The sequence below is a fragment of the Leopardus geoffroyi genome, chromosome A3, assembly GCF_018350155.1.
Source record: "Leopardus geoffroyi isolate Oge1 chromosome A3, O.geoffroyi_Oge1_pat1.0, whole genome shotgun sequence".
Taxonomy (NCBI): domain Eukaryota; kingdom Metazoa; phylum Chordata; class Mammalia; order Carnivora; family Felidae; genus Leopardus; species Leopardus geoffroyi.
This window is the reverse complement of record NC_059336.1, coordinates 101,874,892-101,926,079: the sequence shown is the minus strand read 5'-3', so window position 1 is coordinate 101,926,079 and position 51,188 is coordinate 101,874,892. Positions and strand designations below refer to the sequence as shown.

The following is a 51,188-nucleotide window of genomic DNA, read 5'->3' as shown; positions in this document are numbered from 1 at the left end:
CACACTCCCTATTCAGCATGTCCAGAAAAAGGAAATCATTGGCTCTTGGAATCAACCGACAAGAAAACCAGGAAAAAAAAAAATAGTCATAGCTTCTTGAGTATAATAAAAGTGCAAAGGAAAGATCAGGGACTTCAGAGCTAGGTAGACTGGACTTCGAATCTAGCTCTGCCACTAACTTGGTTGATTGGCCTTGAGACTAACACTATCAAAACCTCAGTCTCTGCATCTGTAATTTTCAGATAATAACAAAGCACCTCTTTGCAGGTTATTGTAAGGACCGTGACAACATGAAAGCACCAGTGAGGGCCTGAGTTACTTTTATGAACCCACATGCGAGCGTTGCTTTAACCTTTCAAAACCCTTCACTGCTGTTTCTTCACTCTGGAACGTGAGCAATCAATCCTGTCCTCAGGGACCCACGAAGATACAGAGGCCACTCTCTAGTACCCTCCCCCTCCCAAGAAACTTCCATTCAAGTTCAAAGGATTCTGTGAGTTTTAGTTTTAATCATGTCATCAGACCTCCTTGTTCTATCACAGCCTGATGATTTAAAATCTATTATGTGCAGGGGCGCCTAGGTGGCTCAGTCCGTTAAGCGTCTGACTTCAGCTCAGGTCATGATCTCATGGTTTGTGAGTTCGAGCCCCGCATCGGGCTCTGCTGACAGCTTGGTGCCTGCTGTCTGCTTCAGGGTCTGTGTCTCCCGCTCTCTCTGCCCCTCCCCTGCTCACGCCCTGTCTTCCCCCACCCCCACCCCCACCATCTCAAAAATGAATAAACATTTTAAAAAATTGTTTTTAATCTATTATGTGCAGTTATCAAAATCCACAAACCCCATTTCTTTAGCAAAAAATGAAATAAAAAATACCCAATGCAGGGCTAAGGAAATTGCCAAAATCTGTTAAGCAACCTCAAAAAATTCCGTTAACTACTTTACTTAAGAAATGGGTTATTCTAATTAAAATAAACTGAATAGATTTTAAAAGATTATGGCTACAGTGAAATAAGACCAGTAGAGCAGACTTCCTTTCTTTAGTAATTTTCTTTCTTTAATAATTCAGAAGTCACTTTAATACCTAAAGCCAAGTTACTTTAGTTAGGGGTGCCTGGGTGGCCCAGTTGACCAAGCATCTGACTCTTGGCTTTGGTTCACGGTCCTGAGATCGAGCCCCACATCGGGTTCTGTGCTGACCATGTAGAGCCTGCTTGGGATTCTCTCTCTCCCTCTCTCTCTCTGCCCTTCCACCGCTCAAGCCCTCTCCCTCTCTCTCTCTCTCAAAATAAATAAACTTAAAAAAAAAAAAAGAATCCATTTCATAAAATATCAACTAAATTTCATTTTATGTATTCATACTTCTGCATCTGCGAGAGCTTCATAAGCTACAAAGGACTTTACAACTCTATGGAGGCTCTGTAGTTATTATTTCCCTCTGATTTCTGACCTGGGACATTTTTCCTCTTGTCTGCTTCCCTTTTGTAGAATAGTAGGCATCTCACGCTTGCTCCACCGTCTTTAAAAGCAGTAGACTGGAGTCCCCCGCTAGGCTATCACCTTGCTAACAATCTTGAGCACATCCCCAGGCCTCAGCCTCCCAGTCTGTAAGATGAGGGGGCTGCACTGAGCGATTAAGAAGGCCCCTTCCAGATCTACAACGCTATGATTGTCACACGGAAATAGGAACAAATTTTAAGGTCCTTTCTTTGAACCTGATTTTCTATCTACAATGTAAAAATAACCACTTTAATATGAAAAGAGGCCGGGCAAGATTCATTGGAGATCATTGGTCAAGTTTCCCCAAATGAAACGGCATCTGAAGAGGTGAATGGCCGAAGAGAAATGAAGAGAACACTCTGCCAGAGACTGGGCCCATGGTGCAGATCAAACTAGGACTCCCTGACATGCGCACCTCGTGGCAGACCTCCACAGACCCATAGGAGCTTACCACCTACAACATGTGCTCACCCAGTGGGTGCTGGGACTACACCAACAGAGTCCGACAGCAAGATCAGGAGGTTACCCAGGTTATACAGACAATATAGTCAGAAGAAAGCATAAGTGAAATCCAGAAATCCCTAAGTATCCTGTTTGAGTGTCAACACTGGACAAAATCGCCAAGGCAACTGATCTAGTATTCCCTTTATCAGGGCAGTGGATGCTGAGAGATTTCTACCCTTCAATGGCATGTTTTGAAATAGTCAAGCGGCTTAAAATGGAGATAAAACCCAGTAAAATGACACTGGATCTGAAGGCAGGCTTATACTTGGTTTTGATTCTGCTCCTATGTGATGCTGACAGAGTCACTTCTCCCATCTAAAATAAAACTGAGGATAAAAAAAGCTTGCTTCGGCGCTATAGTATGTTGAGAAATGGCCAAAGTTCAAGGAAACTCTTGGGAAGCTTATTGCATGCAACCTTCCAAACAACAGCTCCCAGGGCTACACGCAGAATTGACTTCATGAAAAGCAACACCGTGTGCCTTTTTGCCCTCATCAGCATTGAGATGAAACTGTTTTCTCTATGTGTGGCGGGCGCACAGACCCTCTCTCCTTACTGACTCCATGCTGAGTATTTACTTAGTCCTCTGTAACTAGAACGGTGGGGAACAAGTTCCCTCAACTCCCTCTTTCTGGGGAGACACCTGCAATCACAGTCAGACACAGAAAGTCAAAGTTTCCACTTTACTATGCAGGCTTTGTGACAAAAACTTAACAGAATCGGGCTATCATACAGGAACTAATGCCAGAATGAGGCCAGGAGCTAAGTGGGTTGTCTGTATTTCTCAGTGAGATGATAATGTAGAATTTAGTAGATGAAGTTTAGTCATTCACAGTAAACATACATGCATGTATGTATGTCCTACCTCGCCTTGAACCACATTTTTCTGCTGAGTGGAGGGGAGAGATATAAAGGTGTGGAAATAGCACGTAAAACAATCCTCGTATGGTTGAAAAAAGAACACTTGTGAGACACTCAGCACTGCGAATAGGTATAGCCTTTTGAAAAGGAATTTAGTAACACGTATCAAAAGCCACAGAAATTCCACTCCCTTGCACTCAATAACTTTAAGTCTAAAAACCAAACATTAGAAAAATCCCACCCACCCACCAATCAGAGAAACGGCCAAGGAAATAAAGGAAAGCCAACTCAGTGACTTACACTCATTTGAGAGGAAGGTTCTAAAGTCTATGAGGCAACATGGAAAACTCAATGGGGCATTTGTAAAGTGAAGTATGCAATTCTACACACTTGCAATTAGCTCTATGTAAAAAAAATATGTGGGGCGCCTGGGTGGCTCCGTCGGTTAAGTGTCCGACTTCGGCTCAGGTCATGATTTCACGGTTCGTGGGTTCGAGCCCCACCTCGGGCTCTGTGCTGACAGCTTAGAGCCTGGAGCCTGCTTCGAATTCTGTGCCTCCCTCTCTCTCCGTTCTCCGCCTGCTCATGCTCTGTCTCTCTCTCTCCTTCAAAAATAAATAAAAACATTAAAAAAAATTTTTTTTAATGTGCTTATGAACAAAGATTGGGGAGAAAACACCAACAAAAACGCTAAGACTACTGTGTTTAAGTGCAAGATTGTGAATTTTCTTCCTTTGAAATGTTTGTTAGAATATAATTTTTCCAGAAAGTAGTATTCAGGAACAGGAGAAGGTGGGGGACAACTTTCCAACACTGCACGGTGAAAGTCAGAAAGAAACCACTGTCTTATTTGCAGATTCAGATAATACCAATCCTTCCCGAGTAGCAGCTCTGTGCCAGCCCCTGGTCAGATCATTCCACAGCCGAGGAGACCCTTCTCCAGCACCCAAGGTAAAATGCTTTACTTAGCCAGATGAACATAAGAGCTAATGGCCTCCCAACAGTGTGAACTGATCTCAAAGGTAAAACTGCACGAGTTACAGCAAATACTTCTCAGAATCTTAAGTTGTCTTTTATTGACAAGTGACATGTGAACCATCAAAATATGTTTCGCCATTCTGGATTGAGGACCAACTGTCTACATTAAAGTCACAAGGGCACGTTTGGGGACAGATGCAAGATTCAGTTAATCAAGTCACTTCTCTCGAATTGCTCACATCCATTTGTCCGGTTCCATTCTTGAAAGTACTTAAAAGGGCAAGAATACATTAATGAAAACACTAAAGTGGACCGAAATATTTTACCCACTTGATTGCTGCAAATGTTTCCATTTTATTTTTGGAACAGTAATACATGCCCTTGGTAAAACCTTCAAACCTCTCTACCGCTCCATTATCCTCCAGATTAAGAAATTCTTAATAAAGCATTTTAGCTCTAAAGTAGATTTTTTTAATAAAAGTGGATTGAAACCAAAGACTGGTATGTTAGAAGAGACATAACAAGCTAGACCTGGAGGTACAAGCTGTATAAACTCTCCTTGTAGAGCAAAAGAATTTTTGAACTAAATCTAGAATCAAAATTTGGGGGATTCATTTAAAATTATCCTTACTATAGGGGCACCTGGGTTGCTCCATCGGTTAAGCATCTGACTTCGCCTCAGGTCATGATCTCACGGTTAGGTTCATGAGTTTGAGCCCCACGTCGGGCTCTGTGGTGACAGCTCAGAGCCTGGAGCCTGCTTCGGATTCTGTGTCCCCCTCTCTCTGCCCCTCCCCCACTCGTGCTCTGTCTCTCTCTGTCTCTCAAAAATAAATAAATGTAAAAAAATTTTTAAAAATAAAATAAAATTATCCTTACTATAAAATTCAGATTATAAAAGTGTTGATTAATTTAATTACAGGAAGTGATTCAGAAAAGTAAGTTCTAGAATCCAGTCTTTTATTCGGATGTTTTGGATCATTTACTCTCTGTCATTATTTATACTCTGATATACACTGAGACATGATCTAATAGAGTTCCTACACAAAAAAATATATTTTGCCCCTTGAAACAAATTTATGATTCCTCAGTACTTACCACACGTGTACAATTAAAATCTATAAGGTTACTTAGAAAAAGGATTCCTCTTTTCTCCCCAAAACTTTTAAACGTAAGTATAAAACTCCCTATGCCCACAATCTGATAAAATAGTGATGTTTTAGGAATAAGGATGCATTGTGGTGATTTGCATTGCATGTGAATTATATCTCAATAAAAAATAAGAAGGGGGGAGCCTGGGTGGCTCAGTCGGTTGAGTGTCTGACTTTGGCTCAGGTCATGATCTCACAGTTTGCGAGTTTGAGCCCAGCATCAGGCACTGTGCTGACAGCTCAGAGCCTGGAGCCTGCTTCGGATTCTGTGTCTCCCTCTTTCTCTGCCCCTTCCCCACTCATGCTCTGTCTCTCTTTGTCTCTCAAAAACGAATCATTAAAATTTTTTTTTATTTAAAAAAAAATAAGAAGGCATTAAATAAAACCCAAGACACCTATACTTAAAAGAAAGGAGCTGATCTGAGGCATTAACCCAGAGAACACAATTCTCAGCTCTGCAAAGTACCTCGAGAATTTCCAAGATCGACACTTGCAAACAGTATCAGCCTGAGTTATTGCTTATTCAGAAACTCAATTTTTCATGCCTGATATAGTTTACTTTGATGAAAACGTGCTTATTTTTCACAAATTTCTGAAATGGCATCCATCACCCTCTTTACCCTTAGTAACTGTATTTTTCTTAACACACTCTATTGACATTTCACCCAAAGCAATCTTTTCCTTTAAGAGGCTTTATCTCATTACCCAAAACAGAAAAGCATAAAGTTGTAAAGCATCCTGTACTTCCTTAGGGGGAAAAGCCACATAAATAAAAACATATGTTCACAGTTAGAGAGTAAGGGAAGGAAAGGACAAACTCTCCAGAATTACAGGAAATTATTCTCCCACCTCACCGGACCTCTCTTGGATTTTTCAATACACCATATGTGCGTGCGCGTGCACACACACACACACACACACACACACACACACACCAAACTGTGATGGGTACACAGCCTGGGGGCGGGGGGCACTCCAGCACCCAGCTCTTACCCTAGTTTCTGTACGAGCTGCAGGTTGAAAGCACTCACTGTGGGGGCCCTAGTGGCAGCCCAGGGCGGCTCCTCATGAGGCTACAGGTGCCTTCAGTATCAGAGCCCCATTACATTTTTGCAATGTCCGCTACTCAAAGTCTGACTCATTCTCCCCTGGGAAGGCTTCCCCATTCTCTTGAATTATCTCCTGTGACCCTTGAGGACCTGTATGTAGATGTCCAGGAAAAATGATCCGCCTGAAAACATCCTGGAGGAACTTCAGGCAGGCAGGAATTCTGGCCCAGCTCGGCCTGCACCTTCAACAGTGGGAGAGCTTTGCGGACCCAGGAGATCAGAGAGAGATTAAGAGAGCAAAAGTACCAAACGGTGATGATACACAGCTTAACGCAAGAGATGTCCTGAATAATGCAGCTCTCACTGCTCCTGATTTTGTTGGTTAAGTGGCCCAAACTGATCTCTCAGAGTCAGTCACTTTAAGTGACATGCCTTGCAGAAACTGTAAGACGTGGAGCCTTGCACCCATCAATTTGAGGTACTTGTTTAGGAAAAAGCCAAGATGGTTTTATAGAGCGTTTATTCGTATATGACACTTAGGGCCGAGAGCTCTCCCCAGTGACCACTGGTACCTCCGTGTAAGCATAACCAGTACCAGTAAGGCCTAAGGTCCAACGGGCACCATGCCAAACACTCCAAAGGGCCAAGGAAGGACCCACGAGTTCCGATGGTGGCTGGTTTTCCCATGAGTCCTCCCAGTAGCCTATAATGAGAAGAAGGGGCAGCTCTGAGAGAGACTGGCAGAGGCAAACCGCTGGGGGCCCTGGCCAGCCAACAGGGCAATGTCTCCCTTAGGGTTCTGCTCTGCAACGGCTGGGCAAATTCCAGTGTATCAGGCTCAGCCCAGGGAGGATTTGGTGTGCGGGGCTGGAGCGCCCCCTGCTGGCACCCACCACGGAAGAACACACAGCCCCTGGAAGGCCCCTGACAAAAGTCTGCAGCTTAATGAGACAGTTTGCGCCACATCCATACTCACATACTTATTATCTTCGTAAAAATTTGGCATCTCCCCCCCACACACTTGCCATATGTTATCTTAATAACATCGTCTGCGTTCTTTAGAATATACAGAACATATGAAAATAAATCATACCTAATCCCATCAGCAAAAATAACTACTTTCAGCATCATGTAATATGCACAATTTGAATCTAGCTGAGATCACGCTGTGGGGCAGTCATTGCCCATCTACTCTCTCATCCATTTCCTGCCCTTGGCTCGAATGCCAACTGGCTTCTGGCTAGATTAGCTAGTGGGAGACCACTGGTAAAAGCTTGGAAAGTGAGAAGGGATAAGATATTTGTCCCTTCCTCCGCTTTGAGGAGGAATTTTCCACCAGTGGTTGCATCTCCTCCATGGTTCTAGATTCCACCAACTGCCCAACTTCTGGCACCTTCTCCAGTCCTGGGATTAAAGTGGCTTATTTCTGGGTTGCTTCTACATAACGATTGGCTTCTCTGCCCTTCCATCGCCTGTGAAGCATTTTCTACAATAAATTCCCTTTGTTTGAAATACCTAGAGTGGTTTACTTTTCTGATTCGATCCTAGCTGAGATATGTCACATCAATAATTTTTACTTTATCACTCAATATTATTCTATAAAAGTTTTCCTGCATCTTTAGTTCTTGACAAGTCTTTCTCAATGGCTGCGTAATATCACACTACATCACACCTTCGTTGACGTGCATCATTCGGGTTTCCAATGTCTGCTAAAATGTAACATTGGTATGAAAATCCTCATGCATACGTTTATAGCTACATTTCTTTTTTTTTTTTTTTTTTTTTTTTTTTTTTTTTTCAACGTTTATTTATTTTTGGGACAGAGAGAGACAGAGCATGAACGGGGGAGGGGCAGAGAGAGAGGGAGACACAGAATCGGAAGCAGGCTCCAGGCTCTGAGCCATCAGCCCAGAGCCCGACGCGGGGCTCGAACTCACGGACCGTGAGATCGTGACCTGAGCTGAAGTCGGACGCTTAACCGACTGCGCCACCCAGGCGCCCCTATAGCTACATTTCTAAATGTTTGCTTCAACTGGATTCTTGGAAAGGATTAAAAAGGAATGATCCATTTAAAGATTCTTGGTGAACATTGCCCCAAAAATCCCCAGGAAGAAGGTTATACCAGTTTACAATCCAGCCAGAGGCCTAAGAGAGTTTATTTCACTATGCTCTCTGCAACTCTAATCGCAACATTAATTTATTTGATAATTTGGTAGGAAAAAAAAAGACACGTTGTTGTTATTGCTTTAACTTAGATGTGCTGTGTTTTCACTGTTAGTGAGGTAGAACATTTTCCAGGTGTTTATTAGTCGTGTGCGTTTCCTGTTTTGTAAATTATCTGTTTTACTATATACAGTTCTTAGTCATTCTCTTATCGACTGGGGCATCAGTCAATGTTCTAAGATGCAAACAACAGGAGTTAGCTCTGACTAAATTAAGCAGAAATGGGGTTTATTCAAAGCGCATTATGCAGCTCCAAAATGGATAGGAAGGCTAGAAAATTAGGTTCAAAAATAGAACCAAGGGAACCTGGTAAGCTGGAAATATGACCAAGAACTTATCCCTGAAAAGGTCTGAATAAATGCCACGATTGATGCTGCTGTCCTGAGTGTCGTTCTTGGCATTGCTGCTGCCCGCCACCAAATTCTAGATGCCACCAGCAGAATGAACACTAAACTCTTCTTGTATCTTTGTCATTCCCTGTGACAACTTGCAAACTCTGCATCACTTCCTTCTCTCTTCAAGAAGTGGAGTCTATTTCGCCACCTCTTTGAATCTGGGCTGGCATTCTGACTTGCTTTAAGTAATAAAAGTGAGAGTGACGTTGTACAATTTCTGAGGAAGCCTTGCAGCTTCCACAAGACTGCCCCTTCCAAGACTCCAGCCGCCATGCTGGGAGGAAGCCCAAGATGGCACACACAGAGTGAGAGAACCAGGCACTCCCAAGACGTTTCAGTCTCAGCCAGCTTGCCCCAGCTGAAGCCACATGCAATGGAGGTGAGTTATCCCACCAACGTCTGAGCAACTTATAGGACTGTGTGCAAATGAAGAGTGGTGGTTGTTTTAAGCCGCTACGTTTTGAGTGATTTGTTATGCAGCAATAGATAACTGAGACACCGTCTTTACATTCAAATCTTGGGCAGGAACAGCCAATTGGCAAAGCCTAGCTCTGTGCCTTGGTTGCCAGAGAGCAAGGAGAATGGACATTTCCACTTCAGTAGAGAGCAGGAGAACTATGTCCACAGCAAGTTCCTACAGTGAAGAATTCCCCAAATAGAAAGAGGGGGTTCAGAGGGTAGGGGAAAAGAAACAAACCAAAAATAATCTGTCAAACTCAGTACCTGCCTTTTGTATCTGCATTTATATACTGATTTCTCTCTACAGATATTGATAATTGTGGCTCCTTCCCAAGAATTACATTCATTACTTTCATTTTATATCTTATTGTGTTTGTAGGACTCTTATATAATGCGTCGCTTTAATGGAAACACTTTCAAGTTAACTGGATTTAGGAAGTTTCAGAGTCCCTGCCCTTGGGGTAACTAGTGACACTGCATAATGCCTCAGACAAAATACCCACATGAGAGGGGTGCCTGGGTGGCTCAGTCCCTTAAGCACCAACTCTTGATTTCAGCTCAGGTCATGATCTCATCGTTCGTGAGATCAAGCTCCACATCGGGCTCTGCACTGGGAGCATGGAGCCTGCTTGGGACTCCCCCTCTCTCTCCCTCTCTCTCTCAAAATAAATAAATAAATAAACACTTAAAAAACTACCCACATGAAAGAATGGTTCCTGGCAGTGGCAGTGGAAGCTTCTCTCCCAGCCCAGACTTGCTGTGCCCTGACATGGGAAAGAAAACATTCCATCATCCTTAAAGAAAGTCTTCAAATAAAGTAGGAAGCTCCTTAGAACTGCTTCAAGAGACTCTTACCTGATATCCCTGGCCCAGGCTCTTCCTCATCCATCCCACCCTCTTCCCTGCAGCCAGCAAGAACGCTGGTCATGCCACTCCACTGCCAATTACCCCCACTGTGAGAATTAAGGCCAAAGTCCTTAGCTTGGGTGAACAGGGCCCTTCAGTATGTGTCCCCTGCCTTCCATCTCTTCTCCTTCTGGAGGCATTACTGGTCAGCCACACATAGTTCCTCCAAGTCATCTGTACCCACCAGGTCCTCACTAACCCTTGTCTTTACACATTCTGTTCCCACTTCGTGGAACACTTCTTTCCATCTCTTTCACTCTTCTCTCAGCCACTGCTTCCTGCCTGGTGGGCTTCCACTCTTCCTTTAAGATTCAGCAACTAGAGCAACCGCGGAGAAAGCCACCAAAATATATACAGTAAAAAGAAAAAAAAAATGGAAAAAAAAAAAAAGCCAGAGGAATTAAAAGGTATGCTAAAAAATATTTATTTCAATCAAGACAGTAAAGAGGACCAAAACAACAACAAAAAGGAGACAATGAAAACATACACCCATACAGAAACTTGTACATGATGGTTCACAGTAGCATTAGCCATAGGAAATGGAAACAACCCAAATGTCCATCAACTGACAGATGGATAAATAAAATGTGGTCCAGCCATACAACGGAATACCATTCAGCAATAAAAAAGAAAAAAGAAGCACTGATCTATGCTACAACATGGACAAACCCTGAAAACCTTATGCTAAATAAAAGCAACAAGATACAAGACCATATATTATAAGATTCCATTTATATGAAATGTCCAGAAGAGTGGGAATCCATCGAGACAGGAGTGAATTCACGGTTGCCTAGGGCTGGGGCGGGAGGTACCGGGGGGACACAGGGAATGCCTGTTAATGGACACAGAGTACCTCTTTGAGTTGATGAAAATGTTGTAGAATTGACTGGGGGTTGCACAGCTCGGTGAATATACTAAAACCCACTTATTTGTACACTTTAAATGGGTACTTATAAACAGGACTTCTATCTCATGAAAGCTGGAAAAATTTTTAAACTTTTTTTTTTTTTTTTTTTTTTTAAGATTCAGCTAAATGACCACCTACTGTACCAGTCTTTCCCTGACTTCCCCAAGCAGAACACACACATACACTTATCTCAAGTAAACCTATATGGCATTTCACTGGGGCATGTCAAATCATCCTAACAACTTTTTCTTTCTGCAAATTCCAGGACAGAAATTGACATGCCATTTTAAGAAAAATGTTATGGAAAATAGCCTACATATAAAAGTAGAGACCAGTGAACCTCCATGTTATCTATGACTTAGCTCATGGTTTCTGCATCCACTGTGCACCCCCACCAAATTATTTTCAGCAAGAAACCTGGAAACTGTAAGTCCAAAGCAGCCTAATAGCAATGTGACATTTATCAAGTGTTTTATGTGCCTCTAACTGGTCTAAACACTTGGCATGAATTAGCACTCTTAATCCTCAGAACAATTCTAAAAGGTAACATTATTATACTGTGAAGAAATCAAGGCTTAGAGGTGAAACAACCTCTCCAAAAGCTACTACGTGGAAGATTGATATTCCAAACCAGGTGACTATCTTAATCACACATACCTCTCTGAGAAAAAGCACTATAACGCAACTAAACTAATCACTTAATTCAGAAGCTGAAAGAATGGTATTCTGTTCCCTGCAGTTAAGGCTACTTACAAGGTCAAGAAGCACAGATGAAGTACAGATGGCCTCAGTCTAAACTGGGGCTACTGAGTGGACCCCCTGGGGAGCCCTCCATTTGTCTCAACTCTGCGGGCTCTAAGAAATGTCCAAGGCCACAGGAGATCCTCAGGCTTGCTCTAAGATATCAAAGGAGCCTTTACAAGGACAAAACAGGGGCGCCTGCGTGGCTCAGTCACTTAAGTGTCCGACTCTTGATTTCAGCTCAGGTCATGATCTCATGGTTTGTGGGATCGAGCCCCACATCAGGCTCTGGGCTGACAGCATGGAGCCTGCTTGGAATTCTCTCTCTCCCTCTCTGCCCCTCCCCTGCTTTCTAGCACACACTTGGTCTGTCTCCCCCTAAACAAACCAACAAACAACAAAATAAAAAGCCGGAACAACACCACCACCACCACCAACAAAATAAAAAGCCAGAACAAGGACAACACTGGAGTTGTCTTAAATTCTAAAACTGTGCTCACCAATACTTTAGCCATTCACCAGTGTGGCTACTGAACACTTGAAAAGTGACGAGCCCAAACTGAGATATGAAGTAAAATACATACCATATTTTGAAGACTGAGTACAAAATGTCAAATATTGATTACATGTCAAAATAGTAATTTCTTTTTAAGTTTATTATTTATTTTGAGGGAGAGAGAAAGAGCTCACACAAGAGGGCAGAGGGAGGGAGGGAGACAGAATCTTAAGCAGGCCCCACACTCAGCACAGAGCCCAACACAGAATTCGAACTCACGAATCGTGAGATCATGACCAGAGCCAAAATCAAAAGTCAGACGCTCAATCGACTGTGCCACCCAGGTGCCCCTGAAATGGTAGTATTTTAGATATGTTGGATTAAATAAAAGATGTTATCAAAGTTCATCTCGCCTGTTTCTTTGCATCTTCTTAGCGTGGCTAAAATCAGATCAGAGCTCTGGAACCTTCCGAACTCATGCGGGACTGGAGACTGGTCCAACCCGCCGCTGAGAACGGCTTCTGAAATAAAATGTAGATGAGCACAGCTCTATTTGAAACTCAGACCAGGGCACCCCCGCACCTGGGAATGCCCTCAAATGTAGTTCTGTCACCAGGGAGCCATTCTGGAGTCTTACCGACACGAGGCCAAGGCCTACAGAGAGGCAGCCAGGGCTCTAGTTCCTGGAGACGGAGCTGTTTCCTCTCCCACCTTGCTGCTGAGCAGAGATACTTCTCAGTGATCTGACATAAAGGAATCAATTTCAGTGCTGAATTTATCTCGTGCATCATTCTGCATAACATATTGACCACGGAACACTGGAATTGCCTTCCCCGGGAAGGCCTTTCCCTCCCTCTCTGGATTCCAGCCCCATCCCACTGCCCACATGAACACACACTTCACCCTTCTCAAAGCACCACTACAGATGTTTATTTGCAGAGTCAACACGGGCACATTTGAATGCTAGGCTCTGTTGGAGTGTGCTGCTGCCCTACCAGACGACCTGGTTACCAAAAAAGCAGAGGCACCGAACCTATGACAAAAACATCATCTGATTACCGGGTTAGCGGGGAGTGGAGACTGATGCAATCCTAAATCTGGCTGCCTCAGCTGCCAGGTGTGACAGGAAGTGAGCAGACTTAGGCCTTTGAGAGAGTTAGGAGGCACGGCTGTCATGGCATCAATGACGTCTTTGAAAGCTGGAGCCACGTCACGGGTATCTGTGGCCTGACTCCTTCATCCCAGGGTCCAGTCCACAGCAAGTGCTCAATACTTGTTAATCAGAGAGAAGAATTGGTGATCAGAGAATGCTCAGGCCTCCTGGATCCTGGGGTCCGCATATCCTGAGAAAGAGAAACGTAGCCCTGTACCACCAGCTCTCTCGTCAGGCCTTGGTGCTGCTACGGGCTGGCCTGGCACCCACAGCAAGGCTGTGGTGTTCTCCTGGGGAACATCAACAATTTCACTCCATCAGACACGACTACTCTGTGACTGTGACGGACGAAGACAAAAACCAGACGACTCCATAACTACATCTCACCATAGACCAAAACTGAACGTTGTCCAAATCACCAAAAGGACCAGACGTCCCCATATTCTGGCTGAACGACTGCTGCTTCCTTATCAGTCCCAGATTTTTAGCCTCATCCTTCTTACCTTCTTGGTAAAAATGAAAATACCGAAAACAGAATTTTCCTGCTTCCAATCCGTTTCAATCCAATGCAATGCAATGCAATGCAATGCAATGCAATGCACTGCAATCCAATCCGGAGCAGAGCCCTGCTTCCCTGAGCCCTCCTACAAAGCACCAGACCCAGGCCCAAATCCCCTAGGCCCTAACACCCTCTGACTGAGACACCCCACAGCCCTGCCTGGCATGTTGACTTCCCTAATTCAATGGGTCAATAAAACCAGCTCTGTCCAACCATGCGTTTCTGAAGAGTCTGGCTAAAGGGAACTAACAATCTTGGCCATGAACACCCTTTCCCAGGCGAGCCATGCTGCTGGTTGCCACTGTGCCTACCTACCTATTCCCCAGACCTGGAAAGGAAAAGAGGGAACAAGCATGGGGAAGGAGAAAAGTCAATGGTGACAGATGAGGAGGACTTCTCCAAAGTGCACTTTTCCATGGCCCACCTTAGGTTGGCGCAGTGTTCTATTCCTTTCTGCCATTAAAGCTCATCCAGAAACAGAAATTAATATAATAGGATGACTCATGAACCTACACTCACACCCACACACACACACACACAAATAAATAAACCACTTCATTAACTTCGGTCCTTTAACAAATTACTTGTGGCTCAAGTTGCAAATGATGGACACAAGAATTAAGGAATACAAACTATTCAGAGTTCTACAACCACCTTGAATTAGGAGTAAGGCCTGGAGCCAGTTAAGTCTGGCCTGCCTTCCAGTGTATGACCTGAACAAGTTAAACGAAACTTCATTTTCTCACTCTGCAAATTAAGAGAATAAATATTATGAAGTTGTCCTAAGGTAACAGGGCAAAGGCCCAGAATAGCACCTGGCACAAGGGGAGTAATGACAGGTAGGGGGCTGTCGCCAGTCACCTGATAACCGCTTTTCCCACCTACTCGCCCACCTCTTCTCCACTATGCTGATAATTCCCTCATATCACAGTGCCATCATGGCATTCCTCGGTCAACCTGCCAGGCTCATCCACCACGGCAGAAGCATCTAGGGTGTGAGAGGGGTCTTACTAGAAATTGGCGCATGATGGGAACTTCAGAAAAAGGTTGGTAAGTGAATCAAAACTTTATGAGCTCTAGCTGAAACCAAAATTGAATAGGTTTTATTCAAATGCAAGTGACCCCCCCCCATATGCCTCCCCAAAGTGTGGCAGCTTAACTCGGTTATAACCTTTCCCAAATGCCAAACCTGCAGCTTGCCCTGTGCCCCTTGGATTCATCATGTGCCTGAAAATTTTTTCCACCCCATGTATCACCTGCAAGATCACATCTTATTACAATTTTATTGAAGAACCTTCAATCAAAATTCACCTCTAGAACAAAGTGCTATATGTGTGCCTAAAGCACGGCGGATGTTTTGTTTATTTCAAGAGAAGGAGAACCTCACAGTAACTCGCTGGAGCTGCAGTCTGGCCACAGGTGCGAACGGCCCTGAAACCCACTGAAAATGTCCACGGGATGTGGAGCATGCAGGTGGCCTTCAGACACCCAGTTTAACTTTGTTTATCTTTATCCCTGAATTTAACCCATGCCACAAGAGCTTTAAAGGATTTCAAAAACTGGTTCTATCAAGTTTTCTCAGCTAAGATCTGATGCCCATTTTGTACAAAATTCATCATCTAGTCCAGAGTAGGCTTGAAGAAAACTAAAGCACTCCTAACGATAGGTTTCCTTAGCAAGTATGAGGCAACCATTTTTAAAGAACATCCTGGGGCACCTGGGTGGCTCAGTAGGTTGAGCCCCTGACTCTTGATTTCAGCTCAGGCCATGGTCCCAGGGTCGTAGGATTAGGCCCCGCACGGGGCTCCATGCTGAGTGTGGAGGCTGCTTGGGACTCTCTCTCTCCCTCTGCCCCCCTCCCCAACTTGCGCTCTCTTAAAAAAAATAAATAAATAAATCTAAAAAATAAATAAACAAACAGCACCTTAAGAGCAAAGAAAAAGAGAAGGAAGTCGGCAAGGAAAAGAGCCTCTTTAATACTGGTTCTGTTAACTTTCATTGTGCTACCTGGTTTAGCAGGAACTGAGAGGCCAGCCAGCAAGCTTGGTAGTTACAATCCAAGCTTCAGGATGGAGGGCAGGCTGAGGGAGAGTCTCCAGCGAGGTCGGCCCGGGGAGCCAAAGGCCGTGGGCATAAACACCTAGCAAGCTGCATTCCTCAGTCCCATCCAGAATTACCACCGAGGGGATCGTGGCCTTCCCTCTCCTTGTCTGTGAGGCTTTCTGGCAGTTCACTGCTCACTGGGCACACACAGTCTGAATATTGGTGAGGAGAATAAAGAGGCAATACGGGTAACCTGCTTAATGCTTGTCAGCTTCTATGACTAATGGTCTGACTAACAGAATGCTTGGGGATAATCTGCGACTTCTGTTCAGCTGAGTTATCTTCCATTAACAAAGAAAATAGCGTTTGACAAAGGTCTATGGAATAAAGTTGACATGGAGCTCTCTCAGAAATACAGGAACTATCAATCTGGTCTTTTTGGCTCAAGATTTCTCGAGTAAATTCCACCCCTTATCAAAAACCCAATGTACGCTAGGGAGCCAAACTGATCCCGATTTTACTTCAAAATGACTGCAAACAGTAAAGACAAAGAGTCAAAGTGGCACCACACTGTTTTATTTCAACCCTCAAACAGTCCGAGGAGATGACAGCTTCTGACGCCCCATGCAAGTAATAATAAAGGAAGAGAAACAATAACAAAAAGACAAGTACTTAAAAGTATTTCACATTTCACAGCAGTGCTTTGGCAGGACTGGCAAGTATTTCTGGCCAATTGCTTCCCACAACAGGGGTCTGAAGGAACCCCCAGGTCTTAGCAAAAGAACCACATTTTCTCCCTGACGGTTTACACTCTGAGTCACTCTACACCACACTGCTCCACTCGCCAGACTTCTGTAAACCTCACCTTAAAATATGTACCTAAGTATTGTACGTGATCACAACAAAAACTAAAGACAAGACAGCGTGGTAGAAAAGTAAACTCTAATGTTTCCAGTAAGGCATCAGGGAATCACTGCTGGCTGGGCCCTTCATTTCACCAGTTTAAAGAAAAGTTTTGATTTACGTTTCTCAGCAAACCCAATATTCAGATGCTTAACCAGCAGGCTCAAGTTAAAAGTTTAAAAGACAGTTCCCTTTTTTTTTTTTTTTTGGTAAATGTTTCATATAAAACATGAAATCAAGTTCTACTTTATTAAAAAAAAACAGTATTTTTAATAGTAAAAATATATAGGTTTATATTTCTCTTTTTAAAAAGACATTAAATAACAATACTTCAGAAGACTGGATTTAACCCCCCAACCCCCACCCTGCCAGCTGTCTATCTGGCACAGAGACATTAAGGCAAAGGCTCCTGGAGAGGCATGTCCACCTCAGCTGTGGGCCGGGGGCTCAAGGTGAACACAGTTCGCTCCTGCACGGTCAACAGAAAGGCTTCTCCCTCATGTTCACGGAGCCGTCCTGCATCCCGAAGTAGACTCTCTCCGCCATGTTAATGAAAAGGCCTGTGTCCACCACGCCTGCAGGATGAAGGATGAAAATAAGCATTAAGTTTCAGCTCCCCAAGGCATGAAGAGTCAAGGATGGTAGGGACGGTAAGGGCAACTACCATTAGCAGCACTGGACAAATGACAGGTCTGAAGTCTTTCCTTCCCAGAACAATGAAAAGAGATTCCGATCATTTTTATTTCTTCTTACAATCCCTTTCTCCCCTGCCATCTTTGTCTACCCAAATGTGCCAACTTTTTACCTACCTCAGGGCCTTTGCTCATGCTATTCTGTTTGTTGAACTAGTCGTCTTTGAGCACTTCAAGGGAATGGTGCTTCTCTTGTCCTTCAGGCATCAGATGACAAGTCTTCTCTTCAGAGAGCCCCTCCATTGACTAAGTAACCTCCACTCCCACTTGTTATTTTTTTTAATTGCAGTATAGTTGACATATAATGCTAGGTTAGTTTCAGGTACACAATATAGTGACTCAACAATTCTGTACATTACACAATGCTCACCACGGTTAAGTGTAGTTTCCATCTGTCACCATATAAAGTTATTACAAGTATCACTGACTGTATTTTCTACCCTGTATTTTTCATCCCTGTGCCTTCTTTATGTTATAACTGTTTAGACCCCTTAATCCCCTTCGGCTATTTTGCCTATTCCCCTATGCCTCGTCTCTGGCAACCACTGGTCTGTTTCTGTTTGTTCATTTGTTTTATAGATCCTCCATGTAAGTGAAATATGGTATTTGTCTTTCTATGACTATTTCACTTCGTAGAATACCTCTAGGCTCATCCACATTGTTGCAAATGGCAAGATCGCTTTCTTTTTTATGGCTGAGTAACATTCTATTGCACATATACACCAAATCTTTATGCATTCATCTCTCAATGGACACTTAGGTTGCTCCCTATCTTGGCTACTGTAAATAATGCTGCAATAAACATGGGTGCATATATCTTTTCAAATTAGTGTTTTCATTTCCTTTGGATAACTACCCAGTAGTGGAATTACTGGATCATGTGATGCTTCTATTTTTAACTTGAGGAAGCTCCATATTGTTTTCCATAACGGCTGCACCAATTCACATTCCTACCAGTAGAGCATGAGGGTTCCCTTTTCTCCACACCCTCGCCAACATTTGCGTTTTTTTAACATCTGTTATTTCTTATCTTTTTGATTCTAGCCATTCTGACAGGAGTAAAGCAATACCTCTTTGTGGTTTTGATCTGCATTTCCGTGATGATGAGTGATGCTGAGCATCTTTTCATGGTGATTGTTAGCCATCTGTGTGTCTTCTTTGGGAAAATGTCTATTCAGATCTTCTGGCCCGTTTTAATCAGAGTGCTAGTTTTTTGTGTTGAGTTGTAAGAGTTCTTTATATATTTTGGATATTAACTCCTTACTGGATACATCATTTGCAAATATGTTCTCCCATCAAGTAAGCTGCCTTTTCATTTTGCTGATCGTTTCTTTCACTGTGCAAAAGCTTTTCATTTTGATGTAGTCCCAATAGTTTATTTTTGCTTTTCTTTCCCTTGCCTGGGGAGAAAGATCCAGAAAAAAATGTTGCTAAAGCCAATGTCCAAGAGATTACTGCCTATGTTTTCTTTTAGGAGTTTCATGGCTTCAGGCGTCCTTAACCCACTTTGAGTTTATTTTTGTGTATAGTATAAGTGATCCAGTTTCATTCTTTTGCATGTAGCCACACAGTTTTCCCAACACCATTTACTGAAGACACGGTTTCTCCCATTGTATATTCTTGCCTCCTTTGTCGTAGGTTAATTGACCATAGACGCGTGGGTTTATTTCTAGACTTTCTATTCTGTTCCATTGATTGATGTGTCTATTTTTGTGGCAGTATCATACCATTTTGATTACTACAGCTTTGTAGTATATAGCTTAAAATCTGGAATATCTTCATCCTTGCTCTTTCTCAACACTGCTTTGGCTATTTACACTCCCAGTTATTTTCTATCACACTATCGGCCTTAGAAGTCTCCCCCAGAGTTCAAGAAGACATTTGCAATGCATATATCCAACAAAAGACCCGCATCAAAACATGTAGACAGTTCTCCCAATCAATAAGACAGACAACCTAGTAGAAAAACGGGCAAAAGACTTAACGAGGTACGTTACAAAAGGAGCTATATAAAATGGCCAGTGGACATAAAAAATGATGCTCAAGCTAATTAGTGAAAAGAGAATGCAAATATTCACCAGAATGAACATAATGAAATTTGACTACAATGCAAAGACACTTCCACTCACTGACAGTGGGAGGAAATTGGCAAAATCATTTTGGAAAACACCTGTTAGTACATCTTCTAAAGCTGAACGTATTCATACCTAACAATCTAGCAATTCTACTCCCAGGTGTATATGCAATTGTTAGGCACACACATGGTCATCAAAAGACACGTATAAGAATGGTCACAGCAGCACTTTTTCTAATAGCCTAAAACCAGAAACACACGAATGCTCATCAAGAATAGAATCTCCAGACAAACACCTTTTTTCACACACAGAAATACGATGGAATACTATTCCGTGATGCAAATTAAATGTATGCAACATTTACCAAAAATATTTACATATATACATACATACCACAATGAATAAAACTGTTCAACTATCAGGAAAATAAAGTTTGATGAACGAGTGTGTAGGGAAAATTGTTAGAAGGGTAAATTGGTGCAATCCATGGAGGGCAATTTGGCACCATCTGACAGGAAAACATGGAGGGAAAGAAGGAAGGGACTTTTCACTGTTTACTCTTGTAACGCTGAACAATGTAAAATAAAACGAATTTTAAAATTACAACTTCGCAAGAAATCCCCCAATACATAAAGAAACAAAATCATCTATCGGTGATGAAAAGCCATCAAGCAGAAGAAAAAGCTGCCGAAACCTAGAGGTCGCTGGCACGGCCCTGCACCAACCCGACTAAAGCCTCCCAAAGGAAGCAAAGTGGCCACGTAAGACCCAACAATTCTGCAATACAAGGTGACAGCTTCCTCCTAAGCCAAGAGAAAGTCAAACCAGGTTCAGAAAAGGCTTCGAAGAAAGAGTAGAGAGGAAGGACAGGAGTTGGTCTGATCTCAGAGCACCTTTGCTCGGGTTACTGACCATGCCCCAGTGGCAGAGAGGGCAGAGGTGGCTCACTGTGAGCACAGGGGCAAGAACCCGTGAGCTTTGGCCCTTCTATAGAGCTCTATGCTCTGGATGGAACCCGATGGAACAGCCAACAGAGCGAGTGAGCAGCCAAGCACCAGTCCAACTGTCCTCTGAGTGTCCACACACACACACACACACACACACACACACACACACAGGCAAGGGCAGGGCGGTAGGGGCAGACAGGGAAACCTGCCCTCTTCCCTTCCCTGGCTTTTAGTCCAGCAGTAACAGACCAGATGAGGAAAAGGGGAGAGAATGGGAGGAGGCAACAAGCCACATCGATGCTTCTGGTGGCATCGTACTGAATAATTTAACATCTAGCCTCTCTTTCCTCATTTTCTTTGGTTTAAGTTTCTACTAAGATTCTGAACTTCTCCAGGCTGTAGCTTCTACTTAATGAGGCAGAGGGCAAATATCGGAGAAACTTCCTCACGAACGACAGCTCCAGGTCTCAGTAAGCCAAGAAAGGTCTGAGCAGGAGCAACAGAGCTACCTAGTGGGCACTGCAAGAAATCCACCTGCAGGGGCACAATGCCCACACTAGTGAGCGGCTTCCTACACCGCCCCCTGGGTCTATCTGCATTATCATCAGGGGCAAACGCTCCCATTTTACTAACAGTGACTAGTGACCTCTACATCGTCTTTTCCTCTTGCTCTCTCGGCTCATTACTTCTTCCATTAAATGAGAACACTAAGTGAGAATAAGCATAATTCAATTCATCTTTTTTGCTTAATAAATCTGCTTAAAGATAGTCAGTCTAAAACCACAGACTCCAGTAAGAATACTTAGCTCCTTATCACATGGCTTTTATTCACACCATTTTCATTCCCAAATAGCATGGATAACTTAAAATCTAGGATGTTTAATTAATGGTGACAATACTATCCTTTCTTCCTGGGGATTTATTCATTCAACAAACACTCCCTCCCTTATGTGCTAGGTACCATTTTAACTCATTTAATCCAACAATCCTATGAAGTAGGCAGTAATATTAGCTTCTTTTACAGAGGAAGAAATGAGTCACAGAGACGTTAACTAACTGCACAAAGGTCACACTGCCAGAGTGAGGCTGGGTTAGGAACCTGATCCAGGCAGCCTGCTCCTGGATCTAATCCTAGCCCCTACAATCTGCTAAACTGACCTTACCTGCCCCATTAGCCAGTTCTGGCCCAAAAATATGCTATGCCATGGAATATTCCCAGTCAGAATCTTAGTCTCTCAATACGGTATGATTGGTATTTCTCACATCTGCTTCCTCCATCTGATCCCCTCGCCCGGGCCTTCAATACTCCTCTGGCCTGGGGACATGACTACCTTCTACACTGCCCACCCAGCCTTACTTACCCAGGGCCCCAGATCCCTGCTACAAGCAGTAGAGGCTCTCCCACCCCAGTGTTCATGTGACAGATGCCCCTCCTCAACCTGGCACTTGAGAAAGTAAGGACTAAAGCTTCAGGGTCTAGAGGAAAACAACTCAGGGCTCCCCTCTTGGCACCGCAGCCCTTAGGCAAGTCGTTGAACCGTCCCTGATCCCTGTCCTCCTAACTATCTCAGCCAACTGGAGGGTTTGTAAACACTTCGTGTAGTGTCTAGATTACACTATGCTAAGGCAGAGGTCAAAAGCCACCTCTCTCCCATGGAACTTTCCCACATTCTCCAAAGGAATCAACCCATGTGCACTCTAGACTCCTGGTATTTCTCCAGCAAATGTAGCACATTCTATCTTATCCATAGGCATGGCTTCTACACAGCCACACACCGCTTTCCAAACCAGGTATACATGAACTTTCCTTGAGAAAGAGTCATATTCTAGAAATGGGAGCATTCCCTGTAACATGCAGCACAGCACCTGGCCTGTGGTATGTAATTAATGAGTATGGGTGAATGGTGTCATTTTTCCCCACTGCTTAAGAAGAGAGCCCACAAAAAATCAGAGAGGCTACAGTTAAGCTTCTGGAAGGGAAGGCTCTATCCAGAGGGGGTGTGGTCATTTCAAGCCAACCCCCCTCTGACACTCCATCAGCTCCAGGCCTATCCCAGTTGGAATGGGTTGTGAAATGCACAACCAACAAAGCTGCTAGGTAAGCAAGAACTGTTCCTGGGGGCAGCAAAGGTGTGAAGTCAGAAACTCCAAGCATGGTACAAAGGAAATTCTTTCCAAACCAAGTCTTACAAAACCCCACACCATTCGTGCCTCCTATAGCCAGAGGTGGGGGACAGTCACGAAGTGCTTGGGTGTCTATGCTCGATAAACACCACTCATGTTACCTGGGATCATTTTGATAGCTGTGTTCACTTCACTCCATTTATGCACCCGATCAAACTTCCAATCCAGGATAAAATTTCCATTATCCGTCACGACGGGACCCTAGAAGGTAATTTTCCATATTTACCAAGGATATAGATATAGGTGGGCAGGTAAGTGAAGGTGATGCCCAAATACAAGTATCTTAATGAACCCGCTCCAACCAGTACCCCCACCTCATGCTTTCTAGAAGGCAGTGCCATGAAGAAGTAATGAGCAGGAGCTCTGGAATCGGAGCTGCAGAGGCATAGAGGAGGCTCAGAAGAGCCATCAACTTCTGTGAACCTCAGATTCCTCAACTACAAAAAGGGGATAATGATACATACTTTATAAGGCAGCTTATGTATAAACCATATGGGTAAGCATTTACCGCAATGAGGGCTCACAGTAAGGGTTCAATAATTCTCAACTATTGTTAGAATGAAAAACTACAGCACCAGACTATCAACAGGATGCAACATTCTCACCGCTTCACATTAAGCGCCGGGTAATGCAAAATAAGGCAGTGCTATCGTACCCATGGCTTCCCCAAGCAGGCGCTCCCACCAAAACAGGAAGCAGAAATGGGTTCTGGGGTCAAAAAAACCCAGGGGATGTTCTGCATAGAACTTGTTTGTGTGACTCGTCATGCATTTCTGTCCAGAGCCGCACATACGTAATCGTGGGGGGCTTAGCTGGCTTGTGTTCTGTATCTGGTCTCTGGATCAGAATTGGCCCTTCTGTTCCTGATGCCAAGAGGGATTTATAAGCCTCCCATGCCTCCTGAAGCCAGACCTGGCTGGTCCCCTGGTGGATCTGGGAGGGAAGAGGAACAAACAAATGCCCAGGCTCCTAAGATTGTGAGATATGACAAGGGAAAAAAAACCCAGCTTGCTCAGGACTGCACTTAGACAAACTTAATGTGTAGATCACACATGGATGGTATTTCTATTGCCCTGGTGGCAATAGTTAGTTGGAAGCCTCACCCGAGAGGAGGACGCTCTGCCCAGGACCCTCAATCGGGACTCCAACTGGGCTGTTCACTGCGCTTCCCCAGCCAGAAGGCTGCAAGTTGTGAGTACCCGATTTGATGTATTAACCCATCTTTGTCCTTCTCTTCCTCTTTATGTTTACTATAATTACTTAATTCCATAAATTCCTTTTCCCTTATCATTAAATAAAACTTACCTCCATGAAAACAGAAAATGCGGCTACCATGAATTACTATTATTCAGAACAGGGGGTCGTTCTAGTTACTTAATCTAAAATTCCTCCACAGCTTTGGGCACTAGAAGGCATTTGGGACCACAAATGTTGACAGAACCCTACAGTCACAGGCAAGGAAACTAGGCCTCCCTGTCGACAGGAGGAAGAGGGGTGGGAGTTCCGTGAAGAGCCCCCACGAAGGCAGGAGGCTGGGGCTCTTGTCTGGAGTGACGGCAGCCACGACAGAGGACCTCCAACAGTCTCCTCCAGGCTCTTCAGCTACAAAGGGAACCACGCTCAGAGCTCTGTACAACCACTAGAATTAGAGACTGATTTTTTTTTTTTTGGGGGGGGGGCGGTGGGGACTGATTTTTAAAACATCACAAAAACACCAGGAAAAAAAAACACACCAATATAAAAATTCATCACAGAAGAGTCACAGAGAATTTGTTTTCTGTATCTTTCAAACTTGTTATACAGTTATGTCAATAATTACAGTTCATTTTTTGGGCTATCACTTTTGCTTGTTCGGTTATTTAAGTGTAAGAGAAAAAAAAAGTTCTATGTAGCCCACTCTAAAAGCTGAAGAGAAACATTTTGGACTAAGTTTCTGAAGCATATTCCTAGAGAGGAGTTCATATCCCCCAAGAAACTCAACTTCTTGTCACACTTAATAACAGAATGAAGAGGAGAAAAAGAAAATGACACTATGAAACCTAAAATACTTGCTGCCCGGTGCAGAGGGCTTCCCAAAGCCCATCTTTAGCCACTGTTAATCACGATGGTCCAGGCCACAGGTACAAAGGTCATATCACCTGAGGATCGTCAGACCCCAAAGGACAGACAGAAAGAATCATTCCCCGACTTGTACAGGGGATATGCACCGCATTAAACGTAGTCTTCTCTACACGAGTTTGAATATAGAAACTGGTAAAGCCGGTACTCTAAAAATAAACCAATAACCTGATTAAAAATAGATAAATAAAAGCTGACTACCCAGGCTAGGCACAGAGGTCCTAACAGAAGCAAAAAGGACCCCACACTGAGAGCCTGAAATGCCCTTGAGAAACCTCCCTGGCCACTTACCGCCTTGTTGACAGCCATCCGAAGTTCAATCACGCCCCCAAACTTCTGGGTCACAGCTCGGCTCACTGGGACATAGGCCATTGGGATGACCTCAATGGGGATTCCCTTGTGCCACTGATCCCCAAGGTTCTTTGAATCTTTTCTGAAAAGAAAGTCAAAAAGTACAGTAAATATAAATAAGCTCCATGACACAGATAAAAACCAAATTCAGACACAATGAGAGGACAAGAGAGGTCAGCAGAGACAAGAACACAGGGCTTCAAATATATTAGCTATATTTTACTATTTAAGAAATGAGGTATTTGAAGTAAATATGACAAAAATGTTAAAAGTGGTTATGACTGGCTTGTGATTATTACACAGGTATTTATTACTTATATTCTTTCTACAGCTATAATATCTTATAAGTACATACAATTTTCTTGTTAATTAACATGCTCAGCATAAGCGCCTTCTATCAGATTCCTTGAAGGAGAATCTGAGAGCCCGGTCAAAGGCGATGCACAACACAAGTCACGTGTGAGCCCAGAGGAAGCAGGGCGTGCTGAGTCACTGCCCGTGGGCAGGGCCTGTCCTTCCTCTGAGGCTCCCTGCAAGGATCAAATGAGTAGTACATGAGGACGTGCTCCTGTCACAAGAGTGACAAGCGGTTAAGCTGTTTCCTCCTCCTTCCAAAGCACACGTAACACAGCAGTATCTACCTTCAGCATGAAAACAAAACAAAATCCAAGACACGGCCCTAAGTCCTAGCCATCAAGTCTCAGAAAGTCACATAGTCCTTCCAGTTCTCTATTTGCTCCTCCATAAAATGGGGATGAGGCCTGGGGTCTGATCTACCTCCTCAGTGGACAGCTCAGAACACTGAACAATGTACCTGAAGTCGGCAATCACGATGAAGCGACTGGCATAGCCAGCCACAATTTTCTCCTGGGTCAGGCAGCCTCTGGGGATGGGAAGAGGCAAATGAACACAAGGTAGGACACAAACTCAATTTGAAAACTAATGTCAGATACAACAAACCCAAATCCACTTAATGAGAAACTTAATTTTCGATTCTTAAAGGAAGATCCCCAACTCCATCATGCTGTGCAACGAACTGAACTGTGTCCCCCTCAAATTTCATATATTGAAGCCCTAAATCCCGATGTGTACTTGGAAGGTGGGGCCTCTAAGGAAGTAATTATGGCTAAATGTGGTCATAAAGGTGGGGCCCTGGGTCTGACAGGATTAGTGTCCTTGTAAGAGACACCAGAGAGCTCACTTGTTCTCTCTCCACCCTGTGAGGGCACTATGACAAGGCAGCCAACAACATGCCAGAGTCTCCAGAACTGTCGAAAGATGTCTGTTGTTGAAGCCACCCAGTCTATGGCATTTTGTTAAGGCAGCCCGAGCTAAGAAATGCACTATGAAAACACAAGCCTGTGTCTGGGAGAAATGGTTCCCACTCAGGCCAGGCACAATCCCATCTAAGATGCATCTGTGCTCAGGGAAAAGTCATCTGAATCTGAGCATGGCATGAATGGAAGGGTCTATAACTTGAGAAGGACAAGCTTTGAACAACCTGTCTTGTCCACTATCTGCCAGTTGGGAGTGATGAAGCAGAGAGAGCACGGTGAAATATTAAACATATTCTGTGTCACCCCACAGTCTGCTTGATTATAAGAACTGACAGAACAGGCCTTCACCTTCTTCAACTCACCATTTCCTTCCCTCCAAATCAACACTGAAGAAACACCCAGGGGTGCCTGGGTGGCTCAGTCAGTTGAGCGTCTGACTTTGGCTAAGGTCATGATCTCAAGGTTGGTGGGTTCAAGACCCATGTTGGGCTCTCTGCTGTCACCACAGAGCCCACTTCAGATCCTCTGTCCCCCTCTCTGACCCTCCCCCACTAGTGCTCGCTCACGCACTCTCTCAAAATAATCTTAAAAAACAAACAATACAAAACAAAAAAACACCCAAGAAATGCTTTCCAAATGAATGAATAAATATATAACCAAGCACTCACAGAGCTTAAGAGAAGCTTTAAAACAAAGATCACACACTCCCCTGCCCACAGACCTAATAATCTAGCCCCAACAATATATTTGGCTTAATTTGTACAGTTTTTAAAATCTGAATCAGCAGAAGAATGTAGATACAGAGAATCCATTAAGATGAATAACCTCACCAAAGAGGCCCAGGTTCCTAGTCACCAGACTGCTACTCACGACTAGAAATGCCAAGCCGGCTCTACAGCCAAAGGCCATCAACTTCCTAGTATGAAGACAAGCTGGCATACATTACGGTGGCAATTTGTTTATTCTGTCCTCCAATTTGCTTTGCTTTGCTTTGCTAAGGATGAACTGGCAGGTACTCTTCAGCAAGAAAGTCCCCACAACACTTACCCACCGCCCTTGATGAGATTGAGATCAGCATCTACCTCATCAGCACCATCAATTGCAAGGTCGATCTGCAGTGGGGGAAGGAAGGAAAGACAAAGAAACTACTAAAAGCCTTGGGAGGTGAGGCTCTGTGCAAAGCTTGGACATGGAATAGCTCATCCGATCTTTAGCAGCCCTATTAGCTACTTTTAGTTGTTCCCATTTAACCAGTCAAGAAACTGAGGCTCTGAGAGGTTAAGCTAGTCCACTAGGGTCACCAGGAAACAAACAGGAGGCCTGGAAACCACACTGGGTCCCGCTTTTACCCATGACATTTCACTGCCTTTTCTTATTGATGGGCTTCTCTGTGGATGAGCTAGAATTATTTGAGAGCACACAACCCCAACATGGGTGACATCACCCCCAAGTAGAAAAAAAAGATACACAGTACATCTGTGGCATTAAAATTTCATGGTGGGGGGGGGGCGGGGCTGGGGGGCTCAGTCGGTTAAGCATCCAACTTTGGCTCAGGTCATGATCCTGGGGTTCATGGGTTCGAGCCCCCATGTTGGGCTCTGTGCTGACAGCTCATAGCCTGGAGCCTGCTTCGGATTGTGTTTCCCTCTCTCTGCCCCTCCCCTGGCTCGCACTCTGTCTCTCTCTCAAAAATAAATAAAACATCTTCAAAGAAACTTAAAACTTCACTGGAGGGGGGCAGCAGAAAAAAGGCTGAGAAACGCTGACTCAGAAGTCTCCATACTAGTGTGGCAAAAAGAAAGACAGTTTCAAACAGACACAGAAAACCCAATGTATAGTTATAAAGCTGACACACATTGGACATGATCCGCAACTGGACACTACCTGAGGCACCCCCACTGTGACCCCCCCCCCCAAAGCACCTGTCAGGGCTTGTCCACTGCCACCATTAGGAAATTCCACCACCAACCCCAAGAGCAGTCAGGGGCAAAATGGGTTCATTTATCTTTTGAAATGTACAATCAAGGAAGCTATGCACTTCTCTTCACTACTGACCTCCGCATGAACAAGGTGGGAGTGTTAAGCATGGTTATTTAAAAGACCAGTACAAAAAACCCTCAGGGTACAAATCAGTTTAAGTTGCTTGGCCTGGCACAGGCGGAGAGCGTCCAGAGCTTCAGCGGCACCGTGCTTCCACCCGTTCACAGATCCTGCCCTTGGTCTGAAGAGACAGCCTGCACCGCTTCTCCCTGCCCCGCACGGATCGAGGGCCAGGCCACGCCAGGGCGACTCTCTGGGGCCTGGAAGGCCACAGCCTTCTTTGCAGGAGCCGCAGGCCCGCCTTCGGCCCACACCGCTCTCCTCACCGTGTGGAACGCGAATTCACACGGTGCCCCGCTCTGCCCACAGAAATCCCCCAACAAGCCCTTCCCATGGTTCCTACTAAGCCCTCGGAGGCCCACAGGTACCAGGACGACACAGGTTAGTAGACCATCGAGTCCCACTCTGCAGTTTGGTTTGCGAGCTGCCATAACCCCTCCCCACTCTCCCGATCCAACCGCTTCCACTGTGCGCCAAACGTATTCTACTCACTCAGTCCCTGCCACCCCAGCCAGCCTGGGCACCGTCCACGTATGCCACGGGCCGGCCTGGAGTTGCTCCCGTGGCTCCCATCTACTCCTCTCCGGAACGCCGTCTCCTGCCCTGGCCACCTCGCCTTCAAGCTCTGCTCAAACTTTACCTCTCCCCACAAAACCCTTCTAAGGAGCACTGCTCCAGAGCCAGAAGCATCCGAATTCACATTCAAGCTCTCTACCAGTTACAAAAGGCGTGGCTCTGGCAAATGGCTTGTCCTCTGTGTCTTTTTCACATCCGTAAAATGGGATAATGATGGTATGCACCCTCAAGACTACTGGAGGTTAAGTAGTTTAATATCGGCATAGCGCTTAGCACCATACCTGGCGCACAGGCAGGGCTCAGTAAATGCTAACTGTGAGTATGCTGCTCACTCTCATCAACTCAGTCTCCTTTGTGTTTAACCACCTTTGCTGTAACATAACACCTAACTGTAATCTGTTTTCAAATGTCCGTGGCTGCCTCAGAAGATTACTTCTTATCTCCACTTAGTGGTGAGCTCCACGGGCTCTTACACTTCTGTACCAGGACCACAGGAAGCCCTGGATCCACCCAGGGTTTGTCCAGTCCCCCCTCACCACACTCATACTGAGCCCTCAGGGTTAACCACAGGGAATGTACTGGAAACTAACAACCTCTCCTCTAGTGACCTCAGCCAGATTTAACATTCAAATTCCCAGGAGAAAATCTAGCATGACTCACTGACCTTTCTCCAAGACTCAACAAGATATCGAGTCCATGAACAAGGGACAGCCTTAAAAAAAGAGACCGAAAGACAAAGCAGCCCAACTCTCTTACCTCTGGGTGTCGGTCCAGGTCACTGAGAGTTAAGCCATACTGCAAGATGAGCTGACGGGCCTACGGAGGACAAGAAAAAGCACCCACAATCATTTACTCTGAGCACGTGGCAAAGATTCTCAGGATTCTTTTGGATTTAAGTGTCAGACACGGAGTCCCAACCAAGGCTCTCTCCCAAACCCAACTGTGCCCACTAAGAGTAGGAAACACAGCTTTATGAATGGCAAAACTAAGTTAATTCGTCCCGGGAGCCAGAAGAAGGCAAAAAGCATACAGTGAAGATCGCCAGTGCCAGGCTAAGAGTTCCTCCTCCGTGATCTGCTATTTAAGACAATGCCATGGGGGCACCCGGTGGCTGGGTTGGTCGAGCATCCAACTCTTGATTTCGGCTCAGGTCATGATCCCAGTGTCATGGGATCAAGCCCCGCATGTGGCTCCACGCTGAGTGTGGACACTGCTAAGATTCTCCCTCTCTCTCCTTCCCTCCCACCCTCTCTCTCTCTCTCTCTCTCCACCCCTCCACCCCCTACCCCACTCACACTCTAAAACATAAAGAAGTTTAAAAAAAGACAATGCCATGGACTCCTAAAGCTTATGGTAATACAGTATTAAAAAAAACAAAACAACAACAACAAAAAAAAACTTCCGAAAAAAGGAACTGAATGGATAGAGTGATTTCCAGGCTATAATGTTGAATAAAAATAATCAAAAGGGGTGTCTGGGCATCTCAGTCAGTTAAGCACTTGACTCTTGATTTCAGCTCAGGTCATGATCTCACACAGTTACTGCGATCAAGCCCCATGTCAGTCTCTGTGCTCACAGCTCAGAGCCCGCTTGGGATTCTCTCTCTGCTCCGCACCCACTTGCATGCACATGTGTCTGCTCTCTCTCAAAATAAATAAACTTAAAAAAATGTTTAAAAAATAAGCCAAAGAATATATCCACTCCGCAGAGTGTATTAAAGGCAGGATGACCAGAATGGCTAAGTGAAGAGCTCAGCAAATGGAGAACACCACACTGGGAAAGACCTGGGATTTACTTTATAGACGTGCCTCATAATAACCTTTCAAAGAGACTGACCAAAAACAAGAGAGCAGTGATTACTGCTACCACATGGCCCTGAGTGGGATTTATAGCTGGAATAAATACACCTTGAATCTTCAAGTATGACCACCCAAATCCAAGTGATAAGGATCTGTATTCATGTCATTGCTTACCATAAGCAGAGGGACCAAAGGATAAAAAAAACTTTCTCCCAAAGGCATGTCTTGAAAATATTTTGTTTAAAATGAAAAGCACCTGAGATTAAGAATCAGAAGGTCTCAACTCTAATCTTAAATGAACCAGCCACATGACCCTTGACAAGTTTTCTTGGGATGGATGAAATGACCAATGTCAATCTTCAAATCCAAAATCCTAAGAGTCAAACCAAAAAGATCCTGGAATTTGCAATATATGGGCCTTGTTGGGATCCTAATCAAACTATAAAAAAATATTTTTAAACAATAAGATAAATAAGGGGAAATTTAAACCCTGAACCCATGGTTCATGGGATCGAGCCCTACACTGGGTTCTATGCTGACAGCATGGAGCCTGCTTAGGATTGTTTCTTTCCCTTTCTCTCTGCCCCTGTTCTGCCTGCACGCACACATGCAACTCTCTCTCTCAAAAATAAACTTAAAAAAATAGACAAGGTAGAGGAGAATGGGGTACAGATAAAAAAATTGGCCATGAATTGGTGATTACTAAAACTGGGTGATGGGCACATGAAAGTTCATTATGTGGTTCTTTATCCTTTTTGAGGTATGAAAATTTCCATATAAAAAGCTAAAATAAAACACTGACTGAAAGTAGCAAATTCAAAACAAAAATAACTCCATGATTCTGGGGAGCCTGGGTGGCTCAGTCGGTTAAATGTCTGACTCTTAATTTCAGCCCTGGTCAATCTCGCGGTTTGTGAGTTTGAGCCCAGCATCGATTCTTGGGATATTCTCATTCTCTCTCTCTCTCTCTCTCTCTCTCTCTCTCCCCCCTTCTCTGCCCCTCCCCTGATCTCTCTTGCTCTGTCTCTCAAAGTAAATACATAATGAAGGGAGAATACAATAAACATGGTATCGCAGAATTATTCCTCAGTTCCTAGATTTCTCCAAAAGTAGCGCTGAGAAACCATCCTAATTCCAGACCCTAAAGCTATAAGAACAAGGGGAAAATCTGGAAGGTAGCCTCTGAGATGACCATCCCACCTCTTGGTCTTCATGCCTTTGGATAATCCCTGCCCACAGAGTCCCAGGGTTGGTCTGCGGGACCAATGGCACACAGCAGAAGCGATACAGATACTTCTGAGATTGGTTTATAAAGAATGCTGGGGAGTAGGTAAGGGTGGCATGCTCTAGCAAGATCTCTCCCTCCTCCCTCCGCCCCCTCTCTTATCACACACAGCAGGGGAAAAGGTTGCCATGTCCTGGAGACACTAACAGAGCCTCTCCCAAACAGCCTGTGAAGAATGAAGGCCTGCAACACCCACATGACTGAGCCTGGAACCACAGCTGAGTCTTGAGATGACTGCAGCCCTGGCCAACAGCTTAACTGTAACCTCATGAGAGACCGAAGCCAGAACCGCCTAGCTAAACCACTGCGGATTCCTGACCTTTGGCAACTACGAGATAATAAATGTTTGCTGTTAAGTTGCTAAATTTGGGAGTAATTGGTTCCATAGCAACAGATATTGAATACAGATGGTGTTAGAAAAATGATACAAACTGCACAGAGTTCAATGTGATAGTCTACCATGCAAATAAAACTGTGTGATGTACTATGATTTCCTATTAATCTTATGTACTTTAGAAATACTAAACTGCATTCAGATATATAACATAAAAAAACTGGATGTCAGGAAACTGGTCTACCAGGATTCCTAAGGAAAAAGTCCTATACAAATATATCATTTTAATTCACCATTTCCTAAGCTCAAAGACTGCCTGCACCACTGGACAGTGCAACTGTTCCATGAGGATGTCTTCTTTGTCCATCTAGATTATAATCAGAGTATGAGAGAGCACATTTTACATACTCTTGCCACCCTACAGCAGTTAGCATCATTTGAGCCAATAGTTGGGTAAATAAGCAATCATTCTGAGTTCATCCTAGGAATTACCTACTGCAAACCCCTGTTTTAAGGAAGAAATGGATGCTCAGAGAGGTCACAGTGGTAAGTTAGGGACAGAGTGAAGACCAGAAATAGTCTCCTGCCTTCCTCTCTTACCTAGGGACTAACAAGGGAATCAGAAGGAAAGGAAAACAGAGAGAATGGTAAAAGAACAAGAAGCAGAGAGGACAGGCCCATTTATAAATGGAACTGAAGTCATCTTATATAATAACATGCTATTAACGATAACAATTTTAAAAGGAGTTCTTTGAGGTCTTGGCATTCCTCCTCTACCTTCTCCCAAACTCCTGCCCCACGTGACCAACTCAAATGTCATCCTTCCCGGGAAGCCCTCCCCAATTCCCTGGGCAAGGAGTAGGCTCTCCTTCCTCTAAAAGGCACATTATCTCTACTTCTCTACCATTTAATTACAAATAATGACCCACGTAAATGTAGCATTAATTCATCCAACAAACACGTACAGAGTGCCTAAAAGCCAGGCACCACACTGGGCACTGGAGATGATGATTAACACCTCCCATGCACAGGAGCCTCACATCCCTATGATACTACGCATATCCTCAGTGATCACCATGTCCAACTGAATTCTGTCTCCCCACCACCAGCAGCAGCCACCCATCCCAGTTCCCATCCAAAGTCCAGCACGTGATGATGCCTAGGGGCATGGGTACCCCAGTGTTTATAGCAGCGCTCTCAATAGCTAAATTATGGAAAGAGCCTAAATGTCCATCAACTGATGAATGGATAGAGAAGATGTGGTTTATATATACAATGGAATACTACTTGGCAATGAGAAAGAATGAAATCATGTCATTTGCAGCAACGTGGATGGAACTGGAGGGTATTATGCTGAGTGAAATAAGTCAGTCAGAGAAGGACAGATATCACTGTTTTCCCTCATATGTGGATCTTGAGAAACTTAACAGAAGGGCATGAGGGAGGGGATGGGGAAAAAATAGTTACAAACAGAGAGGGAGGGAGGCAAACCACAAGAGACTCTTCAATACAGAGAACAAACTGAGGGTGGATGGTGGGGTAAGGGAGAGGGGAAAATGGGTGATGGGCATTGAGGAGGACATTTGTTGGGATATGCACTGGGTGTTGTAGGTACGCCAATTTGACAATAAATTATATTCTTAAAAAATAAATAAATAAATAAACAAATAATCCACCACATGAAAGGAGCCCCATGAGTAATTGTTGTATGGCTGGGAGGCCCCGCCTCAACTTCTGCAAGCCCTGGGACCCTCATCTTCCCAGACAATAAGCAATAATACAAGGACAGGATCTGCCCTAGCTTTATTTTTATTTATTTTTTCAATATATGAAATTTATTGTCAAATTGGTTTCCATACAACACCCAGTGCTCATCCCAAAAGGTACCCTCCTCAATAGCCATCACCCACCCTCCCCTCCCTCCCAACCCCCTTCAACCCTCAGTTTGTTCTCAGTTTTTAAGAGTCTCTTATGCTTTGGCTCTCTTCCACTCTAACCTTTTTTTTTTTTTTCCCCTTCCCCTCCCCGATGGGTTTCTGTTAAGTTTCTCAGGATCCACATAAGAGTGAAAACATATGGTATCTGTCTTTCTCTGTATGGCTTATTTCACTTAGCATCACACTCTCCAGTTCCATCCATGTTGCTACAGAGGGCCATATTTCATTCTTTCTCATTGCCACGTAGTACTCCATTGTGTATATAAACCACAATTTCTTTATCCATTCATCAGTTGATGGACATTTCGCCTCTTTCCATAATTTGGCTATTGTTGAGAGTGCTGCTATAAACATTGGGGTACAAGTGCCCCTATGCATCAGTACTCCTGCATCCCTTGGGTAAATTCCTAGCAGTGCTATCGCTGGGTCATAGGGTAGATCTATTTTTAATTTTTTGAGGAACCTCCACACTGTTTTCCAGAGTGGCTGCACCAATTTGCATTCCCACCAACAGTGCAAGAGGGTTCCCATTTCTCCACATCCTCTCCAGAATCTATAGTCTCCTGATTTGTTCATTTTGGCCACTCTGGCGTGAGGTGATACCTACGTGTGGTTTTGATTTGTATTTCTCTGATGAGGAGCGGCGTTGAGCATCTTTTCATGTGCCTGTTGGCCATAAACAGTCCGTACCCCTGTCCACAACATGGAGAACTCTGTACACTGACCTCAAGAACCATAGGGGTAGGACCTGCTCCCATCTGCAAGTCCTACAACTCTCCCTTCTCCCCATCTTTGACTGAACTCCACACGGGTCCCCTGTGAGTGTGGCCCTGCATACACAGGGAAATCAGAGTCACAGACAACACGAGCTTCCCACACTCATAACATGAGTTATGGGACGAACTGCGTTCCCCTGAAAAACAAACAAACAAACAAACAAACAAACAAACAAACAAACAAAACCAGGTTGGAGTCCTAACCCCCAGTACTTCAGATTGTGACCTTATTCGGACATAGGGTCTTCACAGATGTAATCAGGTTAAAACAAAGTCATCAGGCTGAGCCTGGGTGGCACAGTCAGTCAAACGTCCGACTTTGGCTCAGGTCATGATCTCATAGCTCGTGGGTTCGAGCCCGGCATCGGGATCCATGCTGACAGCTCAGAACCCGGAGCCTGCTTCAAATTCTGTGTCTCCCCCTCTCTCTCCCCCTCTTCCCCACCCCTCTCAAAAATAAATAAACTTTTTTTTTTTAAAGAAGGGTTAGAAAAGACAAAACTAAAAAGATAATAGGACAAAACAGGCCACAAGCACCAAGAATAAGACAAACATCCTAGAAAGAAAAAACACAGAAAACAGAGGCAAGAAAATTAAAGGAATAATAGAAAAAAAACTCCCCCAAATTAAAGAGTATGAGTTTGCAGAATGAAATGTCCCAGCAAGTGCCCAGAAGAATAGATGAAAACGAACCCCACACTAAGACACAGTATGGTGAAATGTCAGAACACTGGACACAAGGAAAAGATAATATCAGGGTATTAGGGTTCAGAGAGTGTAAAAAACCGGTTTCATACAAAGGATCAAGAATCAGAATGGCATCAAACTCCTTTCTCAACAAATGGAAAATGACACAATAGAGAAATGCCTTCAAACTTCCTCAGAAAAGATCTAGTACATAATTCTCTAAGTCAAATAACCAACTTCAAGAAAGGCTAGAATGAAGACATTTTCAGGGGCCCCGGGTTGAGCATCCCATCCCTCTCTCGATTTCAGCTCAGATCACCGTCCCAGGGTCATAGGATTAAGCCCCGCATCTGGCTCCGTGCTGTGTGTGGAGCCTGCTTAATATTCTCTGTCTCTCTCTCTAAAAAAGTAAAATAAAAATTAAAACAACAAAAACTTTTAAAGACATTTTCAGATATCCAAAGTTGTCAACAACTTGGCATCCCACACATTTAGACAGCTTCCTAAAGGATGTACTTCACCAAAACTGAAGGAAACAGGAGGTGGAGCAGAGGGAGAAATGAGGAGAAACAGGACCAAGAAACAGGGTGATCCAAAAGGGGAGAAGAGAAGGAAGGTTCCTGACTGCAAAGCTATGTAACACGTTACCAACCCCGAAGACTCAGAGACTCGGCCAAGACGAGATGGATGGAGCGGAATACCCAGAAGGAAGTGAGATTTTCCCAACTGGGTAAGAGCTTGGGCCCGAATTAGTAAAGTGTACACAGATAACCAAGCAAATGAAAAAAACAAAGGCAACATTTACTTCACTTGCAGCAAAACAAAGTAGCAAGGAGGTTAAGGAGGAATAATCACAGCACAGGACACAGTTCAGCTGTAGTTTGGACAATCACAACTCTGGAAACACTGAGTAATGCTGCACCAAAATGTAACTGTACTGGAGGATTAGGAGAGAAAGCTGCCTGTGAACTGGGGAGCAAGGAGGTAAAAAAACCAGCAAACACCCATTTCCATTCATCCATTCCGTGGAGAATTATTACACAAAGTTGAAAAAAAATTTAAATAGCAAGAAAAGCATGTCGTTTCCAGATACTAGAGCAAATACCCAACCAGCTAAGAGTTTTAAAACTCTGCATATACTACGCCGTGCTGCCACAGGATACACTCAAATATTCAGAGGGAGTACGTGAATGCGTCTAAGGCCACACTTCTAAGGAGCAATCCTCAGAAAATAAACTCCTCTCCTGCTCCTGGCTCCCCCACCTATACAGCAACCCTGGTACACAACCCAAAGCCACACCTCCATGTCCTCGGGACCCACAAGATTCAGCAGCCAAGTGCCAAGATGCAGAATGGAAAGCAGGACATACCTGAAAGGAGGTGGGAATGCAGACAAGGTTCAGATTCTCTTGTTTCACTCTTTCAGCTGTGGAGACAAAAGCCATGTTGGTGGTTTTTCACTCTCCTCACTTTATTTTTCTTGTCAGGTGCACATCTGCTCAGATCCAACAGAAAAGGAAAGGTCTATTCCCCCACTGACAGCCGCCTTTCATTCTGTGTCCCCAGCCTTGGTGAGAAAGTTTGTGAACACACATCGCACACACAAGACAGGGACAGGAGTAAATACTAACTACGAATAGAGCCATGTCAGGTGTTTGCTACTACTACGTACCTGGCAATATTCAAAGACTTTTGTACATGTGAACTCTTTTCATCCTAACAACCCAAAGGTAAGTGGCAATTATTATTCCCACTTTACAGATGAAGAAATGGAGGCACAGATAGGTAAAGTCACTGGGTAGTTTTATCACTAACAGGTGGCAGAGCTGATATCCCATACAGTCCATCTAGCTCCAGTCTTAACTACTTCCTTATATTGCCTCTCACAGAAAAAAGAGAACTTTACATGCATAAAACATATAATCATTTATAGGCCACCAGAGGGCAGTTAAACAGGGTTTACTTATTCTTTTTGGATTTGTGCATTTCGGTGAGGGGGGGCGGATCTTAAGAAAAAACTACCTTATTAAAAGCTACAATCTTTTGACTCATTGGGTCTGCATCATGGGAGGTTCAGAAGCCACTATTATGAAATTCACAGTAATTCCTTTGCCCTGCAATCCTCCACACACTCAATGGTAAGGTAGAAAGGTATGTAACACAAAAGCCCGTGTTAAGGCAATAAGGATTCCAGAAGCCATCACGCCAGCACCCAGCCACTCTTTTAAAGACAAAGTGTTCCTGGACTTTGTCTCCTGAGCACTGCCCCCGCCTTGGCACCTAGAAGCAATCAGCATTCAGGCAAGTCTCTCCTCGGCTTTGTTTTAACAAACAAAAGCAGGGCAGTAAAACCTGTTGAGCAGCCACAGGGGCTGATAATTCCAGAGCCTTTCCTAAGCTCAGAGACACCCTAATCAGTAAGCCAGTACCTGCAGGAAGGAGCCACCAACTCTGGGTGCCTCATATCCACTCCAGGGTCACAGACAGGCGAGCCTGCTCTGAGCTCAGTTTGTCCACCTGAAATTAACTGAGGGACCCAAAGGCTTTAGAAGCCTTGCTTCAGGGCCCCAGGGGCCACACACAGGACCACTGACGAGGATTAAAATTCTGTTGAGATCTCCTCCTAAATCAGCTCCTACCCTCCACATGAGCAAAGTAAACAAAGCCAGGGCATCCCCCAAAGTTGGCTGAAGAGGCCCAAAAATACCTCTCAGAAGAGCAGAGCTGGGCACGTGCCAATGCTGTGCCCTCCTCCATCCCCCTCCTCCACATCCTCACCCCCGTGGCCCCCACAAAACATCCAGACAGCCCAAGAGCATACCTATTCGCTGTACAGCATGAACGATTGTAGAGCCACTTCCAATTCCCAGCACTTGGTTATTCTGCCAAAAAAAGGAGAGGAAGAACAAAAACTCATTAATACCATATGTGACGCCCTCTTTAGCCCACTTCCTAGATCAAGGTGCTGTGCCCATTTGATAGCAACATAAGCACTGAACAGAACCAACTGAGAGTACTTTAGCCTAGTGCCCATGGCAGTTTATCAACAGCTCCTTCTACTCTCATCTGACACTAACATCACCATTTCCTCCTGTTAAAAAGGTAAACTGAGGCACATTAAAAATTTTAAGAATTTATTTGAGCAAGTCAGGCCGCATTCAATCTGGCAGACAGAAAGGAGCTCCGAGGAGCTACACGAAATGAAAGACTTTTACAGCCAGAAGGAAGTGTGAACAAGGAAGTCACAGCAGACTGGTTATTGCCAGGTTACTTTTCCTTAGGGGACAGTAGGGGACACTCAGGCAGATTACCTAACTAGTGCCGATCAGACAATTCCTGATGGACTAACAGAACATTCCATTTCTGGGAGGGTTGAAAATGTAATTAAATCTTCTTTTGGTGATACGGGCTTAACACAAGTGACTTAATTCGGGGCCTGTTGTCTTGCTCATTGATGAGGGAACATGGGGTAAGCTGAGGGCAAAATACAGGCTGGCACCATCACCACCCCCCGCCCCCCAGGGTGGAAATATGTGATACTCCCTGGACACTCCTGGCTACCCAAGAACAAAGGAAAGGGGTTTAAGTGCTTGCCATGGTGATGTGGGAAACTAAGGCAAATGAAAAATTAAACTCCCTTACTGCCTACAGTCCATTGACAAGTCCTCGAAACTGGCAGAGTAACCCCCCTCTAGGAGCTCAACTGTCTCCATGATGGCACTTTGCTAGGAACAAAAGAGAACCTTGGCTGAACATCGTCCCAACCTTCAGGAACCTGTAAGTCTACTTCCTTAATCTCAAGCACCCCAAGATATACGCTGGCAATCATACTCTGAACTTATTGCCTACCGATATACATCTGAAAGGTCTCATGACTGAGGTTTTACGAAACAGTAAAAAATGGCATTTCCCTAGCTAACAGCTAGCCCCTCAAGGTCCTGGAAACCTTGCTTCCGAAATCCCTTAGAGACTTGTATATCCCTATGTATATATATATACATACACACAGACACACACACACACACACATACACACACACACATACACAGTGAGTAACCTGTCATGACCCCAGTGCAGCTCTTCCTGTCCACAGGGTCCTGTCTCCGTGCCTTAATAAAATCACCTTTTTGCTCCAAAGACCTCTTCAAGAATTCTTTCTTGGCCATCGGCTACGGACCATCCCACCATCACCCCAAAACTTCATCATTTACAGCAAAAAAAATTTTCACTATGGGCTTCCCCTTGCACAATGAGTTGTTAATCAGTTGCTGGAACTCTAAGAAATTTGACACAAAATATTTCAGCATACTGAACTTCCTGAAGTTGCTTATTCAAAGTAAGGTTATGTAGGAGGTAACTGATATTGTGAAAAGATTATTTAAAAAAAAAAAAAGAAAGAAAATCACGAGACTTATGTCAATATAAAATGAATAGGTCATAGATTTCATTTAGCTCATTAAATTAATGAGTGAATGGGAAAAGATGTTACAACCTGTCCACAGGAAAAACCCTAGAACCGAAATTCATATGCAGTCAAGAAATGTTGACATGAATTTACAAGAGTCTTAGGATAATAATCAGTTGACTCTCATAAAATTTGCATTTCTATGAACAAAAATTACGTGCATTAAGAGCGTTCTACAAGTTAAAGGTCTCTCCACAGAGTTGTAAATGGCCTAGTGGAAAGCCATTCCAAAGAAAGGATATTTAGTAATGTCTTTTGCTCATTTCCTTAAATTTTGCCTTATGGTGTTGAATTCTTCCCTAAAGTGGAGATAATTAGGGTTGAGGTCACAAGGGATTGTTGTGAGATTTGACTTATATTAACATTTAATAAATATTCTCGGTAAGTGCTTAATGAATGGTAGCTTTTGCTCTGGCTTCTAGCTGTTTTGCCTTAGTCTGGCAGGAAGTTGCTTAGGAACTGAGTGAGCTCCACATTAGTTCCTGATTGTAGTACCCTGACCCTGTTTTGCTGTTTGTGGTCTAACTGACCCCAGCTGGGCCCCTACTCTGCCCCTCGTCTGCTCACAGGGATTCTCCCCCTTTCTTAGGATAGCAGGCTCCTGAGGCCTGTTTCTTGTCCTTTGTACTCACAGCACTCTTACCCATTGTCCCTACTGCTGGTGAAGACTCTTTCTCATAATCCTAACTAAGCTTCACCCTCTTCCCGTATTGAGGCAGCCTTGTGCAAAATAGGGACCTTCTGGCATCAAGTGGACGGATGCTGATGTGGTTTCCTATTTCAAAACGTCTGCCATCCCCTTCAGACAGAGAAACTGAAGAGACCCCATGGCGGGGAAAAAAACCCTGCTTTTTCGCTTTTTCCTGCTTCTATTCTTGCTAGCGACGAGGGAGCCAAAGGCAAGCTGAGGACAAAGCACAAGCTAACACCCCAGACCCCTCTCTCCAGGTGGGATATGTGACACTCCTCAGGCACTTCTGGCCGCCCAAGACCAAAGCAAAGGGAAAAACAAACTGACCGAGATCACAGTCGTGCAGGACGTGGGTCTCCATCAGTTTGCAACTGTTTTAATGATTTACAAGAAAAAAGGCAATCTCCCGAAACCTACAGACTCAGCTTCCCAAAACCCTAACATCACCCTCCCCCTCCATAGTGATGTGGGGAACAATGGCAAGAAAATGTAGATAAAATTAAATTTCTTTATAACCTTCAGCCCATTGACAAATACTTGAGATAGGCAGAGTAAAACATTCCTCCGGAAACTCCCCATGGTCTTAACGTTAATACTTTGCTAGAGAGAAAAATAACTTTAGCTCAAAAAAAGCAAGGCCTCCAGTATCTTCTGAGTCTTCATCAGCATATGAAAGTCTGAGAACTTCCCACTGCCTTTACACACACCCCCTCCCCCCAAACTCCCAGGTATATAATCAGTTCGAACCCCAGAGCAGCTCTTTGGCCCACCGGTCCTGTCCCCATGCTTTAACAAAGGCACCTTGGCACCAAAGACATCGCAAGATTTCTTGGCCATCGGCTCTGGACCCTCACCACCACCACTTCAACCTCATCCCGAGGACTTGCACCCCCCCTCCCACCCTAAACATGCCTTATGGTATCGATAAAAGTATGTCCTCCTTGTAAAGGTCAGGGAGTTCAGGGTATCTTTAGTCTTCTAGCACAATAGATAACATCTAAGTACTGAAGGGGCGGGGTCGTCATGAAGGGTTTTCGGAGACTCCTAGCTCCAGGGCATAGGTATAAGTGACTTATAGGGAATACCTGGGCATTCGTCCTTTTCTTTTTTAATTTTTATTTATTTTTAGGTTTTTGAAAGAGCTAGAGAGTAGGGCAGGGGCAGAGAGAGGATCCCAAGGAGCCAAGCAGGCTCTTCGCTCAGCAGAGCCCAACGGCTCGATCCCACAACCCTGGGAGCCTAAATCAAGAGTCTGATGCTCAACCAATTGAGCCACAGAGGCACCCTGCACTCATCCTTGTTTTGACCAGTTCCTGGATGCCTGAGAGGCACATACCCCAGGGCCACTGTCCTCAATAAAAACCCTGGCCCCCAAGCAAAAATGGGAGTCTCTCTCCTTTCCTTCCTGGGTCTCCCAGACACTCAGGTCTGCTATAATCTATCCCTCGCGCTATTCAATAAACTTTGCTCTCACTTCCTAGCAGCTTGAGTTTGATTTTGATCCTGTGTGAAGCCAAGGACCCTCTTGACTGATCCTGAGGGACCCTCTCTGGTTCCTCAGACCTGGCCAGGCTGCATCACCCTAAAGGTTACTTTGGACTCTACCCCTGCTGCTCACTTCAGGGAGGCTCTAGATGGCGGGCTTGGTGCCCCCCTGAAGTTTCCCTGTGATGCCACCAACCTGAAGATGCCTGTGACTAGTCCCTGAAAAGTCACTGAAGCTAGAAAACTCTGCTTTTCACTCTTAGGGTATACCTAGGCTCTGTGTTTTTTGTACAGCTTTTCCTTTCTGACTGCCCCTGGGGATTGGCCAGGAATCTTTCAGTACTCACCTGCAGAACATTTTTGTAAAGCCAGCTTAAATTGCACATTCATTTTAAGTAAGCTAAATCTTTTGCCTGATAGGAAGCAGCAAGTGTTAAAAAAAAAAAAAAAAAAAAAAAAAAAAAAAGGCCCCAAATGGAGTCACTTATGCTAAGCCCCAGGTCACCAAACCAAGACTTGACTTAATTACAGTTTTGGCTCTTCCAGAAAGGGAATCTTAAGCCAGTCAGTCAGGCACTGTCTGATCAGCACTAGCTAGGTAATCTGCCTGAGAGAACTCTGCCATCCCCTATAGCAAAGTGACCTTGTAATAACCAACCTGCTTTTATGCCTAGTATAACTTCCTAGGTCCTGTCCCTTCTGACTAGAAAAGTCTTTCATTTTGCAAAGCTCTTTGGAGTTCCTTTCTACGTGCTAGGTTGGATGCTGCCCGATTCGTGAACCACTGAATAAAGCCAATAGATCTTTAAATTTTACTGTTGAATTTTGTTTTTTAATACTTCATAGGAGACAAAAAATCCTGGGGGCAACTCAGGACAAACTGAGAGCTAGAGCCAACACCCCTCACTCCCCACAGGACAAATACCCAATGCTAGCCCCTGGGCCCGTATCTGATACAGTCCTTCTCAAAGCAAGACCACAGCTCAAACTGTAAAGGATTAGAAAGCATGACCAACAAGCGGAGAGAGCTGCAAAAAAGAAATGAAATGTTAATATCCCAGCCACTAAAGCACTTCCAGCTGGGCCTCTACCTACTGATGGCTTTACCCATTAGCCTCTGTGCTTGCTACCTGATGGAAATCACTTTGACTAGCTCATAGTTCCCAAATCACCAAATCCACCATGGGGCCCTCAGAAGAGAGCTTGTTCTGGGTCAGTATTCCACCTTCAGTGATGCCCTCATGAAGGCAATGCCTCATCCAGTAGTCATTTAGCTACCTGCGCAAATGTCAACAGTAAGGTCTTCAAGACATGTGAATGGTAGGTCACAACACAAAAACAGCCAAAATAGCCGGATATCTGGGGGCGCCGGGCAAGCGTCCGACTCTTGATGTCCACCCAAGTCATGATCTGACAGCACAGAGCCTGCTTGGGATTCTCTCTACATCTCTCCCTCTCAAAATAAATAAATAAACTTAAAAAAAATAGCTGGATATCTTCAAGAATGCGAAAATTACTTCATTTACTGAAGCCTACGTAGGCTTGACCTGACTCTCACACCTGACCCGGAGCTGACAGCTCTAGCTATACAGTCATCCTCATTACCATACACTGATGTCACTCACAGGCTCCCAGCAGGCAGGTGGCACACAGATGAACTCTGGTGAGTCAGACAAGCTCTACGCAAGGCTCTTCCCTTTGTGGAGGAGGCCAGGAATTACAGAGGCCTGCCAGGCGCAAGCTCTTCAACCACGTGGTTCTCCTACCATGGAATCAAATGACTGGCCCAGGAATCAGTGTCCTAGCCAAAGCGAAACAGAGATAGCCAAAGGCTGCCCGTGAGGTGGCCCAACAGCAGGCAGCTGCCAAGCAAGCTCTTCAGGAGGAACGGGCCCCTTCTGATGCACAATACCAAACCACATGTCATATGAAACACTTCTGCTGACCAACTGGAGCCACTGCTCACCAACTTCAAGCTAAGCCGGTCAAAGAAACAAAGCCAGGCTCCAAAGAGAACAAAGGGAGCTACAGACCTTCAGGAGAACATGGCCCTGCATGGTAACCCATCCCGGGTGGCTATACTGCCAGGAACAGGCACATCTGAGGTCTGGGTGGCTACCCAAAGGGTTCAGCTGAGAACTCTCCAGGTTCTCCATCCATCCAGATGTGGAAGTGGTCACCACAGTGGAACACCAATGGGCTGGGCAACTGGAAACCCTACACTCCAGAGATTCTAACTAAGCAGAGGGCCACCAATAACCCCACAACGTCCATATTTGTGTCCACACTCCACCAACTCAACCAACATTTACCAGGCAGGCCCTGCTGCAACCACCATTGAGCAAAGATAAGGTTAACTATCCACTAAGAGCTTGCTTACTCTTTAGGAGGATAGGAGAGATAAACATACAGATGACTAGAACATAAGACACCATAAAGCATCTAAGAGGTATAAAGCACTACAAAGTCGAAAAGATCTCCCTGCTACTTAGGAGGCTAAGGAAAAACCGAAAGGAGGAAATGGTCTTTGAACCAAACCCTGAAGGACATATACGACTTTAACAGGCAAGGTCAGAGGACAAGAGCGAGTATTCCAGGTAAAGTGTAGTGATGTTAAAACACACTATATGCCAGTAGTCTGACTTTTCCAACGTTCTGGTACATGGAGGACAAAGGATTATAGAAGGAAACAAGACTGTGGGCTTCAGGAAAAGAACCACGGCCTCTCATCTGTGCATTCTCTCCAGCTGGCCCAGTACCGGGCTCGCGACAGATACTTTAGATGTTAACAGGGACATTAAAATGAGGCCACCTGAGGGCCACTGTGACAAGAGCAGATGAGCGCTTCAGAAGATGATAATGGATCACCTGGTAGATTGGCAGAGGGGACAAGATAAGGGCAACTGCTATCCTCCGGCCATGGGGAGAGCTTAAACTGGTAAAGGTGATAGGTCAAAGGGAAGGGTCAGCTCTAACAACATTCCAAAGGTGGGACCAACAGGACTTGGCACATGACCACCTTGATAAACTGACACAAGTGAACAATTTCAAGACACAAGGCACTAGAAGAAAACATGGCTTAGATTGGGACAAAGGATACCCCTCTCCCCCAACTCCCCAGAGGGCAGCTAGTAGCTAAGCCTTGACAATCAGGCACATGACTATGTTCAGTAAATGTGTAGATTTGAACTCTCCTGTTTGCAGGAGTATACAGGAAATGATTTTCCTTCTCCCTGAAGCAACATTTCTGGCCACCACACTAACTGCCTGACACATATCAGACACTCAAATATCTGGCAAACGAATGAAATGAACAAATCAACGTTTAAAAGCAGAAAATACAAAATTCAGGTAATGTTAGCATCTCAGGAAGAAGCTCTGTAGGCAAAGCAGATGCAACTGAGATTGGTGCGAGGTGCCCCCAAAGTGCCAACGAAGCTCTCCCCATGATCACCCGGTAATTTCACAGAATAATGTGGCTGGAATCCAGTGTTTTGTAGCTCTAGCCTCAGGTGGGGGCTTACAGATTTTTATGTAAGCAAATACATTATAAAACGAAAGTCAAGAATACTTAATGGCAGCAAGTATTAATGTAAATAATAGGAAAAGGTATGTACAGATTTCATTTACTCATCTATTAATTACTCACTTTATACAGGCATTTTGAAATTTCAGCTTACTGTCCCAATTTTTCAGCTGAGGCACTGAATCCCAAAAGCAGAGCCAGACTGCACATTTTGCATTGTCTCTGAGAATTCCCATGGAAAACTCCACTGCTAACCAGACCTGGAACAAAATACACCAGAACAGGGCAGCTGGGGAGCTGGTGGAAGGGCACTGGAAGAGGAGTCACTCAGTTTGGGTCCCGGAGGATCCTTGGGCATTCCTCTACAAAACATGTTTCTGTAGAAACAAGTTACCACATTGGTCCCTCCCACTGAGTCGAGCTGTTTGAGGATCAAACATCATATATCAATGGAAAGTAACTCTATATGCTGAAGCATTAACAAATGTAAACGTAAAGAACTACCATTAAAGGAGAGAGAGAATCTGATACCACTTTCTAAGAAATAAAAAGAGAGACAAAAAGCCCAAACAGAGCCCAGGAAACTCCACCAAAGGGCAGAGATACTCCACTAGGCTCCGAGGAAGTACCACAATTAAGATAATTAACCTGACTGATAAAAGCAAATCCACTCTGGTTAAGAGACTTCACTAAACAGCACCACACCCGCCACTTAACAAGTGGGGCCACGACCTCACCGGTAACACCTAAACATCTCTGCGCCCCAACCTTAACGAACAGCTTCCTCCAAAATGCAAGCGCCCACCCACCCCTGTGAAAAGCAGGTTTAAAGCCTGAGTCTTCCTGTCTCTCTTTCGCTAGCGAGTACACTCGGGACCGGACGCGCGCCACGCTAAGAACCTCCTTGGAGTGAAATTTCAACGCAATTTTCAAAACAGCTCTCCACTTCCCAGCACAATAAAGAGCGATGAAGAGCTCTTGGCAGCCTCAGGACTCACCATTTGCCATTTGTTGATAAGGAAGCCGCACGGCAAGTCCCCGCCAGCCCCACTCCAAACACATCAGACACCACCAGACTCCACTTTGCAAAGTGTTACCCCGCCGGACAAGGAGTCTTTTTAGAAAGCTCAACTTTTAGGAAACTCGCCCCCAACTGATTCCACATCTAAAAGATCTTTAAGGAGCAAGGAAAAGCGCGGGGGGCGGGGGGCGGGATCTAAACCCGGATAAAGTGTGCACCCTCTCTCCTCTCACGCACCCCCCCCGCCCAGAGCGCGCAACAGGAGCCCATCAGGCAGAGCACAGGAGCCCCACGCCCGGAGCTGCTCACCCTCACGTGGTTCTCCACCGCCGCGCGGCCCGCCAGCTTCTTGGCCTCCTCGGCCTTGGACATCGTGGAGGGGGCCGGGCAGGCGCCGTTGGCGTCCCCGCCGTAGGTACCTGTACCGCCGACGCCGGCGCGAGTCCCGGACTGCGTGCGCCCGGGAGGCTGCACGTGGGAACCCAGGACACCCCAGCTGTTCCCGCCTCCGCCAGAGGCCGCGCCCCCGGCCCGCCCGGGCAGCGGGGCCAAGACCCGCCCGTAGAGGGTGCTGAAGGGCCCGGGGCGCTGCATCCCGACGCCAAGCTCCAGCCTCCGCCACGGTCCCGCCCCCCCGGCTCGTCCGGAAGTGTGGTCGCTCACGCACAGAACGTGCGCCTGCTGCTGCCGGAGTCCTTGCTGGGAGGTGTAGTTCTGTGGCTTCGGCAGCCCGCACCCACGCACCAACGGGGACTACCAGCCCCACAATGCTGCGCGACTGGCGAGCAAATAGCCCGCGACGACCTTCGGTGCGACGGCCCGTGTGGCCCGAGTAGCCAAAGTCCGAACCTAGGCGTAACACCTAGCAGAGATGCGTTTACGCCGCGCTTGGGAGGGTCCCGGGGGTTTTTCTTTCTGCCCTCACAACCGAGAAAGGGGTGGTGAAGCTGACCTTATCGGTTTTCCCAATAGTAGGAGCGTGGCCGTGGAGTCCCTAGGCCAATCGCTGTTCTGGAGACGTCGCCCCCTTTTGCGAGTGACTGCTCTAGACACTCCCCGGGGAAATGCACAAGCGGTTTGCGCGGGCTTGTTATTGGACAGAGAACAGGTTCTGAACCCAGGTTCAGCTGCTCCCTGCTGGAAAGTCAATATTCGAGAGACAAATAACGGTGGGAAAAGAAGGTTATTTTTTTATTCAGGAAACCGGCAACCTGGGAAGATGGTAGACTAACTTCTGAAAGACCATCTTCCCCGATCAGGAGAAGCCTGAGGGTTTTTAAGGGGAAGGCATTGGAAAAGGGAGGAGAGCTAAGTGCAGAGAAGCAGGTGCCAGGCAGCTAGTCGTATGTGGATGTGACCTTAAACAGACTTGCTGGAGTCAGCGGCGGCTGTTTGTGACTGTAGTAAGGCCTTATCTTCTGGGAGAGCGTGGGCCTTCATTCCTCAAGGCCTGCAAATCTCAAGGAAATTAGGCTGGTTCTGCTGTAGACCAAGGGACTTAGGTCAGCAAGCAAAGAGTGCATAAGCTTGAAGCAAGTTAACCCTTAAGACGGTTGGAGTCCTGTTACACACTGAAATCTGATCATTAGAGCTGAAGGCCCTGGACTACAAGTTTAGAACTCCCAACCTGAGACGTTGTTCTGCACCAGACAGTTTTGGATGGCTTCCTCCAGGATGGATGCCGGGCAGAGACCTGGCAATCCTTGCTGATGACTTATGAAGGGATTCAGAACAGGTGTCCCCAAAATGTGCCACTTTGTCATGTGGACTGTTTTGAACTGAAAGCAATTCAGACCCTGAGGAACTCAAGAGAAACTTTGTCCCTCCCTAAACTGCCTAGAAGTATCTAAATTGGGTGTCTTTTCTAGAATGAGAGTTATTACCAATGATAAATTTTATCGAACATCTGTATAGCAGGGCAAACATCTAATTACCAAACATCTTTCTTATTGCCCTGTGAATTGCCCTTCTCCCCTTTGAACTCCACAGCACTTATCCCATTCCTTAGCTTAGGCTGGCATATATACATATGATCTCATTTGTCTTGATATATGCCAAGAATTTCTCTGTGAAGCCTTGAGCAGCATCAGTCAGATTTACCAGGTACTCAGCCCCAAAGAAGGAATGGGTTTGTGTCTCATTTCAAGAAGGAGGCAAGGGGGCGCCTGGGTGGCGCAGTCGGTTGGGCGTCCGACTTCAGCCAGGTCACGATCTCATGGTCCGTGAGTTTGAGCCCCGCGTCGGGCTCTGGGCTGATGGCTCAGAGCCTGGAGCCTGTTTCCGATTCTGTGTCTCCCTCTCTCTCTGCCCCTCCCCCGTTCATGCTCTGTCTCTCTCTGTCCCAAAAATAAATAAACGTTGGAAAAAAAATTTTTTTTTTAAATAAATAAAAAAAGAAGGAGGCAAGAAAGAAAGAAAATAACCTGTTCTGCCACCTTGGTATATAAATGAGTTATCCAGAGAAGGCAGAAGGGCCCTTTCTAAGACTGACCGCACCTTTAGCTAGGGACCCTCACACAGTTGGCACCCTCACCTCATCTGGTCTCTGCCTGCTCAGTGGTCTTCCCCACACGCTTAATAAAGTACCCCTGTCCCAATCCTCAGCGCCCCAGTCCCCACCTCATGCCCATCATAACCTATTCTGCTCTAACATCATCTTGTTAAATAACCTGTTTCTTTGTTTATTGCCTGTATTTCCCACTTCAAGAATAGAAACAGAAAACTTGCGTTTCTTGTTCACTACTGGATGCCTGAATTTACGGAATGAATGAATATAGGGCATCAGCCCTTGGCTCCTCCTTCCTCTCACCCACCAACTCTCCACCCTCACCCCCACTCCACCTCAGGCATGGCACAGAATAATTTCCCGCTTTGATTAGCTTACGAGCAGTTTTTTGTTTTTTTTTTTTAATTTTTTTTTTTAATGTTTGTTTATTTTTGAGACAGAGACAGAGCATGAACAGGGGAGGGGCAGAGAGAGAGGGAGATACAGAATCTGAAATGGGCTCCAGGCTCTGAGCTGTCAGCACAGAGCCCGATGCGGGGCTCGAACTCACAGACCGTGAGATCATGACCTGAGCCGAAGTCGGACGCTTAACCGACTGAGCCACCCAGGAGCCCCATACGAGCAGTTTTAAGAATTCAAGAACTACTTTTACTAAGAAACAATGATAAAACAACAGACCCAAATAACTGCCTGTCAAATGTTTTTCCTGTCTCTCAGGAGCTGTTGGCTATGTAAGAAGCACACTGCAGGCATTCCTGATTTCTTTTACAGCAACTGTTTCCTTGCCGATTTCCCTGACTCAAGGCCCAGCCACAGCTTAAAGGAAAGGGACTTCAGGTAGAGGCCCCTGGGCCTGGTAGTACCACACCTGGGTAGGGTGCAAGCAGGAGAGGAACAGACCTGAGGTCAGCTGCTTGTGCCCCACCCCCACCCCATTGGAAAAGCAGGATACATCCTGAGTACCATTTAAGTGGCCTGACATAAAGTTCTATTAGTGGGAAAAGAAGCTGTAGGAAATGAGCACTTTTTTTTTTTTTAAGTTTATTTATTTTGAGATAGCACGTGTAGAGAAAGAATCCAGGGCTCGAACACACAAACCATGAGATCATGACTTGAGCCAAAACCAAGCGTCAGATGCTTAACCAACTGAGCCACCCAAGCACACCCATCAGCATGTTTTTCTTCAGTTGGTTAACTCCAGGCTCTCCGAGGCTTCAATTTTTTTTCTAAATTATAATCTAAATATTTATTGGGTTTATGGCTCAGATGTCTTGATTATAATATTTTAATAGACTTTACTTTTTATTTATTTATTTTGAGAGAGAAAACGCGCAGGAGAGGCAGAGAGAGAGAGAGAGAGAGAGAGAGAATCCTGAGCAGCCTCTTCACTGTCAGCGCAGGAGCCAATTCAGGGCTTGAACTCTCGAACCATGAGATCATGACCTGAGCCGAAACCAGCAGTCAGACGCTTAACTGACTGAGCCACCCAGGCACCCCTAGACTCTACTTTTGAAAGCAGTTTTACGTTCATAG

At 45.0% G+C, this 51,188-nt stretch overlaps 1 protein-coding gene across 3 annotated transcripts; it reads right to left on the bottom strand.

Moving 5' to 3' along the window:
* Positions 1-16,474: 16,474 nt before the first annotated feature.
* On the bottom strand, positions 16,475-47,801 carry RPIA (ribose 5-phosphate isomerase A). 3 transcript variants are annotated; one of them, XM_045446807.1, is made up of 9 exons: positions 47,459-47,797; positions 38,783-38,843; positions 37,332-37,387; positions 29,900-29,959; positions 27,515-27,579; positions 26,005-26,073; positions 25,131-25,272; positions 22,823-22,922; positions 16,475-17,398 (listed from the first exon to the last, which is right to left on the bottom strand). In XM_045446807.1, the coding sequence occupies exons 1-9, from the start codon at positions 47,741-47,743 to the stop codon at positions 17,301-17,303; spliced, it is 936 nt and encodes a 311-aa protein (XP_045302763.1). In that variant the 5' UTR covers positions 47,744-47,797; the 3' UTR covers positions 16,475-17,300. The 3 variants fall into 3 exon arrangements, with proteins under 3 accessions (XP_045302763.1, XP_045302764.1, XP_045302762.1); XM_045446806.1 differs by lacking the exon at positions 16,475-17,398 and adding an exon at positions 18,586-18,915 and having other exon boundaries at positions 47,459-47,801; XM_045446808.1 differs by lacking the exon at positions 26,005-26,073 and having other exon boundaries at positions 47,459-47,801.
* Between the last annotated feature and the right edge of the window lie 3,387 nt (positions 47,802-51,188).

Excerpts from the sequence above, each read along its gene's own strand:
- RPIA (XM_045446806.1), bottom strand. The coding sequence starts at position 47,743 with ATGCAGCGCCCCGGGCCCTTCAGCACCCTCTACGGGCGGGTCTTGGCC. Across the intron at positions 26,074-27,514 it reads AATCTCATCAAGGGCGGTGG|AGGCTGCCTGACCCAGGAGA; the intron begins GTAAGTGTTGTG and ends TCCCATCCCCAG. Across the intron at positions 22,923-25,130 it reads GGATGGCTGTCAACAAGGCG|GGTCCCGTCGTGACGGATAA; the intron begins GTAAGTGGCCAG and ends ATTACCTTCTAG.